At 45.9% G+C, this 71,801-nt stretch overlaps 2 protein-coding genes across 4 annotated transcripts; one reads left to right on the forward strand and one right to left on the reverse strand.

The window, feature by feature from the left end:
• Positions 1-382: 382 nt before the first annotated feature.
• On the reverse strand, positions 383-20,963 carry LOC137534351 (zinc finger protein 771-like). 2 transcript variants are annotated; one of them, XM_068255812.1, is made up of 9 exons: positions 20,498-20,963; positions 16,969-17,121; positions 14,760-14,912; positions 14,552-14,675; positions 10,292-10,398; positions 10,140-10,200; positions 9,899-10,003; positions 7,397-7,528; positions 383-1,570 (listed from the first exon to the last, which is right to left on the reverse strand). In XM_068255812.1, the coding sequence occupies exons 2-9, from the start codon at positions 17,044-17,046 to the stop codon at positions 735-737; spliced, it is 1,596 nt and encodes a 531-aa protein (XP_068111913.1). In that variant the 5' UTR covers positions 17,047-17,121; positions 20,498-20,963; the 3' UTR covers positions 383-734. The 2 variants fall into 2 exon arrangements, with proteins under 2 accessions (XP_068111913.1, XP_068111914.1); XM_068255813.1 differs by having other exon boundaries at positions 7,397-7,516; positions 20,498-20,961.
• Positions 20,785-47,024, forward strand: LOC137534337 (oocyte zinc finger protein XlCOF7.1-like). 2 transcript variants are annotated; one of them, XM_068255787.1, is made up of 10 exons: positions 20,785-20,875; positions 21,764-21,893; positions 23,561-23,713; positions 25,080-25,206; positions 25,311-25,381; positions 25,702-25,771; positions 28,097-28,192; positions 39,336-39,433; positions 42,088-42,199; positions 44,680-47,024. In XM_068255787.1, exons 2-10 carry the CDS (start codon positions 21,816-21,818, stop codon positions 45,768-45,770), a joined length of 1,896 nt encoding a protein of 631 aa, XP_068111888.1. In that variant the 5' UTR covers positions 20,785-20,875; positions 21,764-21,815; the 3' UTR covers positions 45,771-47,024. The 2 variants fall into 2 exon arrangements, with proteins under 2 accessions (XP_068111888.1, XP_068111889.1); XM_068255788.1 differs by lacking the exon at positions 20,785-20,875 and adding an exon at positions 21,216-21,290.
• The last annotated feature ends 24,777 nt before the right edge of the window (positions 47,025-71,801 follow it).

The raw sequence follows: 71,801 nt of genomic DNA on the forward strand, positions 1-71,801 counted from the left end.
CACAGTGTGAGTTAAGTGGAGGAGACACAGGGACAATACAAGGAGTCCCCGGCATTGCGGCGGGTCAGCAGTTCATATCGGCGGACGCTCATAAGCTGGGGACTCCCTGTATTTGGGATATAAGATGCAGTGACTTCCCATTTTTGGGGGAGAAAAAGTGTGTCTTATATCCTGAAAAATACAGTAAATCAAGTGGCTACTCCTCACCTCCCAGCCATAGCATGATGCTTGCTAGTCTCTGTTAGGCTTCGTTCTCTACCTGCAGTGCACAGATTCCAGGATATGAAGCAGCCTGGTGACTGCCTTGAGAGGTGAAGCTTGAGAGGACTAGGAGCCAGGAAACCAACCACAAAATAGTAAGGTGAGATTTCACAACTTGAAATAGATATATCAAATGACAGATTTAATTGCAGTGAATAAATGCCAAGGTGGATTTCATTCAATAAAGAGTCAACCGTGTCCTTCAGACTTTCCTTACATCTCATTGTAGGAAGCTCATGTCCCCAAATGAAGCCACTGAAAATATTTCTCTTAGGATTGTGAATTTAAAGTTGGCATAAGGGTTCTCTGGGTAAATGTTGCTCACAACCCAAAAGAAAAATGAGTTCTTTTTATAACTGTTTGTTCAATTGAATTAAGAGATCACCTTTGCCTGAGACAGAATACATCCTTGTATGAGATCACTGGTATAGCATGAAATGTATTAGATCAGCAATGATTATATTCGAACTTTCTTAAAGGACAGTTACAGTTTGATGTGTGACTCTGTGATGTTTAGAGAAACTACTCTTCTTGGAAAAAGTTTTTCCGCACTCAGAACACGCATAAGGTTTTTCCCCGGTATGAATTCTCTGATGAGACACAAGATTTGTTCTCTCAGAAAAACATTTCCCACACTCTGTACATGTAAACGGTTTCTCTCCTGTGTGAGTCTTGCGATGGGAGATGAGGTGCCCTCTCTGGGAAAACCGCCTTCCACAATCAGGACATAAAAAGGGCTTCTCTCCCGAGTGTGTTCTTTGGTGTTTACCAAGGTCTGATTTCCTAGCAAAACATTTTGTACATTCTGAGCATGAATAAGGTTTCTCCCCCGTGTGGATTATCTTGTGGGCAGTAAGGTTGGACCTGTCAGCAAACCGTTTACCACACTCAGAACAAGAATATGGCCTCTCTCCTGTATGAGTTTTCCGGTGGTGGAGAAGATGTCCTCTCTGAGTGAAACATTTGCCACAGTCTGGACATGAAAATGGCTTTTCTCCCGTGTGGATTCTAACGTGATTCATTAATTCACCCTTCCATGTACAGCGTTTCCCACACTCAGAACAAGAATATGGTTTCTTTTGGGTGTGTCTTCTCTCGTGTGTGATGAGCTCTTCTCTCTGGGCAAAACATTTCCCACACTCGGCACATGTGAGAAACGAGAGATCTATGCTGTGTAGTGCTGGATGGAGATGTGGGGAAATGGGGGTTTCTTCTGAAGAATCTCCTGTAAGGTCATTGTCTTCTTCTAACTCACCATCTGGAGAGATCCTGAGACGTTTCATCAGCTTCTTACCGTTTTGTTCTCCATCTACATAAAATAAGTAACATATTTCCAGTTAGCTATATTTACAACCACTGAGATATTTGTTGAGGTATGTGGATAATTTCCAATCTTTTTGACCTATCTGTTTACATCCTTCCCTACAAGGAAAATTATTTTCCAAGATAAAAAAATTACTTGGATCCCCCTTTTTAAAGGACACTAGAAGTGAGAGGGATCGGGGGGGCTGCCATATTTATTTCTTTTTAAACAATACCAGTTGCCAGGTGTCCTTCTGATCTATAATGCATCATTAATGTCTGAATAACACACCTAAACCAAGCATGTGGCTAATCTAGTCAGACTTTAACCTGCCTGGCGTTCTGATAAGATCGCCAGGGAGGCTGCGGGAGGGTTTTTTTTTAATAAAAAAAAAACTATTTCATGCAGCCAACTGAAAGTTGGCTGCATGAAAGCCCACTAGAGGGCGCTCGAGGCGTTCTTCCGATCGCCTCCGGCGCCCAGAATAAACAAGGAAGGCCGCAATGAGCGGCCTTCCTTGTTTTGCTTCCCTCGTCGCCATAGCGACGAGCGGAGTGACGTCATGGACGTCAGCCGACGTCCTGACGTCAGCCGCCTCCGATCCAGCCCTTAGCGCTGGCCGGAACTTTTTGTTCCGGCTACGCTGGGCTCAGGCGGCTGGGGGGACCCTCTTTCGCCGCTGCTCGCGGCGGAGCAGCACACGCGGCTGGCAAAGTGCCGGCTGCGTGTGCTGCTTTTTACTTGAGCCAAATCGGCCCAGTAGGGCCTGAGCGGCAGGCTCCGGCGGTACTGGACGAGCTGAGCTCGTCCAGACCGCCCAGCAGGTTAAACATCTGATCTGCATGCTTGTTCAGGAGCTATGGCTAAAAGTATTAGAGACAGAGAATCAGCCGGACAGCCAGGCAACTGGTATTGTTTACAAGGAAATATACATCTCAGCTTCCATTTCCCTCTCACTTCTGGTGCCAAAATAGAAGTCACATGATCGCTAGAAACTTTTTTTATATTCACGGACTCTTTTTTTGAATGTATTTAATAGCACTGCATTTGAAAAAACTGTAACAACAAAAATATATTTTTTAATACAATTGTAAAATACTTGCTGTAGCAGCTATTTGCTGCTCTTCTTGCTGCAGACTTGCACCTCCCCCTTCGGTACGTTTAAACCCAGCCCCCTGCAGTGACATGAGTAGCAGAAGTAGGTAGTGGCTGCTCTCTCCTCTGAAACCATGCTTCCCTATTGACATTACCTCCTAGTCCTGCAGTGAATAGCTAGGCATTTTTCTCCGTGGAGGTGCTGTAAGTTGAGAGATGCAGTGTCTTCAGGACAGCTTTGAGGGACAAGGCTGCTCAGGTAACTAACTGTTTAACTTGGAGGCTGCAGGGTTTTGTTAATTACTCTGGAGGTCCGCTTTAACCTTTTTCCGACCGCGTCACGCCGATGGGCGTGGCCGCGGCGGCAGCCCCAGGACCGCCTAACGCCGATTGGCGTAAAGTCCTGGGGCTGTAATTTGCATGAGATCGCGCGCATGCTGCGCGCGCATCTCATGCTCGGAGGGCGGAGCTCCGCCCCCTCTTCAGTCTCCGAGCGGCTATTGTCGCTCGGGAGACTGTTAGACGGCGATCACGCCATCTATTTACACTGTGCAGCGCTGCACTGCGGACAGCCGTGTGACACGGCTGTCCCCCCGGGGGACAAGAGAGCGATCGGCTCTCATAGGCAGAAGCCTATGACAGCCGATCGCCGTAATTGGCTGGCTGTGGGGAGGGAGGGAGGGTAGGGTTTTAAAGAGACACTGAAGCGGAAAAAAAAGATGATATTGTGATTTGTATGTGTAGCACAGCTAAGAAATAAAATATTAAGATCAGATACATCAGTGTAATTGTTTCCAGTACAGGAAGAGCTGAGAAACTCCAGTTGTTATCTCTATGCAAACAAGCCATTAAGCTCTCCAACTAAGTTAGTCTTGGAGAGGGCTGTTATCTGACTTTTATTATCTCAACTGTTCCTGGACTATTTACTTTTCCTCTGGCAGAGGAGAGGTCATTACTTCACAGACTGCTCTGAAAGACTCATTTTGAATGCTGAGTGTTGTGTAATCTGCACATATAGAATGATGCAATGTTAGGAAAAACACTATATACCTGAAAATAAAAGTATGAGAATATTTTCTTTGCTGCTAATCTTCTAGTAATTATTCATAGTACACAACCAATTCACTATATTATATTTTTTTTTTTCGTTTCAGTGTCTCTTTAAAGAAACAGGGATTTTGATAAAAAAAAACCAAACAATAATATTTGTTATAAAAAAAACAAACATGGGGGAGGGATCAGACCCCACCAACAGAGAGCTCTGGTGGGGAGAAAAGGGGGGGCGAATCACTTGTGTGCAGTGTTGTGCGGCCCTGCAGCTTGGCCTTAAAGCTGCAGTGGCCAATTTTACTAAAAAATGGCCTGGTCACTAGGGGGGTTTAGCCCTGCAGTCCTCAAGAGGTTAAGACTTGTAACTGCGCAGGTGCAGAATGCTCCAGGCAATGGAAGCGCAACCAAGGAGGCCAGGGCTGGCCAGTTGGGGACTTTATCAGAGCTGACAGCAGCGGAATGGACAGGACCGAGCAGACACTGAAGGTGCCCACGGAATACAGGGGGCTAGAGGAACGAAACACCAGGCGCCAAAACTAGGCACCCCATAGCAGCAATGTTATGCTGCGTGGGGCGCGTAGGGGTAATTAGGGGGTCCAGCGATCACCGGACCCCGAATTACATCTCCCTCCAAGTTGCGATGACTCTGAGGGGGAATAGTATTTAAAGCCGCCGGAAAGTTTAAAGGACACCTGAAGCGAGCTCTATATGAAGGCTGCCATATTTATTTACTTTTAAGCAATACCATTTGCCTGGCAGCCCTGCTAATCCTCTGCCTCTAAAGGTGGCCATACACTTATAGATTTGCAGCAGATTCGACTATCAGATTTCTGTCAGATGCCTGTCAAGTCGGAATCTGACAGAAATCTATCTGATGAGTGCCACACACTAGGAACAGATTTCCAACAGATTTCAGAATTAAATCTATTGGAAATCGATCTAAATGCATTATTGGACCATTAGATCCAATGCAACTCCATGGGCCATCGATCTGCTGGCAGCAGCAGATCGACCTAGATTTTCCATCCTGTCAGATCGATCAAATTGATCGAATTGGTCGATCGATGGCTGAAATCGACCAGTGTATGGGCCCCTTAATGCTTTTATGCCTAGTACACACCATACTATTTTCTGTTAGATTATTTTCTGTAAAGTACTGGTAGAGACTGGTCATTCTCTCTGGTGCATTGTCTTCTGGTTATCTCCTGCTGAGTAAAACAATGCCTAATTGCTTGGCAGATTGATGGTTAGATCGATAATTTCCAACATGTTGGAAATTATCTATCTGGCAGGTAAATCTAACAGAAAATTGTATGGTGTGTATCTAGCATTAGCCATAGCCCTGAACAAGCATGCAGCAGATCAGGTGCTTCTGACATTATTGTCACAGCTGACAAGATTAGCTGCATGCTTGTTTCTGGTGTGATTCAAACACTACTTCAGCCAAATAGACCAGCAGGTCTGCCAGGTAACTGATATTGTTTAAAAGGAAATAAATATGGCAGCCTCCATATACCTTTCACTACAGTTGTCCTTTAACTGCAGCAGGGAGAGCCGTAATTCGGCTCTCCCGATGCCTAACTCACCAACGGCATACTAACACGTATGCTAGGCAGAGCTCCAGGTAATGTATAAGTCTTTTTGATGTCAATGTGTCAGGTACACATTAACCATTTCTGGCGCCCGGATGTGAAGCTCACGTCCGGGCGGTTGCTCTGCTGCGGTGCCGCGCTCCCGCGGGTGTGCCCCAGTGGTGTCCCCCGGTAGCCCTGGGATCAGTGAACGGGAACATGGTTCCTGATCACCGATCCGTGTCCCCAGCAGAAAAACCGAAGCGCTCTTACAAGAGGCTTCAGTCTTTCTGCATGCAAAAATTTCCGCATCCCCCTTGTGCTTCCGCTTAGCGAGAAGCACAAGGAGGGAAAATACTCAAGGTGGCCATCTTGTGGCCAAATAGTAAAACTACATCTACATATTTTTTACATTACATTTTACACATATAATAACATTAAAAATTAACTGTTTATTTCCCACACCACAATATTACCCAAATAAAATTTTTAATGGAAAAAAAAAATTACAATAAAAAAAAAAATAGTTACCTAAGGGTCTGAACTTTTTAAATGTGCATTTGAAGGGGGTATACTACGAACATTTTTTAAATTCTACGCTTGTAAATAGTGATGGACGCAAAACAGAAAAAAATGCACCTTTATTTCCAAATAAAATATTGGCGCCGTACATTGTGATGGGGACAAAATTTAAATGGTGTCATAACCGAGACAAACGGGCAAATAAAATACATAGGTTTTAATTATGGTAGCGTGGATTATTTTAAAGCTATAATAGCCGAAAACTGAGAAATAATGATTTTTTTCCATTTTTCTTATTAATCCTGTTAAAATGCATTTATAAAAAAATATTTCTTAGTAAAATGTACCACCCAAAGAAAGCCTAATTAGTGGCGGAAAAAACAAGATACAGATCAATAAATTGTGATAAGTAGTGATAAAGTTATTAGCGAATGAATGGGAGGTGAAAATTGCTCTGATGCATAAGGTGAAAAATCCTCGTGGGCTGAAATAGTTAAAGAGGCAGATACATGTTCAGACGTTCGGTCTGCTTTAAGTCACTGGCCCAGAATAAGCATGCAGATCAGATGCTGTGACTTTGGTCTGACACCACTGGCTGCATGCTTGTTGCAGGCGTGTGACTTAGAATCAACAAAAGCCAAAAACTCAGCATAGCCAGGCAGCTGGCATTACTTATAAAAGAATGAAGATGGCCACCTCCGTATTCCACTCACTTCAGGTTTTTTTTTTTTTATAAATAAACTGACACTTTTAAAGAGCAATTCCTGCTAAAGTATTTAACCTTAGTTGTGGAAACTGCTGGGAAGGTTTTAAAGCTTTTGGCTACTGTCTGGATTCTGTCACCCTGATTAGAAAGTCATGCAACATCTCTCAAGTGGAGGCACAAATAACAAATGTGGAAATTTGTTAGAACAGCTGTAAGGCCGGCTTCAGACTGTATATTGGCGACAGCAGGCCGCACCGCCAAAAACAGGCCTTTGGGGATTACCGCGTTAATATGCGGTATTCCGCTTCTGGCCGGGGTCCAAACAAGAAGTGACACTTGCTTGTGGTCACTTCCTGTTTTAGAAATGGAAGTGCGCAGAAGCGTATAGTAAAATTACGCTTCCATGCATGCACGCCGCAACGCCAACATTGTGGCAAAACCTGTGTCGCCACAGACTTACATGAGTTTTGGTCTGCCGCAGAGGTCGTGCGGTAACGTCTGTTTGCCCGCGCAGTAGATCGGTGACTTCCGGCGCACCGCATGCCGTATGAAAGCTTTCATTAGCCTAGCGGTGAGGTGCGGTAAAATGACCCACCGCACCAGTGTGAAAGGGCCCTGAGGCTTTTATTGTTCTCTGTGTTCCCATGGAAATCATTTTATTCACCTCACCTGTGGTAGCACAGATGGCTAATGATATGTAAATAATTTAGAGTTTATGCAGGATTATGTAAATGATTGCATCTTGCAAATGGCCAAAATTGAGCCCCACCAAGGTGGAATTTGATTAGTCCATTTTCAAGCTGCATGAATTTGCCCACAAAAATGTGCATAAACTGCATCAACTGGGAATTATATGTATCTCATGGACCTTCCCTACTTAATAGTAACCTGTGCCAATGTCTATTGGGGTGTCTTCCTCTTTAATCTGGACTTGGATTATTTCTTCCTCTTCTTCTTCCTCCTCCTCAGCTTTGGCATCTCTCGGAGTGTCACTGGTGCATCCAGGGTCTATGAATAAAGCTGAGAGTTACACCATTTGTACTGAGATGTATAATGCACTTCAGAGAGAGAAAGAGAGTGAGTGAGTAAGTATGTGTCATGTCAGTGTGAGTGTAGAAAGTGTATGTCAGAGGGTACATGTGTGTTGTTTGAAGATAATAGTCCGCACCACATCCAAGTATAAATCAGCTTTATTGAAGAACCATAAAATGCTGTGCAGCAGCAACAACCCGCTGTTTCGGGTTACATGCCCTTTTACAAGCCGCTTAGCAAATTGTTGCTGCTGCACAGCATTTTATGGATCTTCAATAAAGCTGATTTATACTTGGATGTGGTGCGGACTATTATCTTCAAACAAGACGGATCTTCACCCTGTTGGTACAAGTGGTTGGTTCCCGCACAAGCACAGAGGATTGCCGAGGTGCTGTTCCATCTCTCCTGAATCAGTGTGTACATGTGTGTGCATGCGTGTTTGTGACAGTGTGTGTGTGTGTGTGTCAGTGTGTACATGTGTGTCTGTGAGTGTGTGTGTGACAGAGAGAGAGATAGTGAGTAAGTGTATGTAAAGTGTGCGTGTTTGTGTGAGTGAGTATGTGTGAGGGAGAGAGTATGTGTGTGAGAGTGTGTTAGGCCTGGTGCACACCGAGCGGTTTTTGAAGTGATCCGCAAACTGCTTCTGCCTTGGAAAACGCTTGCCTAATGTATTTCAATGGGATGGTGCACACCGGTGGTTTGCATTTTTTTAGCAAACCGCAAACGTGGGTCCTGCAGCACTTTTGTGGTTTGCAGAAGCGTTTTTGCCTCAATCTAAAGTATAGGAAAAGCTCAAACCGCTCTGGAAAACGCTAGATCAGAGCTGTTTTCCAGGCGTTTTTGTTACGGAAGCTGTTCAGTAACAGCTTTCACTGTAACAATATTTGTAATTTGCTACACAAAACCGATCCCAAAAACGCTAGGCATTTTTAGAAAACGTCTCTAAACATGCCTAGAATCGCTCTGAAATCTGCTCCAAAAACCTTAGCGGTTTTGGTGTGCACTGGGCTTAAGTGTGAGGGAGTGCATGAGCGAGTATGTGTGAGAGTGAGTGTGTATGAAAATGTGTGCGAGTGTGTACATTTTTGTGGCTGATAACACACAATGGGGCCTGATGTATAACATTTCGAAAAGGTTGAAATTATTATTTATGCATTGTAGAGAAGCAGTTCACGGATCACACCATAAGTTGCAGTAAGATCCAAATTACTGATGCATCGAATAAAAGGTAACAAAACAGCTGACGCATTTTCGACAAGGTGTCCTTACTCATATTATTTATATAGGGTTATTTATATGAATTATTACTATTCATATTACTGTATTTTATATGGTGCTAACGAGGCAGTCAAACAGCAAGTTTAATGCAGCCTATGCTCTACTGTAGAGTAAATAGAAGCAAATTTGTTTTTTCTGGGTGAGCAAACACTACTGAAAGATAGCTGACAAGTTCAAATGTTATGTTGGCAGCTGAATGAATCAGACTTTACATTACACTGAGAAGGCTTCTGTGCAGACTTCAGAGTTAAAAATCAACCCCTTAAACCGAGAAAATATGGAATACATGACTGCAGGGAGGTTCTATACACTATTGCTACTACACATACAACTAATTATCTAAAAAGTTTATCTTCAGTTCAGATTTGGTTTAAAGGGACTCAGAGCTGAATGTAATAAAAAGATTTATACATACCTGGGGCTTCCTCCAGCCCCATCCGCTCGGATCGCTCCCACGCCTCCGTCCTCCACTGTCCGCAGCTACGGGCACCGGGTCCCCGTACTTCCATCAGTCGGCTCCAGTCTGACGTAAGAGAAGTGCGCTTTTTGCGTATCTCTCCAGAAAATTTGTCTGCAGCGTATCGTCTCAAGTCGTTTGGGCAGCACGGTGGCGTAGTGGTTAGCCCTCTCGCCTTGCACCGCTGGGTTCCCGGTTCAAATCCCAGCCAGGGCACTATCTGCACAGAGTTTCTATGTATTTCCTGTGTCTGTGTGGGTTTCCTCTGGGCACTCTGATTTCCTCCCACATCCCAAAAACATACAGATAACTTAATTGGCTTCCCCCTAAAATTGGCCCTAGACTACGATACACTACCCGATACATACAAAGATGTATGACTATGGTAAGGATTAGATTGTGCGCCCCTCGGCGGGACAGTTAAGTGACAAGACAGTATACTCTGTACAGCGTTGCGGAAGATGTAGGTGCTGTATAAATACTAAATAATAATAAAATATCATGAGAAAAAAAATTGTGCCCATCAAACGCGGTGAATCTAGTCCAAATAAAAAACAAGCAACAGTGAGAAGAAGAGATAGCTGGAGTGTCTGAATAAGGAGAAAGTATTACGTGTTTCTTACCTGTTCTGGTCTCTGGAGAAATATCTTCCTCTTTAATCCTTAAGAGGTGTTCTTCTTCTTCTGCAGTATTCTCCGGTTTTTGCGTCCCTTTGTTGTTTCTGGCATCTGTAAATAAAGCTGACATTATAGCACTGGGACTGAGGTGTGTGAAACCACAAAATAAATAAGCGATTGTGAGTGAGTCTTGATACAAGAGGGAGAATTGCACGACTCTTTGTAGTATTGAGTGTTTATTTCTCACCTGTGTGGATCTCGAGGGGAATTTCCTCCTCAGACTGCTCATCCATATTTAATGCTTCATTCTTACAAATACAAAATACATGAGATTTGCTTTATATAGAGCCCACTAAGTCCTGGCTTAAATAACAAAGATTACCATTACTGGTGACTGACCATTCTGTCCAGAAGATGATCCTGTGAGATCCTATTGTGTCCTTGTGTAGGATCTGGAGGATGAGGGCTAGTACCTCTCACTGGTAGAGTCTGCTTGCTGGATGCATCTGTAGGAAACACAAACTGAGTGCATATTTGTCTTCATGTTTATATGAGACATTGGCCGCAATCCACTAATATCATACAAGTGATAATAAGGCTGGTGAAAACTTATCACCACACATCAATCAATTCACTAAAGAAGCTTGCCTTATTAACATGTAGTAATAAGCTTTGTTTTGTTGTCTTATCACTCCAGTTATCACCTCTGTAGTTAAGGTGGCCATACACTGATAGATTTGCAGCAGATTCGACCATCAGATAGATTCCTGTCAGATGCCTGTCAGGTGGAATCTGACAGGAATCTATCTGATGTGTGCCACACAGTAGGAACAGATTTCCAATAGATTTCAGAATTAAATCTATTGAAAATCAATCGAAATGCAGTGTTGCACCATTCGATCCAATGCAACACTATGGGCCATCGATCGGCTGCCAGCAACCGATTGACCCAGATTTTCCGTCCGGACCGATCGAGCAAATGGATCGTAATCAGCCGGAAATCGATTGGCCGATTGATCATGCTTTCTGCTGCATCACTTTCTGTGAGAATCTGCTCAGCTGCCTGTGCAGACAGGCAGCGTTTTGACCACTGTTCACGTCTGCATTCTGCAGGTCTCTTTAAGAGAGACTTTCTGTCAGTTCTGCAGCTTGTGTTGCTGAGGAATTTGCATACATTAGTCATGCAAATCCGTTACCTGCCTTCTTTTGATGACTAGCACTATAAAAGCATTCTGCTCCCAGAATGCTTTGCTGGACATTTCCCTTCCATGGTCTGTTCCTGATGGACACTGCTGGAGTGTCAGCCATTGCTATCTAGTATAGTTAATTTCTGGGGGTTGCTTTAGGCTCCCCTTCTAGTCCAGTCAGGTTGTATTATCTGTTTTGCCTGTTCCGTCTGTCTTGTGTTTGGATCGCACAAGCCCTAGCGTTAGCGGCTGTGGATCCTTCTGATTGAGTCTGGAGTGTAGGTTGGAACAGCGGTTGTTTCTGCCTACCTCATCTGTTCTGTCTGCCGTGTGTTTGGATCCTTCTGTTCTGTCTCCTGGGATCGCGCTAGCCACTTTTCGCTAGCGCTGGGGATCCTTCTGTTCTGTCTCCTGGGATCGCGCTAGCTACTTTTCGCTAGCGCTGGGGATCCTTCTGTTCTGTCTCCTGGGATCGCGCTAGCTACTTTTCGCTAGCGCTGGGGATCCTTCTGTTCTGTCTTCTGGGATCGCGCTAGCTACTTTTCGCTAGCGCTGAGGATCCTTCTGTTCTGTCTTCTGGGATCGCGCTAGCCACTTTTCGCTAGCGCTGGGGATCCTTCTGTTCTGCTACTCTGTAACTGGATCGCGCTAGCCACTTTTCGCTAGTGCTGTGGATCCTATCTCTCGCTTGTCCCTGTTTTTGTGTGTCTGTCTTGTCTGATTCGAAACGCTTGCTGTAGGCTCGGTGAGGTAACCGTTAAGCAAGCGCTCGCGTTCTCTGTTTCGTGTTTGTCTGTTAATGGTTAGTTAGGCGTGCTTGTCTCTATTGTGCTTATCACGTGGAGACCGCGCATAGCCGCGTGCACTGTTGCGAATGAGTGCGGTGTTCGCGGTTAGCTAGCATTTGTTATTTTCCGTATTTCCTTATTGTATTATTTGCTGTGCCTTTGCTACTCTCGTGCTCCGCCTTGCTGTGCCTTGTGTCACGTCTGGCGATCGCACCTCTCGCGATCGCGTTCCTGCTTCTTATCTGCTGTGGTGTGTGCACAGTCGCGGGTTGGCGACTAATTTTATGCACACACACACAATCTGTCTCTGTGCTCACTTTCAATCGCTTCTCTTGCGATTGCGTTTCTTCCCTTCGTACAATTCCTGTCTGGCGTGTGTGGTAGGGCAGAGGAGCTGTTCCTCTGCACTCCACAGCTCCACCTGCCGACAGGAATTTCCCTCTGCAGGTGCATAGCACCTAGCCTGGGTGTCCTCAATTATATGCTTGTGGAGGAAATCCGCCGCGTCAGCGCACGTCTGGTGCGCTGACCACGGAGACGATTCCGCAATCGTTACACTTTCTAGCCGATTCGATCAGAACGGTCAAATTGGCCGTCGATTGATGGCTAAAATCGACGAGTGTATGGGCCCCTTTATTCTCACTTGCAGTAGATAGGGAAGGTAGGAGCACACGCAGGCAGGATGTAGCTCCACCCTGCCTGCTGCCAGGACGATTACAGCTAGCCTGTGTATAACATCACACACGCACATGCTTGATGTCTCACCCTCCCTCCTCTCAGTGTGCCTGCTGTGTATATTTGTCTCTGTACAGAGTCCTCTTTTGTATAAACTAGTAAAAAATAAAGCAGACAGCTCAGAATTCTTCACTTAACATTGCAGTCTGTAGTAACATTCCACTTAACGACAGTTCAGGCCAGGTTATAATTCCTCACACACGTTACAGCTGTTATCACTTATATTCCTATCTTTGAATTACCGTCTTATCTTTAAAGCTGAACCGCAGAGTACCTGAAAAAAAGAGTTTCACTTACCTGGGGCTTCTGCCAGCCCCCTGCAGCCAACCTGTGCCCTCACCAGTCCTGAACAATCCTCCGTTCCCCAGCCGCAGCTCACTTTCACTTTGCGCAGTGGGTGTCCACTGCACCTGCTCGGCCCTGGCAGCACACGTGCTTGTTCGCGCTCCCGTCATCGGAAGTGACCTGTGCAGGCACAGTGGAGAATATCTCGTACTGTGCCTGTGCAAGAAGCTCCTGGCCACGGAAACGCATACGAGGATGCGCTTGGCCAGGGCGCAGTGGACATCGATTTAGAAGTCAGCTTCCACTGCGCAACGTGAAGGTGAGCCCGGTGGGGGCGTTGGGGTGCGGAATGGAAGATCGTTCAGGGACAGCAAGGGCACAGGTCGGCTGCAGGGGGCTGGCAGAAGCCGTAGGTAAGTGAAACTCTTTTTTTTCAGGTACTCTTCAGTTCCGCTTTAACTTTAGAATGATGTCTATATTTTAAGGATTGAAATCTTAACTTTAGAAATCACTCCTTATTTTAAGGTTTGGCTGAGGTAAATTGCTTAGTGAATACTTAATGCAGTATCACCATGGTGATGCCAGTAAAAGCAGCACAGAACTGTTATTAAAGACTGGCGATGAGCTTAGTGAATTGTGGCCATTGGTAGGGGCAGACTGGCCTGGAAGGGAGGAAGAAAATAACCCCCCCCCCCCCCCGCCTTTTAAAAATTGGGCCACCTGTGTAGGGTTGCAGAACAAGAAACCAGGTTGCCTATTACTGATGCAAAATGAAGGGGCTGGTATTGCTGACTGAGCAGCTGTGGGGATGTTTGTGCTGTGCTTGCTAGCAGGCAGGAGGCTGCATGTTTTTCATTAGTCCCTTGGCCAGTGTCAGGTTATCTATCCTTTCTGCATGGCTTCTCCCAGCCTCCGCTGCCACGTGTGAGAAATTGATGCCTTACACAACTATCACTAGCTAAGGGAACAGCGACCACAGAGTGGTGGCAAGTAAATGCAGCCATATGCCTGCCAGCAAGCCCAGCACACATCCCCCCCCCCCCCCCCAGCCACTCGGCAAGCAAAACAGACTTTTCATCCAGTACCAAAGCAGTCCCTATTCACACAAATACAGCGGACCTCCAGTCAGGCAACAGACACAGCCCCCACCCCTTCTACCTATCAAGCAATCCCCCCACCCCAGCCAGTAGTTTCACTGATAGCCATGCATCAGCCAAAGGTCACCTGCCCTCCACTAGTCAGGCATCATGACGACAGCCGGCAATCTCACTATAGGGTTACAGCGCCACCCAGGGAGAGAACTGCAGGGCTGGATCCCAGGGAGATGAATAAGTGCAGGGGCTGCTCCAAGCTCTCTCGTGGTATGATTATGACTAACAGCACATGCTTTTAGACCCTATAATCAGGAAGGAATCATACCGCCAGGGAGGTTAAGCTGTAAGGCTCAGACAGCACTAGCAGATAAAGTGTGCTGCTGATGTGCTCAAAGCTGGTTCATCAGTAATATCTTACATAGGTTTCATGAATTAGGCATCCAGTAAACTGTGGAATCCCTTGGAATAAATGCACAGAGTACCACAATTTACTGTCCGTTTTATTGAATAAACACTGATGTGTGTATCTAGCTGGATTTTCTATCCTGCTCTTTGTATAGAATGTCTTACCTGATAATGGGAGAGACGGCCAATTCTCTACTGTTGTGTCCTTGTGCAGATTTTTGTCTACTTCTATATGCTCTCTCACCTCTATGGACAAAGGGACCGTATCATCCTCATATCTCAGAGAAACCTGACACACACAATGACACAGTCATCATCCAGACACATTACTTGCTGTTATCAAATATCATCCCATAATCCCTGAACGGCTCACCTGTGCAGTCAACAGTTCAATGATCTTTCTGGTAACTTCTTGAATCTTTTTGTTCTTTTTCCAAGAGTATGGTGGAGGATCTATAGTGGTTTTTATAGTCTTCCTCAAGTTGGAAGTGACTAAGCCATCAGATAACTTGAATGTTATATAATTCTACATTCAAAGACAAAACACCAAATTAGGCCAATATCCATAATAAACATTATCAGCATATTATAATGAATACCATAACACTGGATGCACGGGCATTTGCACAGCACTGGACCTCTTCTTGCTTGTGACTGGGGATACCAGCATACTACTGGAAACCCAAAGAGACTACTCTCGGTTTGCCTTTATTTTCAGTATATGGAGGTGCCCCCAGTATTTGGAAGCAAGAGGACCCCCAGTATTTGACAGACAGAGGTGCCCCCCGAAGTGTTAGTCAGAGGTGCCTCTAATGTTAGCCAGAGTTGTCCCCCCGTTAGTCAAAGGTGCCCCCCCATGTGTTAGATAGCCAGAGGTGCCCCCCATGTGTTAGATAGCCAGAGGTGCCCCTCAGTGTTAGATAGCCAGAGATGCTCCCTAGTACTAGACATTCTGAGGTGCCCCCCAGTGTTAGATAACCAGAGGTGCCCCTCAGTATTAGATAGCCAGAGGTGCCCCCAAGTATTAGACAACCAGAGGTGCCCCCCAGTGTTAGATAGCCAGAGGTGCCTACCAGTGTTAGCCAGCCAGAGGTGCCCCCCAGTGTTAGATAGCCAGAGGTGCCCCCAGTGTTAGATAGCCAGAGGTGCCCCCCAGTGTTAGCCAGCCAGAGGTGCCCCCCAGTGTTAGATAGCCAGAGGTGCCCCCAGTGTTAGATAGCCAGAGGTGCCCCCAGTGTTAGATAGCCAGAGGTGCCCCTCTGTATTAGACATCCAGAGGTGCCCCCAGTATTAAACAGCCAGAGCTGCCCCTCTGTATTTGGCAGCCCCCATTATTAGCTATCCAGAGGTGCCCCCGCATGCAGAGTGCAGGTGGAGATGGCTTACCTGACTGCACTCCAGTCATGGAACCTAGCTTATCCTCAGAGTCCCAGGCAATCTCTATGGCTCCAGCAGAGCCTCTCCTCACATTGTCTCTGGTACACCGGTGGGGGACACTGCTGTAGCCATGATTAAGGGGACATTAAGGATGAAGCAAGTTATATCATTGGAGGGCAGAGAAGTGATTCCTCACTTTGCTCGCTCCCTCTAGTATAGACAGTCCAGCGTGTAAGTAATCTGCCCCTGAGCGGGCCCAACATGGTCGTGGCGGCCATTGCTACACCTATGATTTCAGTGGCTCATTCAGGATCATATTATTTAATGTATAATTATGTGAAATATATCATTATTTGCAATGCACAAAGTGTTGTGCATTGCACATAAACCATTCTTGTATTACATATTTTTATTACCTGACTTGCTATAGAGCTTTACTGTTCTCCATATATAGTGCCACCATGTATAGTGTCCCCCATACAGACTGCCTATACAGTGCTGCCATGTACTGAGCCACATTTATGGTGCCACCCTGCAGAGTGCCTCCTTCATGGCTCCTCCCTATAGCCCCTCCTAAATGGTGTCCCATAGTTTATGCTTTACGGTGTCCCTACATGTTACCCCTCAGTGCTTCCTAATCTTCCTGGAATTCTAGTGGATCACATTCCCATTGTGCAGAGAATGGAGTTGGAAGCTTGCTGGGTAAGTAGTATCTCACTTTTCCCCATTCTATCAGCCATTGCGGGGCTTCCATGCCTGCACTACAGCCAGCCTCCTCTGCTGCATTTACTGAGTCGATAAAGTCCTCAGGCCAGGATCTGGTACAAGCAGCTAGAAGCCAGCTACAGTACAGGACACAGGAGAGCCACAATCAATGCTGGATCGGCGGGAGGTAGGTGAGATACTACTTACTTAAGTATTGCTTCCATCTGCTGATCTCTGCAGGGGAGCTTCCAAAAAGAGTCTTCTACAAAACAGATCTGCCAGGTGAATCTTTGGCCAGGCGTGGGTTACTGTACACACTCTGTATTATCGGCAGAGGCGGTCATTATCGGCCGCCTCAGACAACTTTGATCCAGGGATTACGTGCATCTAAAAAAAAGATCCTATTTATAAAAGATCTAATGTAACATTCCCAAAATACTACTCCCTTCGGTTTATAGCTAACAGAGATCATACTGACACCGCCCCCCCAATTACCTCACCTCTCCAGTCAGCAAGTAGACCATCTCCATGGTGAGGTGTAAGATCCTCTCAGTCATGTGACTCCCATACTTCTCCATCCTTCTTGTGACCTAATTCGCAACGTTTTTTTGGCGCAGATTTATAGCTTGAAAAATGTATTATGCAATTAAAATCTAGAAGAAAAAAAAGTTATACTGTTCAAATCCAGAGCTGATTGAAAGTAAATCATTTATACATGTTTTTACAATGAATAACACATTACTTACAAACCCCTGGAATGGAATCTGTATGTAAGTGGGCAAGTATTTAATTTAAAATACTGTAGTAAAAAAAAACAATATACAGGGTATATTTACCACTGTGTTGAATAATATCTTCCATTAACAGCACTCTTTAAATATTTGGGAAATGAGGAGAACATTTTTTCTGTATTTCTGAAAGTTTTTTGTCATATAGGATTTCACCTGCTTAACAGTTCAGGGTCTTCTTTGTTGCTTTAAATAACCCCTTGTCACCCATGCAGGCTGGTATAGCCAGGATGGCTGAGTCAACCAGCGTGGGGGTCCAACAAACTAGCTCACATTGTACATTATGTGGGGGGCTCTGTAAGAGAGGAAGCAAAGTCTTCTCCTCTCCTGCACAGCATTTGCCCATATCATGGGCACGGGGCTCTTCCCCAACTCATTTTCCCTGGAGGTGCATAGGTCCTGGAGGGCGTATGTTGGAATCTGGGACCTCCCACCTTTAATAAGTGGACCCTCAGATGTCCTTCCTCCTTCCAGGTTAATAGGTATAGAGAGTTACTTTGGACCCTATACCTTTTTAATGTAGAACAATAGGGTAATAAACTTTATTAGGAGGAGAAAAAGCTATTCTTTGTTGATCTGCTTTTCACCAGTTACTTCTTCTTCTTTTGCGTCTTTTGTCTCTTTAAATCTTGATTGAAAGGTCCTTGGCCACAGGACCCTGCCGCTCACCCACATTTGCACTGCATGCCATGCACTACTGGCATAGCCGAACTCCTGGTCACTGTGCCCTAGCCACAGGACCCGCTGTTACAGCTGCTGTCTTCAGTGGAGCCCCGACAGAAGCATCTTTGAATGTCCCTCTGGGCTCCCCAATAGTCTACTAGGTGGACCAATGCCAATCAAAGTAAATCAGGATGATTCTCACTGGTCCACCTAATTGACAAATGGGAAGCCCCAGAGGGATATTCAAAGATGCTTCTGCCGGGGCTCCAGTGAAGATGGACAAAAGGAAAGCAGCGGCGGCTCTAACAGCGGGCTGTCCACAGGCAGCGCACAGTGACCAGGTTGACGATGCTAGCAGTGCCTAAGCATACAGCGTGGATGTTGGGTAAGTGCTATGACCCTGTTGGCTCTTGTGGCGGATGGCACATGCATCTCTGGTGGAAGCGAGCCAGCAGTGCCATAGTGCTGAAGGACAGCTCCACGGCACATATACCTCGCTCCTCATTGCTCAGGATGCTGAAGGACAGCTCCATGGCACATATACCTCGCTCCCCTTTGCTCAGGGTGCTGAAGGACAGCTCCATGGCACATATACCTTGTTGCCCATTGTTCAGGGTGCTGAAGGACAGCTCCACGGCACATATACCTCACTCCCCATTGCTCAGGATGTTGAAGGACAGCTCCATGGCACATATACCTCGCTCCTCATTGCTCAGGGTGCTGAAGGACAGCTCCATGGCACATATACTTCGCTCCCCATTGCTCAGGGTGCTGAAGGACAGCTCCATGGCACATATGCCTCACTCCCCATTGCTCAGGGGTGTGTTGAAGGACAGCTCCATAGCACATATACCTTGCTCCCCATTGCTCAGGGTGCTGAAGGACAGCTCCATGACACATATACCTCACTCCCCATTGCTCAGGGTGCTGAAGGACAGCTCCATGGCACATATACCTCGCTCCCCATTGCTCAGGGTGCTGAAGGACAGCTCCATGACACATATACCTCACTCCCCATTGCTCAGGGTGCTGAAGGACAGCTCCATGGCACATATACCTTGTTGCCCATTGTTCAGGGTGCTGAAGGACAGCTCCACGGCACATATACCTCACTCCCCATTGCTCAGGGTGTTGAAGGACAGCTCCATGGCACATATACCTCGCTCCCCATTGCTCAGGGTGCTGAAGGACAGCTCCACGGCACATATACCTCGCTTCCCATTGCTCAGGGTGTTGGAAGGACAGCTCCATGGCACATATACCTCGCTCCCCATTGCTCAGGGTGTTGGAAGGACAGCTCCATGGCACATATACCTCGCTCCCCATTGCTCAGGGTGTTGGAAGGACAGTTCCATGGCACATATACCTCACTCCCCATTGCTCAGGGTGCTGAAGGACAGCTCCATGGCACATATACCTCACTCCCCATTGCTCAAGGTGCTGAAGGACAGCTCCATGGCACATATACCTCGCTCCCCATTACGGCACATATACCTCGCTCCCCATTGCTCAGGGTGCTGAAGAACAGCTCCACGGAACATATACCTCGCTCCCCATTGCTGGGGGTGCTGAAGGACGGCTCCATGGCACATATACCTCACTCCCCATTGCTCAGGGTGCTGAAGGACAGCCCCACGGCACATATACCTCGCTCCCTATTGGTCAGGGTGCTGAAGGACAGCTCCGCGGCACATATACCTCGCTCCCCATTGCTCAGGGTACAAGAGCATTGCTGAGATGGATGCCAGTACTTGTGCAGTGTGATTACGCATCCAAATCCCCGTAGCTATGCTATGCATTGCTATGGGAATTCTGATGCATTGTCTCACCAGTTTATTTTCACCCTGGTATTCCTTTAAATGCACCAGAAACATTTTTTTTAAATGAACCTCCTCATCAGGTAGGTTTGTAATGGAGTTCGGGGGAGCATCATTACTTACCATAGGATCCGCCATTTCTTCAGGGACAGACCACAGCTGCCGAATGTTCAACTTCCCAGCAGTGTCTCTGGTGTGCTGCAATGCATGCTGGGAGATGTATAGACAGTGGCTGCGAGAACATCCCTGTATTAGCATCTATGGACTACAGCTCTCAACATGCACTGCGACACACACACCTCTCCGATGTTGAAAAAGCAACAGCTGCGGGCTTTCAGTGGAGAAGATGGCAAATCACATATGGGCCAGAGAAGTAGCACCTAGTAAGTAAGCAGCGCTCACCCCAACCCTGCCCCATCAACAGGACACTCCGTTACAAACCACCCTTATGGGAAGGTTCATTTTAAAAAGGTTTACTTCCAGGTGCTCAGTTCCCTTTAACTTGAACACGGATCCATATATACATATACACACACACACACACTACATACTGTACACACGTGCTACAAACTCCATACATTTACACACATTACATACATACTCCATACACACACATATTACATATATACACACATCCTCCATACTTATACACACATCCTCCATACTTATACACACATCACACACATACTCTATACATATACACACATACATGTCCACACAGATACACACTGCATGCAATATCTCCAGCTCTCAGAACTCACTGTAATCTCCCCTGCAGCCTCTCCAGCTCCTGAGTCTGCCTTCTTCTGCCCTGCTGACTGTCCTGTCCTGGGGAGGAGGGGGTTGCTGGAACTTAGTCTCCTGTATCAGCTCAGCACAGAGCTGTAAGCAGCCAGTGGAAAGAAGAGCAGGAGGGAGAAACAGCTTCAGGCACTGGCCTGCTCCATATCTACGTAGCCTCACTCAGCTTTCCCTTACTTTGTACTTAGTTGTCACCCCCACTGCTGGTGACACCTGGTGCAGTCCGTACCCTCCCCCGTGACATCACTTCCTGGAAAACATTTGCAGTTGCACTCCGACTGACTAGTCCTGCAAAGTTACTCCCAGCTCAAAAGAATCCCCCACTGCCTCTTCTTCAGGTATAAACCTCCATCATTGCTGCTGGAATTTGGGCAATCTCTGCTATTTTTCCTGCCCTTCTCGCTTGATCCGAATGATAAAGCGCGACACGGGTTGTACACACTGCGCATGCGTCCTGCTCAGCTCTGGGGAAGGAGCTAGAACTGTCTGCGAGAGCCTCTGTGCAGGGCTGCTATCTCCAGAAGAGACGCTAGGGGGCAGAGATGCATTAAACATTTCCCCCTTTACAGCCAATAGGTAGCCATTTTCTTGTAGTATAAATTTGTCAGTATTATTGTTTATTTATTATTTTAATGATTTTCCATAGTGATAATCAAAGCTATGCTCAACCAAATGAGGAGGTCATTTTGTTGTAGCTCAAGACAGAGGAACCTCAGTAGTGATAGAACCCTGTACAGTTTTTTCGGGCTGAAGGTAACGGCATATTGTTATTCTTTACAGGCAGGTGTGATTATATATGGGGAGGGGGTCCAAGTGATATTATGCATGAGGGAGAAGTTATGTGATGTGTGTATAATGTGCTGCAGGAAACAGAAGGCTCTTTGGTGGGATAGTCAGCCTTCTCTGGAATATTACTGAGTATAGATATAAATAGTAGGAAAGATAAAACATAGGACAGGTCCCCTGACAGCCACTGGTAAATAGTGAATTTATGTACCCAGCAGTCCTTTGAGTCTCTTGATACAGATACATGTAGACATGGGTGCTTGTTGTGAACAGATAGGTGCTAAAAACAATATTGTCTTTGGTGACCAACGACATTTGGCATCATTTATCAGTCCCAATCTGGTCACATTAGCAAATTGTGCAGTAACTTTACAGCACTTTATCGGAATGTATGAAAATGTATCTTACTGTCACATGTATGTTCTTTGCCCTCATTCCAGATCCTATATATGGTTCAGCCAAAACGCTTTTTGTGAAGGTAAATCTGAGAGGATGGAGAAGGATGGGAGTCACATGACTGAGCGGATACTAAATCTCACCCTAGAGATCATCTATCTGCTCACTGGAGAGGTGAGGAGGCTTCTGAAAGTGTCATGTGACATCACTCTTATTTCAATGAAGGTAGAGCTCTTGACGAAAGTAAAATACCGGGTAGTATATACTTATAGTCTTATATCTTCCCCTGCCAAGGTGCAACTCACAGCTCATCAGTAAATGATGCAGAGGGTGGAAGTCCAGATTGCTGCTGTGTTCTGATTTCGATAGGTAGAAGACAATGTGATATTATTATTAATATTGTAGTACTCATGAAGTGTGTGTCGGGGGGGGGGGGGGGTGGAAGGGGGGAGATAGAAAACCACCTCAGTAGTTGGAAGCCTCAGTTTGGTCCAGAGGCTACTTGGATAGTTGTAGAGCCCATTGTCCCACTACACCCTCTTCAATCTTCTGGCCGCGCTCCCAGGGCCAGATTTGGAATGCTTACCACCAAAGGCCTACTATAACCAGCTGCCACCTGACAGCAGCATCCAACAAGCACGTGCACACACATATACACACACACACACATCACTGTGTGAAGAGTGCACAATGAGGATCGCACAAGGCGGCACGCTTCCTGACAAGTGATGTGATCCGGGGCCTGCTCTCACTCTATCTGTATATGCTGGTGTCCTGGCATGCAGCACAAATTACAGGACACAAAGGGCTAATGTGATATAGATAGGTAGCCTGCCCCCTGACCGAGGGCTAAGCAGTGACTAACCTGCTGCTCTCCATAGATCAGCTGGCAGATCAGCAATTATTAGTCTGTGTGACTGCCAGGCTGGTGTCCTAGTGCCACTCCTTCCCACTCGCTCACTCGCCCGCATGATGTAAACATAGATACTCCACCTCCACAAAGTTGCCGTGGCTTGCCACACTGCCCAGGAGCAAATGCATTGCTGCAGTTCATTAGTGGAGACTCTCTCATCCGATTGATAAGAGAGTGAGCAGTGCCCAGTAACGCGCCGTGTAATTCAACTACAGGAAGTGAGCTGTGACGTCACTTCCTGTACATAGCGCATCACAGGGCGCTACTCGCTTTCTTATCAATGTGATAATGATCTGCAGCTATGTGTTCGCTCCTGGGCAGTGCAGCAAGCAACAGAAACTTTGTGGAGGATCTATGTTTACATTGTGCTGGCAAGTGAGCAAGCAGGAAGGAGTAGTACTAGTACACAAGCCGGGTGGCCACACAGACTGGTTGGTAATTGAAACAGCTTATCTGCTAGCTGCAACGGCGCCCCAGCCAGGCTGCGGCCCTAGGCCATGGTCTTTGTGGCCTGCCCACAAATCTGGCCATGGGGGCTCCCCGCAGTGGACGAGTGCATATGCTCTGGGCATGCGCAAGTAAGGTCTGTGCATGCACAAGTAAGGTCTGTGCATGCCCAGTGGAATGAAGCCACTTATGCTGGGCTTTTTTCCTCTGTGCTCAAGTTCCTTGTTCTGGGCATGTACACATGCTCGTGGCCAGAAGAAACCTTCTGCTGAATAGATATACATGGACCCTTTGTGGTAACGGTGGGCTGTAGAAGGATCTTGGGAGCTTCTGGACCATCTAACTTTCCACTACTGTGGTAAATATATTTGTTTTTTTTTATTCACTTTAGGTACTGTAGTTTTTTTTTTTAGTACACTCAAAGTGATTATTCTAGTTTGGATGGTGTCAAAATTTGATGTTTTTTTGCTTTGAACACCAGAATTATGTAGCGTTCAAGTTATCCAGTGGTTTGGTCGCATCTAGCTTGAAGACCCAAAGCCTCATTATTGATCCTCCATCTCACTCCATGAGAAAGAACAACAAGAAGGTTCAAGAAGCCACCAATGAAATCATTGAGCTGTTGATGGGAGAGGTGAGCAGTGCCTGGAATAGAGGCAGATAGTTACTCTACTCATATACAGTGTGTATCTCTATTTCACTATTAACTCATATACTGATATTATTTTTAGCACAGCTTTCAGCACATATTCACTTTTAAGATTAAAAATTGACAAAGATGTCAGAATCTCCAAGGGTTTAAAAAAAATGAAACAGAATGAATCCTTCTAATCTAAACTGCACTTGTAATGCTGTAATCTTCCTTATTTTATTTCAATAATCTTTTTTACTGTTTAAAAAAACCTGTTCTGTAATAACTAAGAGTTTTGAACTGTCTGCTGGTTGTGGGAAGCAAAACTAATAGCAGGATCATCCACCAGGCAACCTAAGAAGGTGCTTGGGGCCTAGTAGGTGTCAAGGGGCCCACCTACCACCTTCTCTGACCTCTCTCCACTACAGCTTACCAAAAAGGACCACAAGGGTGCCCCAAATCTACTACCTTACCTATGGCCCCATTACATCTAAATCCATATGTGCCTTAGTGCTCGTGTTTTTGATTGCTCTGAATGCTGGGGAATGCGGGGAAGCAGGAAAATCTATTACTGAGACACTTTCCAACAGATGGTGCTCTGGTCTAACCATTCTTTTCTCTGATTGTATCATTCTCATTGTGGCCAATGCACATGTTGGGTGGATAGTGTGGCACACAATCGTTTGCTAATATAGTACAGTGTGCTGTGTCTAAAACAATTACACACTGGGCTTTATTACATAAAATGAACAGCATTGCTTTTAAAGTTGAAACGATGATTATCACTAAATGAATATGCAAAATATGTGAAAAAGAAAGGAAGAAAACCCCAATGCACTTCCTGTGAGCAGCGATGCCAGTGTATCGTGGCTGGAAGCCTTGGCAAAATTGCTTGCTGTAAACGGCCATGTTTAGGAGGAATATTATGATAGTGTTTTTTTTTTATCTTAATTGGTAACCATTTTGTTGAGATTTCCAGCCACAGAGTATATTAAAGGATAGCTATAGCAAGAGGGCTATGGAGGCCGCCATATTTATACCAGTTGCCTGGTTATCCTGCTGACCCTCTGCCTTTAGCCATAGACCCTGAACAAGCATGCATATCGGGTATTTCTGATTGAAGTCTGACTGGATTAACTGCATGCTTGTTTCTGGTGTTATTCAGACACTACTGCAGCCACATAGATCACCAGGACTGCCAGGCAACTGGTTTTGTTTAAAAGGAAATAAATATGGCAGCCTCCATATTCTTCTCACTTCAGTTGTCCTTTAACTGTTTGCTGGCTGTTCCATAAAGCAACAAAGGTCTGGGGTTCTCTAGATAGTTCTCTAGATAGTCATAAGATGACTGTATCCCTGTAACTGTCAGGTTCCTATAAGTGCTGAGGATGTTGCTGCTGACTTGTCTATGGAGGATGAAGAGAACAGTTTGGTGGCACACATAGATCTGTACAAAGGCATTATGGTGGAGAACCAGCTCCCCCTCCCATGTACAGGTGAGAGAAAACTTTCATTTTCTTGTAAAGGAAAGATGAGTATGGAGGCTACACCACTGTAAATCCTACAGAAGTAATGCACTAATTTTGTATGTTCCCTACAGATGGATCCAGTATTGGTCCTCTTTATTCTCAGAGTCCTAATCAGGAACACAAGACCATTAAAGATGATCAGGTAGAGGGAACAATGGCCCTTTTTCTCCAAAATTTTCTCCTTGGAGATAATTTTTCATCTTCTATATAAAATACATTTTCAGCCCTTTGCAACTGGAAAAGTGCAAAAGTAGGTGAAAAAGTACTGTCCAAATTCTTCTGAGTATTTTCTTGCTTGCTGTTGGCCTAAGAGGCATTTTATTGATAAGGTGTGAAACTATCACCTAGGAGAAAACTTAGGAGAAAAGTGAATTGAATAAGGACCAGAGACTCTTTACATAGTCTTTATTATACTGGTATATGACGAGGCTTATTATATATTTTGTTTTATATTTTTTTCAGGATGAAGAGATGTGTATGAGAAGTGTGGAGCTGTGCATGGAAAATACAATTCCCCCAGCTGTCAGCACAGGTAAGGGATAAACACTTAAAACCACTTGCCATACCTTGGAACGCATATCTACACTCCTACAAAACTTCACTTAGGTCCAAGAGGTGTAGATATGCGTATCTGTGTATTTAAGAGAGCGGCGAGTGCACATGTGCCCCCAATGTCACACGGCAGTGCATTGATTGGTGAATGGGAACAAATGTTCCCAAAGCCAATCAAAGTGTCTGATGAATTAATAATCACTGCTGCAACCAGTAGCAGTGATCATTTACTTGCAGTAACAAACCATCACACAACAAACCGTCACTTCCTGTTAACTGAGAATGCCGCGATTCAATGTTCTAAGCAGACAGAAGGCAGTGTGTGGGAACATCTAGTGGTAAAAAGTACTATTACATTAAAAAATATTAAAAAAATAAATAAAACTACATCTCCTATATCTATAACAAGCCAGTTAACCCCCTTTTCTACCTCCCTCAATGGCTGAACAGTGAGAAATAATGATTTTTTCAATTTTTTTTCTTTTTATTCCCTTTAAATGCATACAATATAAAATAATTCTTAGCAAAAAGTACCGCCCAAAGAAAGCCTAGTTTGTCCTGTAAAACCCCCAAAACAATATATAGGTCATTTAGGCGTGATAAATAGTGATAAAGTTATTGGCCTAGATTCACCCTGAGCCCCGACGGGTCCAGCGTCTTTGTAGGACGTGATCCCTGCACTTTAATTGGCCCAATAAGCTGCCTGTAATATGACAGGCTGCCTATTGGGCCAATCAAAGTGCGGGGATCTTGTCTTACAAAGACGCTGGACACGACGGGGCTCATGGTAGGATTAAAACAGCAGTCAGTACTTAGAAAGGAGCTGGCGTAAGTTAGCAGCGCACACTACTCAGTGTGTAGTGTGCGCACAGGATTTTTAACTTGCGCTGCTCAATTTAAGTTGCGCTGCTTTAGAAGTGAATGAAGGCCATTGCCAAATGAATGGAGGCAGCACTGAAATGTGAAAATTGCTCTGGTTCTGCTCTGAAAATTGCTCTTAGTGGTGAAGTGGTTACTACAGAGAGTCACACTTTTCTTTCGTCCAGTCACTACACCCATTCATTAATTTAACCTCAATATCATCTCTCTTCTTAATTCTATTTTTCCATCTTCCCTTAAGCACTAGCCTGATGGCAGTGTCTGTTGGGAGATTTCCTTTGGTTCCTCAGAGCACTGACCCATCTTCTTGAAAATGTTTGACAGAGGTTACTTGCCAGCAGCACAAGATGCTACCATTAGGGGTACACCTGCTTGGGGCTCCCAGAACTGGTCAGTGACCATCACTCATTCTGCTTCTTCTAAAAAACCCCAATGTTCTTGATTCCCTTGATCGCTGGACACCCCTTCCTGCATTTCAGTCACTGAGGTCACAAGCATTCTATGTAATTGGACAGCAGGTCAGGGGAGGTGGAGCAAGAGATGTCTTATTAAAGAGAGCAGTGGCTATGTAGCCAGTGGAAAAAGTCACTGATGTGGAAGCAGGAACCAAGTCAATCCAGAACCAGTGCTACCATATGGGCAACCTGCACAATTGCCCCAGGGCCCAAACCAGGGGCCACCTGCCGGGAACCCTCCAGGTCACCCCGCCTGTAATGTGTTCAGTAGAGTAGCGTCTCACCTGTACCGTTGGGCGTGCTCCTCTCTTAGTCATGGCTTCATGCACTCCCTTCTTCATCCTTGCAGGGGCGCCTCTCCACCGTGACCTGGCGCCTGTTATTACGTAACACAGAGAAGATGCAGCCAGTGGGGGATGAAGATGGAGAGAGCATGGAGCCATGGACTGACAGAGGGGCAAGCCCACCGGTACAGGTGAGATGCTGCTCTGCTAAAGACATTGCAGGGGTTGCACAGTTAAGTTGGCGGGTTGGTATCAAGGATACATCAGCAGGCACGCGGGCCCAGAGGGGGGGAATTGGGCTGCAAAAAGAGGCCTCTAATGCTGCTTTTTGGTCAGGGAGGGAGGCGCCCAGGTTCATCTTGCCCGGGAGCACCATTGCTACTAGAGCTGGAGCTGGGTTAATCCATCCATCTTTATCACTTCTCCCTCCATTTTCTTGCCCTCTGGCACATCTCCATTCTATCCCACTCTTTCTTCAGTATTTCTTTCTCAGCTTTTCTCTCCATCTGTCTCACTCACTAACTCTTTACTTTACCCTCTCCACCCCCCATCATTTGCCCTTTGAGTCAATGTGGGGTTTGATGTTCTGAAGCAATTACCCTGCTTTGAGCTATGGTTTTGATCTGCCTCTTTCTCTCAGTTTTCTGATACATCTCAGTGCAGGACTTCCTCCTTCTTTCCATTCAGACTCCAGAGACCTCAGCGCAAATCAGAGAAATCCAAATGAGGACAGAAGCCTTGTAAGAATTAAAGAGGAAGAAAATCCTACAGAGATCAGCACAGGTGAGCCACTCATCCTAAATACAAAAAATATTGAAGGTGCCCATTAGCGGTACAATCGCCGAAACAATCGACTGGCTGATTTGATTGTTGTGATCGATAATGATTGTTTGGGCCCACGAACATGAAAGAGAGCACCATCGATCCAATTTTACCCAGTTGAATCGATAAATCGCTCATTCGTCATCAATCTGTACCTCTAATGATGCCTGATCCGATTGTTTGTACGGAGATTGTAACATTAATGTACTGTACAGAGGAGAATCCAATCACAGTGGCACAATGCTAATATACAGTATAGGGAGTAGAAGATACAGGCACTCTTGTACACATTGAAATGATGCCACAAGACAAAACCAGCTGTCAGAGGATCCAGTCTTCGCCAATGGTAAATGGCAATATCCAATAATTCCTCAGCACAATTTTCTGACTCCCTGTAACCACCACATGTACACGAATACAACAGACTCACAGGGGTCCACAAATACCAGGCCTGGATTCACATCACAGAAGCCTATAGGCACAGATGTCCTGGCACCCTAGGCTTCACCCTCCATAAACCTTCAAACCCCTGCCGAAACCGCACCACAAGTGTGCTGGCTGTCCTAGCCGTCACTTCTCCCTTGCTTACCATGCCCATCATAGGTAGCTGCAGGTGTCCTTTAGTATTAGGAACCCAGAGGAACATTAGTATTAGGAAGCTAGAGGTGCCCTTGACTGAAGGGAGATCTCGTCAGTGGAATGCTGAGAGCTGGGTGAATAACGTCTCATTTACGCTCTGATCAGGGCTCTAAATAGGGAATGAAGGAGAGAGCCACCTCTCCATCATCAGGTGCCTGTAGGCAGGTGCCAACAGTGCCTTATGGTAAATCCGGCCCTGACAAATACACTAACAATGACATGGCATCAGGTGCTGGATGTAAAGGGTTCCAAACATTTATTGTTAACGAGCACAATTCCAGCGATAAAACTTACATTGTGTATACCTTCAACCAGGACCCTTATGCATAAAATCACTTTTTAATTAACACAGTTCCAAAGTGCTTCCTGCAATCCTATTATTACATGAAGCAAAAGACAGAGGAAACCGGCACTGCAAGCAAGCTGTGTTTTAATCTTGATCCATGCAAACAAATGGTGTGTACATTGACAGCGGCAGGAAAATAATCTTGCATAATAATAAAGGCATGCAGTTGGATACAGGGTACCTGGTGGTGCGGTGGGTGCTGGGTGATCAAGCCTGACGGCCGTTTCGCGCACGTCTGCGCATCTACGGAGGCTGCAGGGCGGAGATGCAGATAGCCGGCATTTGTAGCCGGATACTGGGGGCGGAAGTGCGCCGCCTTTCTTACTCCGCCTCTATGCGGAACTTCTCACTAGGGCAGAGGGCAGACAGCTGAGGCGCATAGCGCGTCATCAGCGTCTGACGTCATGACGGCCCTGCACGCTGAAACTATTGTACAGCGTAGCGTGCTTTACGCTTGCAGGCCTGTGATACAAGTTGGGCTGGAACAGCACCATCTTGTGGCACAATTTGAGAAGACGCCCAAAGCTAAACATCAGGCAATATAGTGGTGAAAGGATAGCAAAGCAAAAAAGTGGCAGGTGAGAAAAAAGAGGAGGAAAGGGGTTTGGAAGAAGGGAAAAGGTGGGGGTAAGTGGATGTGAAGAAAAAATGACAAAAAGGTGAAGAAAAACCTGTGTTGGCTGCTAATGGGTGTCTTCCCGGCAGTTAAATGCAAAATGCTAGTAAAATTAAGGTACCAACTCAATACAGTTGTTATACCATAAAATAGGGGAGTGGAAGAAGTGTAGCATAATAAAATCAACAGAGGTCGGCCACTCTGCAGGGAAATCCCCGCCAGGGAAACCCCCTGAAGCGGGGGCAACCGGCAGGGTGGCCGACCCGTCAAGAGAGGCACAGTTAATCAAGGGGGACTGTTTGGGCAGAAACCTGCTATATAGAGCTACATGCAAGAACGGAACAAACCACATTCGGGGGAACACTTGAGAGACCGACCCCACAATCTAAAGTATAATATATTGATCATCAGGATTGAAAGACTAGGGATCCAGGAAGCAAGAGAGATCAGTATAATCATTAAGACCTAGGGGGCCCATCGCATTAGTTCTCAAGATCAACAGAACCTCTTCACGTTTAAGTTTCCTTTCGCGATTGCCACCCCTGGTGAGAGGTGGGACCTGGAGTATGCCAGCAAAAGTGAGTTTATTTGGATCTCCTCGGTGTTCATTTCTCATGTGCTCCACTACTCTGGGGGATCCTTTACCTGAGCTTATGGAATTATAGTGTTCCCTAAACCTCTCACCCAAAGTTCTGGTGGTCTCACCGATATAAAATCTCCCGCAGGGGCACCACAGAGCATACACCACAAATTTGGTCTTGCAAGTGATAAAAGCCTGTACATTACGTTCCAAAGGCCCGACCTGAAATCTAGAACCCGTGGCCATTTGTCTACATGACTTGCATCGACCGCATCTGTGGTTGCCCTGGGGTTGGCCCCTGCGCAACCAGTTGCCTCCATCTGGGGAGTGGAATTCACTCCTACTGATAAGAGACCCGATGGTTGGACATCTTCTGAATGAAAAAAGGGGACCCCCTTCCACCACTGATCTCAAACTGGCGTCTTTCATTAATATGTCCCAATGTCTGGTCACTGACTTTTTAATGGCATCGGACATTGTGCTGAATTCAAAGGAGAAGGGAGTTCTCTTATCTCCAATCTTTCTGGTTTGTTTCCTTTTGAGGAGGGTCTGCCTGTTTTGAGAGCAGGCTCTCTTGAAGGCATCTTGGATTAAATGTTCCTCATAGCCTCTGGCGGCTAACCTACATCCCAGTTCCTCGGCTTGACGGCGGAATTCGGTGTCACTGGCGTTGTTCCGGCGAAGCCTAAGAAACTGACCATAGGGTAAAGCCCTGGTCACATGTTCGGGATGAAAACTGGTCCTATGGAGGAGGGAGTTAGACGCCATGGGTTTCCTATACCCCTTTGGAGTCAGTTTATTATCATGGATTTCTAGTTCCAAGTCCAGGAAGGCAACTTTGTCATGGCTGATATTGGCCGTGAAGGCCATATTACAGTCATTATGATTGATGTACTCCAGGAATGCGGGAAAAGATTCACAAGTCCCGGACCAAAAGACAAGGATGTCATCCACATACCTGGACCACATCCTGAGTTGCCGTCGGAAGGGGTTGCAAGCGGAGTGGATATACAGTTCCTCCCACCACGCCAAAAAAAGATTGGCATAGGTGCAGGATACTGCTGTACCCATGGCAGTTCCAGATGTTTGCCAAAACCATTTTCTGTCAAACACAAATGCATTGTGTGTAAGAACGAACATCAGACACTCACAAATGTAGGTCTTATATGTCTCGCTCTTATCTGTCCTGTCCAGAAAGAGTCTTACAGCTCGCACCCCCAACTCATGGGGTATGCGGCTGTATAAACTCTCTACGTCAATCGTCGCCAGGAGATCGCCTTCACACCAATCCAGGTCCTCAAGGCCCTTAAGGACATCAACTGTGTCAGAGAGGTGGGAGGGAATCCCCTCAAGTAGAGGTCTCAGGATGTGGTCCAGATACCTGGACAGCCGCTCCGTTGTCGACCCAATGCCAGAGACAATGGGCCGACCCGGAGGGCTAGTCCGGGACTTGTGAACCTTTGGAATATGGTACCAAATAGGCTTGATTGGATCGGCTGGCAACAGCCCATTGGCCAGAGTGGAGGTTAACACCCCCAATTCCACTCCCTTCCTGAGGAGGGACCTCAAGGCATTCTGGTACCGGAGGGTGGGATCTTCGGTCAGGGGTTGGTAGATATTTCTATCTTGTAATTGCCTCAGGGCTTCTTCCCTATATTGCTCTGTGGACATGACCACAATGGTTCCCCCCTTATCTGCTCGTTTAATTTGTAGGTCAGGTCTTCTACGTAACCACTTCAATGCATGTTGTTCTTTTTCAGTTAGGTTACTAGTGGCCTTAGGGTAAATTTCTGCCTTCAGGTCTCTCTCCACCATTTTCTGGAAGACGTCCAGACATGATCCTGGTTGGACAGGGAATGGGGAAATGGACTTGCAGGGTCTGAAGGAGGAGACTTCACCGCAACTAAGTGTTGTCATGTCTTCCGGTGGCATTTGAGTATTATCCATCATAGTATCTAGCTCCTTCATAACCTCAAGGTTAGCTAAATCTTGATCATCCCACTGTATGTTGGGGCTAAAACCCAGAGGGCTCACTTTAGCATTTCCCCATGTGGTATCAGTTCTACTTAGAACATTTTCTCTTTTGGCAAAATGCCATCTAATATTTAGACGCCTAACATTTTTGTACATTTCTATTTTAAACTTTGCAAAGTCAAAGTCTGCCGCCAACGAGAAGTTGAGACCTTTCTGTAATAGGGACTCTGTCCCTTCTGGTAGTTTCTGAGTAGAGAGATTAAGAATCTCCAATGGTTGTGGTGTTTCTCCTTTTAATAATAATTCCTCTTCCGCTTGCGGTCCTTCTTGTCCTCCCATGATAATCGTTTGTTGTTCTTTTTTGGCTTTGTTTTTTCCTCTCCCCCTCCGCGTGCTAATCCTAAAGGGCGTGCAGGTGTTTTGGGGTCACTGCTGTTCGGCTGTCCTCGTGGGGCTGGATTTTTCAAATCCGCTTTTGCCTCATCTTCACTGGATTCAGTGTCTGTAGTCCAGTAACCTTTCCCTTTCTTCTGAGGTTTAGCTCGTCCTCCTCTTTGCCAGGAAAAATACCTTTTCAGAAGATGATCCTCTTTATCTCTCTGGAATTTTTTCAATTTCCTTTCCTTAATGCTATCTTGCACAACTGTAAGTTTATGGTCGATCTTTTTCAGAGTTTTGGAGTATTGTTTTTTCTCTACCATGCTCTGATACTGACTTTTGACAGTCTCTATCTCTTTAAGGGTTTTTATATGTTCCTCTTTCGTTCTTTCAAGGACTATATCTTGCAGGTTAGCCGCATGCAATAGATAGGCATTCTTCTATTTCTTGACGAAAGCTTCGTCGTCTTGGTACTCAGATGGTTCCACATAGCGTCTGAAGCCTCGTGCCACTATTTTGTCATCTTTATATTGCTGTAAAGCAGTAACTGTCCAAAACAGCTTAACCTCTTTTTCACTAAGCCTCTCGAGATTGATTTCTGCCACCCGTGCACCCACCCTTTTATTTGATGCTGTCGATGTAGCTGTATTCTTAAAGAAACTTTGAACATCGCATCGTCCACTAGCTACTGCAGCTCCTTCTTGCTCATCTTCACTCGATGAACTGTCGTCATCCGACTCAATTGGTACATCATAGTGGTGACTGGATGTAGTCGACATGTCCATGTGCTCTAACCCATTATTAAGCAATATATGGGATGCAAGCAGGGAAAGCGGGTTGGCACTATGGAAGAGCAGAGGAGCTTAAGTAGTGCATACAGGTACCCTGGGATTACAGCTGAGCGTGCTCTGGTAAACAGACAGGCAGATATGGCACATGAAGCAAAAGACAGAGGAAACCGCCACTGCAAGCAAGCTGTGTTTTAATCTTGATCCATGCAAACAAATGGTGTGTACATTGACAGCGGCAGGAAAATAATCTTGCATAATAATAAAGGCATGCAGTTGGATACAGGGTACCTGGTGGTGCGGTGGGTGCTGGGTGATCAAGCCTGACGGCCGTTTCGCGCACGTCTGCGCATCTACGGAGGCTGCAGGGCGGAGATGCAGATAGCCGGCATTTGTAGCCGGATACTGGGGGCGGAAGTGCGCCGCCTTTCTTACTCCGCCTCTATGCGGAACTTCTCACTAGGGCAGAGGGCAGACAGCTGAGGCGCATAGCGCGTCATCAGCGTCTGACGTCATGACGGCCCTGCACGCTGAAACTATTGTACAGCGTAGCGTGCTTTACGCTTGCAGGCCTGTGATACAAGTTGGGCTGGAACAGCACCATCTTGTGGCACAATTTGAGAAGACGCCCAAAGCTAAACATCAGGCAATATAGTGGTGAAAGGATAGCAAAGCAAAAAAGTGGCAGGTGAGAAAAAAGAGGAGGAAAGGGGTTTGGAAGAAGGGAAAAGGTGGGGGTAAGTGGATGTGAAGAAAAAATGACAAAAAGGTGAAGAAAAACCTGTGTTGGCTGCTAATGGGTGTCTTCCCGGCAGTTAAATGCAAAATGCTAGTAAAATTAAGGTACCAACTCAATACAGTTGTTATACCATAAAATAGGGGAGTGGAAGAAGTGTAGCATAATAAAATCAACAGAGGACGGCCACTCTGCAGGGAAATCCCCGCCAGGGAAACCCCCTGAAGCGGGGGCAACCGGCAGGGTGGCCGACCCGTCAAGAGAGGCACAGTTAATCAAGGGGGACTGTTTGGGCAGAAACCTGCTATATAGAGCTACATGCAAGAACGGAACAAACCACATTGGGGGGAACACTTGAGAGACCGACCCCACAATCTAAAGTATAATATATTGATCATCAGGATTGAAAGACTAGGGATCCAGGAAGCAAGAGAGATCAGTATAATCATTAAGACCTAGGGGGCCCATCGCATTAGTTCTCAAGATCAACAGAACCTCTTCACGTTTAAGTTTCCTTTCGCGATTGCCACCCCTGGTGAGAGGTGGGACCTGGAGTATGCCAGCAAAAGTGAGTTTATTTGGATCTCCTCGGTGTTCATTTCTCATGTGCTCCACTACTCTGGGGGATCCTTTACCTGAGCTTATGGAATTATAGTGTTCCCTAAACCTCTCACCCAAAGTTCTGGTGGTCTCACCGATATAAAATCTCCCGCAGGGGCACCACAGAGCATACACCACAAATTTGGTCTTGCAAGTGGTAAAAGCCTGTACATTACGTTCCAAAGGCCCGACCTGAAATCTAGAACCCGTGGCCATTTGTCTACATGACTTGCATCGACCGCATCTGTGGTTGCCCTGGGGTTGGCCCCTGCGCAACCAGTTGCCTCCATCTGGGGAGTGGAATTCACTCCTACTGATAAGAGACCCGATGGTTGGACATCTTCTGAATGAAAAAAGGGGACCCCCTTCCACCACTGATCTCAAACTGGCGTCTTTCATTAATATGTCCCAATGTCTGGTCACTGACTTTTTAATGGCATCGGACATTGTGCTGAATTCAAAGGAGAAGGGAGTTCTCTTATCTCCAATCTTTCTGGTTTGTTTCCTTTTGAGGAGGGTCTGCCTGTTTTGAGAGCAGGCTCTCTTGAAGGCATCTTGGATTAAATGTTCCTCATAGCCTCTGGCGGCTAACCTACATCCCAGTTCCTCGGCTTGACGGCGGAATTCGGTGTCACTGGCGTTGTTCCGGCGAAGCCTAAGAAACTGACCATAGGGTAAAGCCCTGGTCACATGTTCGGGATGAAAACTGGTCCTATGGAGGAGGGAGTTAGACGCCATGGGTTTCCTATACCCCTTTGGAGTCAGTTTATTATCATGGATTTCTAGTTCCAAGTCCAGGAAGGCAACTTTGTCATGGCTGATATTGGCCGTGAAGGCCATATTACAGTCATTATGATTGATGTACTCCAGGAATGCGGGAAAAGATTCACAAGTCCCGGACCAAAAGACAAGGATGTCATCCACATACCTGGACCACATCCTGAGTTGCCGTCGGAAGGGGTTGCAAGCGGAGTGGATATACAGTTCCTCCCACCACGCCAAAAAAAGATTGGCATAGGTGCAGGATACTGCTGTACCCATGGCAGTTCCAGATGTTTGCCAAAACCACGCTACGCTGTACAATAGTTTCAGCGTGCAGGGCCGTCATGACGTCAGACGCTGATGACGCGCTATGCGCCTCAGCTGTCTGCCCTCTGCCCTAGTGAGAAGTTCCGCATAGAGGCGGAGTAAGAAAGGCGGCGCACTTCCGCCCCCAGTATCCGGCTACAAATGCCGGCTATCTGCATCTCCGCCCTGCAGCCTCCGTAGATGCGCAGACGTGCGCGAAACGGCCGTCAGGCTTGATCACCCAGCACCCACCGCACCACCAGGTACCCTGTATCCAACTGCATGCCTTTATTATTATGCAAGATTATTTTCCTGCCGCTGTCAATGTACACACCATTTGTTTGCATGGATCAAGATTAAAACACAGCTTGCTTGCAGTGCCGGTTTCCTCTGTCTTTTGCTTCATGTGCCATATCTGCCTGTCTGTTTACCAGAGCACGCTCAGCTGTAATCCCAGGGTACCTGTATGCACTACTTAAGCTCCTCTGCTCTTCCATAGTGCCAACCCGCTTTCCCTGCTTGAATCCTATTATTACCCCTGATGATGCTGAAATGGCGAAGCCTTGGTCGGGCTGGAGAGTGGGCAAGTTTGCACGACTTTGCATAAAGCACTTTTGAAGTAGTGTGTTATTGAAGTGATTTTATGCATAAGGGACCTGTTTGATGCGCTTTGAGTCCTATGGGAGAAAAGCGCTTTACAAATGTTATTGTATTGTATTGTATTGATGCGACCCACAATGTACATTTTATCGCTGGAATTGTACTTGTGTTAACAATAAATGTTTGAAACCTTTTACAACCAGCATCTGATGCCAGGTCACTGTTAGTGTATTTGTGGACCTCTGTGAGTCTGTTGTATTCTTGTACACATGGTGGCTACAGGTAGTCAGAAAATTGTGCTGAGGAATTATTGGATATTGCTATTTATAATTTGTGGAGGCTGGATCCTCTGACAGCTGTTTTTTTCTTGTGGCATCGGTTTTGTGTGTACAAGAGTGCCTGAATCTTCTACTCCCTATTCTGTATATGAGCGTTGCGCTACTGTAATTGGATTCCCTTCTATATAGCACAGTTGAGTTGCACCTACAGGTGCTCATTAATGGTCCAATCACCCATCCAATTGACCATACCGAGTGATGGAATCGGGCATGGATTAGCAACGAACGCTCAATTTATCGATTCATCTGGGCACAGTCGGATCAGTTGTGCTTTCCTTCAAGTTTGTAGGCTTGAACAATTGGTTTTGATCAATTGATTGACACCTGTGAGTCTGTTGTAGTCTTGCACATGTGGTGGCTACAGGTAGTCAGAAATTGTGCCAAGTGCTGAGGAATTAATGGATATTGGCCATGCACAGCCTTTTGATACTGCTGACGAACATTTCCGTATTTCCGATTTCCACTTGGAAATCCTGGTTATCTGGATTGGGCCTGTAAGACGTGCAGTGTGATCTTCTAGCAGTCTAGTGCAAGTATACATTCATGAGCAGTACTCAGGATCTCCTCATTGACCTCCATGTCCTTCTGCTTGGCATCAAGCGTGTAAAGGAAAAGGTATGTAGTGCAGGACAGCCTTTTTTGTCTTTTTTAAGTATAACCTAAGTGAGTGGAATATGGATGGAACCCTTAAAATGCTAATTGGCGACACATTGTGTAAATCTTCTGCTTTCAAAGTCACCAACTCAGAATAAGAATGCAGATGAGGTCTTCTCATTTCACTGAGCGCATGCTTGTTCCAGGTGCATGACTCAGAGAATATAAAAATCAAACGATCAGTATGACATCCAGGCAGTCTGCATTTTTAAGAGGCAATAAATTAATAAAAATCACATATTGCTTTCACTACAGGTTTCTTTGAGGGTAGGAACACACTAGGCAGAAACGCCAGCGTTGCGGAAAACGCAGTTGAAAACGCACATAATGCAAGTCAATGGGCCGCATGGATGTTTGCGTTCTGCTATGTGACTTGCCTCATATGTTTCCAAAACGCACATAATGAATGTCAATGGTGATGCAGAGGTGTTGCATTTTAGTGTGGTTTTTTTTTTTAAAACCAAGTTTGATGAGGTATTTCCACTTCCTGTTGACTTCCTAGTGATTAGCATAAAACGCATATGAATGCATACAAAACGCCTAAGAAATGTATAAATGCCAACCGCAAACTCATGAAAATGCACTGAAAATGCACAATTGCATATTCAGCAAAACGCTACCCTTAAAGAGAACCCGAGGTGTGTTTAAAGAATGTTATCTGCATACAGAGGCTGGATCTGCCTATACAGCCCAGCCTCTGTTGCTATCCCAAACCCCACTAAGGTCCCCCTGCGCTCTGCAATCCCTCATAAATCACAGCCGTGCTGTGAGGCTGTGTTTACATCTGTAGTGTCAGTCTCAGCTGCTCCCCCGCCTCCTGCATAGCTCCGGTCCCTGCCCCCATCCCTTCCCTCCAATCAGCAGGGAGGGAAGGGATGCAGGCGGGGACTGGAGTTCTGCAGGAGGCGGGGAGAGCAGCAGACTGACACTATAGAGATAAACACAGCCAGCTCTGACAAGCTGTTTGTCAGCAGCGTGGCTGTGATTTATGAGGGATTGCAGAGTGCAGGGGGACCTTAGGGGGGTTTGGGATAGCAACAGAAGCTGGGCTGTATAGGCAGATCCAGCTTCTGTATGCAGATAATATTCTTCAAACCCACCTCGGGTTCTCTTTAAGCAGTCAGCGCAGTCTGCAGTGTTAGTATGCTGGAGTGTCCATAACTGGTTTCCCACTGACGAGGGGATGTCTTCTGGAGTTCCATATGAATATAACAGTTCACAATGCAGCAGGGGAGGACTGGCCAGGGGGGAAGGGGGGAGATTTCCCCGCAGGCTGCCTCTCCTTTAATGATTTAGGGCTGGCCGATCCACCAACTGCTTCGATAATTATCCAATCGGATGAAAATCTGTGCCGCCACAAGCATGCCCAATCATCAATTTGACTTATTTCGGGTGGAAGGTAGTTGAATGTATCAATCTGAGATGCTGGGAAATCTCGGGCCGATGTATTTGTTAAATGCGATAATAACAAACTATGTACGCAATGGAAACCCCAGCGTTTTCCCTCAAAATCTATTTTGTACCCCACGATGCCTGTGCATTTATACTTTACCTGTCATGCTGTCCCTCGAGTATCCTTTCTGTATTTCTGCATTGGCATGACCATGTGACTGCCGGTATATAGCATGTGGGGCGCATGTGACGTCATTTGGGCTGGGGCTGCCGTGAAACCGGGCCTCTAGTTTGTGTTTTCCCTCCAGGCCAAAAGGTCCCAGTCCTCCCCTGCAATGCAGCCCTGAATATCACATTTCTGTACTTATGTGCCTGTATGTATGTATATTGTACAGATGCGCCCTGTAACAGAAATCCACTGGATGGGAGTCCCAGTCCTCTTTACTGCCAGGACCCAACAAAGGGAGATCAGATATCTTCACACTACCATCAGGTACATGGAGTAGGGTCTCAGAGAATCTACTGAGTATACTGGATTTAGGGGAGGGGTTTGTGTATGTAAAGGTGTGCCCTGACCATACTAATGACATCATTTGTTGGATCACTACCTAACAGTCTGCTTTCACTTATCCTCACCCCACCCCTCTGCATAAAACGGAGGAGGCTGCCAAGCAGTGTGTCTGTACAACAGTCATACTTAGTATGTTCCCCAGTATGTTCTTTGTGACTGACAGTTATTCAAACTGTAAATATGGCTTTACTATGATAGAGGAACTCGTATTCACATACATACCAACTGCAGTTGGGTTAATGTTTTACAGTGCTACACCTGAGGCTAATTGTACTTATAATGGAAACATTATAGAATGAACCACAGATTACCCACTGATCAATATTGCAAGTACCATCCATTCCTGAATTTACTCTTTTGAGGAGACCTGAAGACCTCCATCCCCCCCCCCCCCCCAGTCAATAACCAACTTAACTACAGTCCCCAGGTCCCCCGTAGAGTCTTTGGCAGAGTAGCGTCTCACCTGTCTTGGTGGACACGCCCCGCCCCTCTGTCAGTCCATGGCTCCACGTGCTCCCTGTCTTCAGGGAGGGAGGAAGGGAGGAGAGAAGGAGACAGGTTATCAGGTAGAAATCAGCTAGGTGGGGAAATAAATTTGAATTCCGTAAAATTCAGCGGAATTTAAAAATTTTCAGCGGAATTCCGTTTTAGAGCTATAGCAATTCCGTTCCGAATCACCAAATTCCGGCCGGAATCATGGAATTTACAATTCTGCGGAATCCAGCGACCATCCCTAAACAGGGGGATAAAGTCATGAGTAATGGCTCTCATACATCATTACTAATTCTCTCATACATCATTATGTTGTGTATTCTTTGAACCACAGAGAGGCTGAATCTGTAATGTTTCCACTGTGAGGCTAAGTACACCGTAGCTACCATAACTATAATTCTAGTTAGGTGATGAGCTGGATATTTGGGCCCTGATTCACCAAATTTAACCGCGCCAATTTAACCGGTACTAATACCCCCAGGAGCACTGCTCGTTAACCCATTAGCGGGACACACATCAAGATAACGCATGTGTTGCTATGGTAAAACATGTTACCATAGCAAACAGGGGCAGTTCTACCTACAGTGGGGCCCGGGACAGAATTAACCTGCCCCCCCCCAACAGACCTGAGCCCCCCTTACCTAAAGCAGCATTAGGGGACCCTTGATTGATACCAATTCCCATCCCCCAGGCCCTCAAGCCAGCTCTCCGGGCCCTCCCAGGTCACCCCAACAACTCTGCTATGGTTGCCGGGGGCCCCCGTAGAGTCTTTGGCAGATTAGCGTCTTATTAGTCCCATCTGGCTCACTCTTCTGACAGCCCATGGCTCCCTGTCTTCATCCACCTCTAGCTGCATCTTCTCTAAGACCCGTGGCATGTTATTTTGTGATAACATGCACCAGGTCTAGGAGGATAGGTGACCCAGCGGTAGGCCTGGGTTCTATTCCCGGCCAATGTGAGTTGGCTTTTGACATGCTACAAATCCTTAAGCAAGCTCATTTTTCTCTTGGATATATCATAATGGTACATGCTAGGCTGGCTTCAGTATGTAGTGTTGGTGGTGGTATAGTGGTGAAGTGAGCTACCTACCACGCACTCAGACCTGGGTTCAATTCCCAGCCAAGGTATGTAAGCTGGCTTTTGAAATACTACAATTCCCTGGAAGACGAGACCCTCCTCCCTCCGGGAGGAAGGGAGGAGGGAGGAAGAAAAGGACTAAGGGAACAGTTAATAGGGTATATGGGCTACCATATAGGATAAACAAGGTTACTTTTGCGATTATTTTATTTTTTCCGGCAGAATCCGTTTCGTACAAATCCAGTGGAATTTTCATAGCGACGGAATTTAAAGCTGACGGAATCTGCGATTTCCGGCGGAACGGAATTTGCTCTTTCCGATCATCCCCCTGTTCCAGATGATGGGAACTATTGTAATGGCTACACAAACAATATGGGTTTGCAATATTTGTAGTACTTTGATTAGAGGCTGCATCGTAGTGACATATAGTAGAAAGATAGTTATCCTGGTTTCAGCATCAGAGACACTTCCTGGGCCTATATTTTTCTGTATATTGGTATGTGATCCCACCCTCCCAGTGATATTTAGCCCAGGCTGTTTAATAGGCACACCTCCTCCTCCCAGTGCAATCCTGGGAGACAAGGTGTTGTTTCTGCTCGCTTTGCAACACACAACAAACATACTTTCCTCAGTGAAGCACCTGCTAGCACTAAAGATGTTTCCACCTGTGATAAATTTAAGAATGTAAATCAGGAAGAGGAAAGATTTTATAATGTGCAAATGCTGACTAAATCATTTATAAAGTAATACTGTAAAAAAATATGAATTATATTCAGTAGAGTTCCTCTTTAAGCTGCTCACCAAAGCATAAATAAGCCATGTAAAAGTAATGTAACCTCAGGGAGCCCATCCTGTCTATCTGCAATGGTTATTTCGTTATGTTTGATCCACAAGAAGCACACTAGTTGCGGAGTACCGCTCCAAGTTGGTATTATACACAACAAATAATCTTTAATACAATGCTTGAAACTTAAAATTTAAACTTTATATTGATTTTCGTTATCCAGGATGTAAATGGAATAAATATTGAAGTTGAAGCAAGGCAGGAATCGGATGAAGAGTATGTGAGGGGAGATGATCCGTGTAAGGAGGAGGAAATTGCTGCAGACATCAACGCAGGTGAGGAATAAACACTCAAGATGAAAATAAGTCATCACAGTCTTCCAGCGCAGTCACCACAACAGTTTCCTCTTCTGTCATCTTCTTTGTCAGTAATGGGGAAGCAGTATGTGCCAAGTAAGGGGGTCAGGAGCTTTTGTTTCCTGGTAAAAGTAATGTGGCAGAATGATGTGCTAAACAGGGACTTAGACATCATCAACCCTAACCACCCACCTTCTAATGTCTAACTTTAACCAGCCCTCTCCCCCCACCACTGATGCCCAACTCTAACCAAACCCCCTTTGATGCCCAACCACATACCCCCACACACACAGCAATACCAAACACTAACCAAACCCCCCTCTTCAATTCCTAACCACACCCTTATCAATGCCTAATCCTAACAGACCTCACCCCCCTCTCCCCTCCAGATGCTTAACCCTAATCCCCACCCTCTCCCCTCCAACACTGATGCGTAATCCTAACCTACTCCACACCGATGCCTACTTCCGTCGTGGATGTTTAGGCACCCATGTTTAATGTCAGCTATTAAAGGAAATGTGGGCTTGTGTCTTCTATATGTTGTCACAGTTGTTATAGTGAGCGGCCACCACCGCTATTTTATCTGGCTAATAGCGAAAATTTAACATAGGTGCCCAGACTTCTATGGCATCTCCAGCACATTTCTTCTTTCAGACTCATGAGTCATCATTCCCTGTTTGAAGTAAAGGAAAGACAGTACATGCCCAGCAGGGCACCAGGAGCCTACAGCATTTAGTAGAAATAATGGGCAGAAAAGTTATTTATTTGCTAAGCCTGGAGAATATCAATAAGTGATACTTATCTGGCTGGATAGTGTATAGTGGCTGGATAATGTACTAGTGGCTGGATAGTGTACTGGGTAGGGCTGTTCAATGAGCCTGTGCCTATTAAATAAGGAGACCTTGGACAACACTGCTACAGCCTAGTGGCTGCAGCTCTGGCGCTTTGAGTCTGCCAGCAGAAAAGCACAATATAAATGTTATGTGGTCTGTCCATTAGTTATTTAATGAAGCAGATAAAACTAGGCCTTGCACATTTGTTTGTGGCTGTTGTTGGTGCCTGAGTTCCATCATTTCTTCTACTGTTCAAACTGTGAGGGGGCTGGCACAGTCTGAGATGGGCTGATTGCAACCTACAGTGCAGGCAGTCAGATGGCCAATGTCTGGGCTACTTCTCAGGTATTTTTTATATACTTAGGTTGGTCATACACTTAAAGGGAACCTAAACGGAGAAGGAGATGGATTTTTCCTTTTAAAATAATACCAGTTGCCTGACTCTCCTGCTGATCCTGTGTCTCTAATAGTTTTAGCCACAGCCCCTCAACAAGCATGCAGATCAGGTGCTCTGACTGAAGTCAGACTGGATTACCTGCATGCTTGTTTCAAGTGTGTGATTCAGCCACTACTGCAGCCAAAGAGATCAATAGGACTGACAAGCAATTGGCATTGCTTAAAAGGAAGTATCCATATCCCTCTATTTTAAGGTTCCCTTTAATGATTTTTCCTGTCGCTATCCAGCAAATTCAATTAAACCGCGCATGCGCCGTACTGTCACGCCGGCCGCCGTGATGATGCGAGGCGGCCGGCGTGGTAACGTCAGCCATGACGTTTGAGGAAGAGAAGCCTGACACTCGGGGCCAGTGTCACCCGGCTGCCGCCGGCCAGCCATTTCTGAGGAGGTGATGGGAGAAGAGCCAGGACGCCGGCGTGGGACGTCCCGACCTACACTGGGCTGCAGAAAGCCCCAGGTGAGTACCATTTTCTATTTTAATTCGAGCTCGGAGTCCCTTTAATAGATTCCTGCTGTGTATAGAGTGTGGAAGGCTTCAATCCCTTTCAGATCAGATTTGATCAGAGAGTCCTCTATCTGATGGTCGAATCTGGTGGCCATCTATTAGCATGTTGCCATCTTTATTTGGAATGCACTAATCAAGGAGCTTTTCATAGATTTAAATAAGCAGATGCGTGTGCACACAGGTTTAGGAAAACATTTGTGCCTGGACTGCGGCTTTAAAGGGATTGAAGCATCTTTTTTCCTGCAGTTTGTCCTGGTTTCTAATAGCTGTAGGAGCTGCCATTTTCCCCCTCCCCTTCCCCCTTATTCATCCAGTCAAAGGGGTGAATGTAAGCAATTGTGACTTCTCTGAACTGTTTGAAATACAGTGTCTTATCTCCCCCTCTTGCTAATGAAAGCTTTTGTCTGCTTATTGCTACTGCTAATTACAGCAGTCCTTATCTGCCTGCTCTTTCTGTGGACAGAAGGCTGAGAAAGTAGGGCCATAAAAGCAAACACTCTAACAAACATTTAAATGTAAAAAGAAGAGGTAGTATGGATGTTTTTTTAGTAATGAGACACATTGTTACCATGCATTTTTAATTTGCTATTGAGATGCCTGGTGGCTAAAAATGCTGCTTGGTTAACTTTAACCATTGTTATGTTTCTTATCTTCTCTCGTCCAGTTGGAGCATATAATACGAGTATCCTGGAGAAGCATCCAGTTACCTCTCCTGAGGGTGAAATAGAAGATCATGACATCACATCCGATTCTTCAGAAGAATTCGTCTTTACCCAAAATATCCATCCAGCACTTTACAGTACAGATCAATCAACTAATGCCTCTACACATGGGAATATATCCTCTTGTCCCTCGCCTCTCATCACTGACCATACAGCTCAGAGACAGGGTGAAACATCCTCACTTGCTAGATATAATGGACATTATATTCAGGAAGCCGAATTCATCTCAAACCAGGGAGGTCACAAAAGCATGAAAACTCATTCATGTCCTGAGTGTGGAAAATGTTTCTCATGTAAAGTTCAGTTTATCCAACACCTTAAAACTCATTCCATAGATAAGCCTTTTTCATGTTTTAAATGTGGCAGATGTTACTCGACTATAACACAACTCATCATACACCAGACGACTCATAATGGGGAGAAACCTTACTCATGCTCCAAGTGTGGGAAATGCTTTTCTCGAAGTTCGAACCTCATTAAACATCAGAGAGTTCACACAAGTGAGAAGAGACTTCAACTAATTTCACATCAGATGTGGCATACGGAGGAAAATCCCTGTTCTTGCTCAGAGTGTGGGAAGTGTTTTTCTTTGACGGGCAAACTCGATGCAGGAGGGAAACCATTTGTATGTTCTGAGTGTGGGAAATGTTTTTCTAAAAAAGTACACTTTCTGTTACATGAGAAGAGACATACAGGAGAGAAACCATATTCATGTCCAGATTGTGGGAAATGTTTTACTGACCGATCGAACCTTGCTAAACATCAGAGAATTCACACTGGGGAGAAACCATTCTCCTGTGCAGAATGTGGACGATGTTTCTCCCAGAGGGTTCATCTTATCGCCCATCAGAAAAGGCATACAGGAGAGAAACCCTATTCATGTTCTCAGTGTGGGAGATGCTTTACCCAGAAGTCTACTCTCACCAGACACGAACGAGTTCATGCGGGTCAGAAGCCATACACATGCCTGAAATGTGGGAGATGTTTTTCTAACAAAAAGTGTTTCGACAAACATCGGAATTCTCACACATAAGTGCATGGCACAAGTATGAGATCATATGAAGACCACAAGGTTGGCCAGGAACAAGGTTATCCCCTTCTCCTTTCAAAAAGTCCCCTTGAACTAAGGTAATTTACCAGGGCTAGATAACCAATGGCAACTCAACATTGATATTGTGGGTGCTTCTGGCCTGGTCCATGGGTGTTCTGGAGGTGGGCCACCATGTCATCACACCCAACCTATCTTCCACAATGTCTTCATCCTCTCCACTTCGCTTGCTTAGAGAGACAGTATGGCTTCTGCAGCCACTGTACACCAGTTGTTTCCTATGTAGAGAGTGTGACCACAGTAGAGACACATCATTGTGGAATACAGACCAGGTAGCTGTAGGAATGGGCAGTGTTGCCTTGCTACACAGCCCCTCTTGTAGAGCTGGGATATGGAGATGAGGTGTCAGTCTGGGGGAGGAAGGGCACAGAATCATGACTTGTGTTAGGAGGAACAATACAGTCATCTTGGAGAGAGGTGGTGTGTCCCCATCTGCTCATTCCAACATTGAGGCAAGTATAAGGGAAACTGATGTCCTCCTTCCTGTGGCATGAGAGGAAGAGATATTAAAAAATTCTGAACATTGCTTTTCAAGATCAGTCTTAGAGGAGGGAAAAAACACCATTTAATGCAGTTATGCACTCTCAGAAGAGCAATATTTGTGTATTTGTTGCTAAAATAAGGACTTGAATATTTAGCCTTATGTCTTGAATATTAGCTTCATGTAATTCACTGCAAAGCAGGAAGCAGACATGGGGGTGAGATGGTTCTGTAAGACAGTGTGACTCCACAGCACCACGCGATTTTCCTACGGCCATTTTTTGAGCAACGAGTAGTCGTCTCCACGATCTCGCGACATGGGCACGTCAGATCTTTAAGATCCCCGACGACTCCACGCAGGAAGAGAAATCACCACGTACTCGTTGTCAAGGGGACATCGCTGGACCCTTCGGTTGGTGAATACTCAGCTTAAACGGCTGAATCCTGGGGATTTGTTTACATATGGACTATAATTTAATCTCTCTGCACTCCTAAATTTAGTAAGCTGCCAGGGCTGAATTCATGACCAAGCAGCATCGGTAAACTACGTCAGAAAATATTTGTTTCAGAGCTGACTGTGGTATCTAGTTTTCCTATGTGGGTAAAAACAAAAATCTTTCAGCAGACAGTGTTTATATATGTAATGTAAATTATACTGTACATGTGCTGGTCCAATCCAATAAAAAAAAGTTGCAGTCAGCTCAATCATTTGGTTTCTTATCTGGTCTCCAAGTGCTAATACTGTGACTTACAGTATACCTTTTGGACTGCATAGCCAACACTTCAGGTCAGTGATCAGGCTGGGAGAGGGGAAAGGGTGCATCAATGCAAGTGATGAATGAGGTCATCCCTCTGCTTTCTCTGTGTTTACTGAAAGATGTCTAAAAATCATATTTTAACTTGTTTTTTGTTGTTGTTAAACTGGCATTTCTTAAATATATTTGTGTAGCAACACTGGATGCTCACCTAACTTTGGGCACCCACACCTATGACTTCTAGATGTGGCAAGATACAATACCAGTTGTCTGGCAGTCCTGTTGATCATTCTGTATTATCTGAATCACATACCTGAAACAAACATACAGCTAATCCAGTCAGACTTAAGTCAGAGCACCTGATTTGCATGCTTGTTCAGGGTCTATGCCTAAAAAGTATTAGAGGCAGATGATTAGCAGGACAGCCAGGCAACTGCTATTGTTTATACTGGTATCTATATCAAATTGGATGTGTTTGTGTATGTGCCGCGGTCACTGGAAAACGTCTTTACCGATTTCAATGAAACTTGGTATACGGATCCCTTACTCCCTTATGTTCTGGGTATCTTAGGACCCCGCCCTGCACACCTGGACGGAACCCCAAACCAAGCCAAAAAAGCCAATCTGATTTCAACCATTCATGCCAATAGGAAAAAAATAAAAGGCTGCAATAGTAATAAAGCCAGAGTCACCAAACTTGGCACAGCTGGTCACTTGGTGACCGAGGTTAAAAACTCGGGGAAAGCAGACGGAGGATAAACCATCGAAATTAGTCATTCATTTTACATGGCAAAATGTAAACTGTAGATATTCTTACACTATTAATTGCAGTGTTGTCAAACTTGACACACTTGCTCACTGGATGACTGGGAGTAAAGTTCAGGAAAAATTCACCTGGTGGTTTTAAGGGGGAATATTTAAATTACTGCCATTCTTACACTGTTAATGGCAGAGGCCTTAAACCTGCTACAGTCGGTCATTGGGTGACTGGGGTTCAAATTCACTAAAGGGGGTGGACCCACAAACAGCCAAGCAGATTTGTTTGATTGATTTCAGCCATTCTGTTAGTGGCAGGGTTTTTGGCCACTTGAGGACCACAGGCTCCCCCACCCCCTTCCCTAGTGACCAGGCTATTTTTTAAAATTCAGTGCTCTGCAGCTATAAAGGACAACTGAAGCAAGAGGGATATGTAGGCTGCCATATTTATTTCCTTTTATTAAGCAATACTAGTTGCCTGGCTGTGCTGCTGATCCTTTACACAGTGGCGTAGGGACCACGGTCGCATGGGCAACCGGGCCTGTGGCCTTCAGGGACCTGTGCGTGTCCCAATACAGTCAGCTCAGTGTGTGGTCTGGACGCTGGCATTGCATCACGCTGGGAGTGCAGCACATTAGATCTCACGGAACAGCATACAGAGCAGAAATCGTTCGTCCTCCTCCCCTCTTGTCTGAAAGCACAGTGCAGCCTGTTATAACGCTGGCTTACTTGTTGGCACCTCCCTTCTGCTGGAGCTTCCTCCCATCCTCGGCTCTCTCCCCTATCTCCTGTGTCATTTTTCAACTGCTAATTTCCAACCGCCATTTTCCAGCTTTCTTTTTCCAACTGTCATTTTTTAACTGCCATTTTCCAACTGTCATTTTTGTTTACTGCCATTTTCCAACTGTCATTTTTTAACTGCCATTTTCCAACTGTCATTTTCCAACTGCCATTTTCCAACTGTCATTTTTCATCTGTCATTTTCCAACTGTCATTTCTTAACTGCCATTTTCCAACTGCCATTTTCCAACTGTCACTTCCCAACTGCCATTTCCAACTGCCATTTACCAACTGTCATTTTCCAACTGTCATTTACCAACTGTCATTTTCCAACTGTCACTTCCCAACTGTCATTTTCCAACTGCAATTTTCTAACTGTCATTTCCCAACTGCCATTTTCTAACTGTCATTTTCCAACTGCAATTTTTCAACTGACATTTCCCAACTGCCGTTTTCCAAACTGTCTTTTTCTACTTGTCATTCTTAACTGCCAAATTTAACTGCCATTTACTAACTGCCATTTTTCAACTGTCATTTTCCAACTGCCATTTTGCAACTGTCATTTTTCAACTGCCATTTTCCAACTGTCATTTTCCAATTGTCATTTTTTAACTGTCATTTTCCAACTGTCATTTTTCATCTACAATTTTCCAACTGTCATTTCTTAACTGCCATTTTCCAACTGTCACTTCTCAACTGCCATTTTCCAACTGTTACTTCCCAACTGCCATTTTCCAACTGCTATTTTCCAACTGCTATTTTCCAACTGTCATTTTCTAACTGCCATTTTCCATCTGCCATTTCCTAACTGTCATTTTCCAACTGCAATTTTTCAACTGCCGTTTCCCAACTGACATTTCCCAACTGACATTTTTCAACTGACATTTTCCAACTGTCATTTTTTTAACTGACATTTGCCAACTGACATTTTCCAACTGACATTTTCCCAACTGTCTTTTACAACCTGTCATTTTTAACTGACATTTTCCAACTGTAATTTTCCAGCTGTCATTTTGCAACTGCCATTTTCCAACTGTCATTTTTCAACTGTCATTTTCCAACTGAAATTTTCAAGCTGCCATTTTCCAGCTACCATTTTCCAAAAATCATTTTCCAACTGCCATTTTTTAAACTGCCATTTTCCAACTGTCATTTTCCAACTGCCATGTTTTAACTGCCATTTTCCAACTGTCGGCGACAGGCAGGTTGCTCCAGCATTTCTGTGTGAGCATACCAAATATGCCATCCTGTGCTTTTAAATTTTTAAATGGCTGGATAGTGCAATAATTGCTGGAAAGTGTACTGGTTAACAGCTCTGTCTCTGTCACAGGAGACCAGGGTTTGAATCTTGGCTCTTGCTGTTCAGTAAGCCTGCACCTATTAATTAAGGAGACCTTGGGCAAGCTTCCCTAACACTGCTACAGCCTAGTGGCTGCAGCTCTGGTGCTTTGAGTGTGCCAGGAGAAAAGTGCAATATATAAATGCTCTGTGTTCTGTCCATTAGTTATTTTATAAAGCATATAACCCTAGGCCTTGCACCTTTGTCTGTTGCTGTGGCTGCTTTTGGTCCTTGAATTCCATCATTTCTTATTCTGTTTCAGCTGCTGTGGCTATGTAATTACTGATCCCTAGACTGTCCCAAGTCCCAGTGGAATGGCAATAACTTACATAAGGGCAGTATCCACAGATAGGCGACTCAATGGACGACACAGATGAAGATCTTGAAGAGGTTTAATCTTGCAGTGTAGATCTTACAGTGACAAATTCCATAGGTCAAAACGAAGTAGCTTTACCAGGTACAGAGAGAAGATGCAGCACATGCTTACAGATACTTGTCTGAAGAGATACTGACTATGGGAGGAGTGGCTACATGGGTTAAACAAAACTACAGGGAAGGGAGAGGAACAAACTAGCTACATGCAAACTTAGCTGATGAACATCATAACACAAGTCCATGTATGTGGGACACAACATTTCTACTGTTCTGACTGGTAGGGGACTGGCACAGTCTGATATGGTCCCAATTGCAACCTACAGTGCCGGAAGTCAGGTGGCCAGTGTTTGGGCTTCTTCTCAGGTATTTTTTATATGACTTCGGGTAGTCATACACAATGTTTTTTCCCATCGGTATCCAGCAAATTGATACTACAAACAATGCCCAAATGATTTCCAGATGAGCGCAGCAATAGCAGTGTTTAATTTCAGTACAAGTGATGTGCAGTGTTGGCAGTGGAACTTATAATCACCTGTCTGCCAGCATGCTTCCAGTGTCTTCTCTCTATAGCCGCCAGGCACTCCTCCCTGACTCCTCTCTCCCGGTGTGCCTGTGTCTCGTGACAATAGATGGAAACCGAACACTAGGGGCCTTTAGTGGTCACACAAGGTACGCGGCAGCCTCCCACCGATGGAGATAAGGCACGTGTCAGTGGTCAGGTGAGTGTAAGCTCTGCTGCCAACACTTTTTATGGCCTGGAGGAGAGAGCACATTGATGGGGGAGACTTGGGGGCCTGCCAGGCAGTGCTCAGCTCCACGGATATTCAATAGATATTCACTAGATTTCCTCTGTGTACAGAGTGTGAAAGGCTTCAATCCCTTTCAGATCAGATTTGATCAGAGCCCTCTATCTGATGGTTGAATCTGGTGGCCATCTATTAGTGTGTCGCCACATTGGTTTGGAATGAACTAATCAATGAGCTTTTACATAGATATAAATAAGCAGCTGCGTGTGCACACAGGTTTAGGGAAACATTTGTGCCTGGACTGCGGCTCTAAAGAGATTGAAGCAGCTTTTTTACTGAAGTTTGTCCTGGTTTCTAATAGCTGTAGGAGCTGCCCCCCCCCCGCGCCCCCTGCGCCCTTATTAATCCAGGGGAAGATGTGAATGTAAGCAAGTGTGACTCCTCTGAATTGTTTGAAGTACAGTGTCCTATCTCCCCTCCCCCCGCTAATGAAAGCTTTTGTCTGCTCATTGCTACTTTTAATTAAAGCAGTCCTTATCTGCCTGCTCTTCCTGTGGACGGCAGGCCGCATAAAAGCAAACATTCTAAGAAACATTTAAATGTAAAAAGAAGAGGTAGTATGGATTTTTTTTAGTAATGAGACACATTGTTGGCATGCATTTTATTGTGCTATTGAGATGTCCTGGGGTCTAAAAATACTCCTTGGTTCACTTAAACCATTGTTATGTTTCTTATTCTATCTCTTCCAGATCAAGCATATAATAGAAGTATCCTGGAGAAGCATCCACTTACCGCTCTCTTGACGGTGAAATAGAAGATCATGACATCACATTCAATTCTTCAGAAGAATTCGTCTTTACCCAAAATATCCATCCAGCACTTTACAGTACAGATCAATCAACTAATGCCTCTACACATGGGAATATATCCTCTTGTCACTCACCTCTCATCACTGACCATACAGCTCAGAGGCAGGGTGAAACATCCTCACTTGTTAGATATAATGAACACTATAGTCAGGAAGCCAAATTCATCTCAAACCAGGGAGGTCACAAAAGCATGAAAACTCATTCATGTCCTGAGTGTTCCATAGATAAGCCTCCTTGCCGCAATAGCAGCATAGGGGGTGATATTGTGGCTGGGAACGCGAATAATCACTCGCGTTCCCATGCCTGTCAGGTCCTGACGGCGAAACCGGAAGTGGTCGCCGGCGGGGACGGGAGCATCGCAGAGACACGGCGAGGGCACCGATCGGCTGCAGGGGGCTGAGGGAAGCCCCAGGTGAGTAAAACTCTTTTTTTTTTTTAGCCGACTTAAGGTTCACTTTAAATATTGACTGTGGGATCCAAACTGGCGACATCTGTAGCACATATAGGGCCTGATTTACAAAGCGGTGATAACTCAGTTATCACGCCTAACAGCCTTTGGTCGTGATAACCTTTGCACTAGCAGAGTTATCACCGCTTTGTGTTGCTGATCGCGCGAAGCTCGAGGAGGCGCGCGCGCAAAGTCCCATAGGGCTTAATGGGCGCTGCCGAGCTTTGCGCGAGTTACTTGTGATCACGCCTAAACTAAGTTTAGGCGTGACAAAGGGCTTTTCACAGGCGTGCAAAGTGTTTGCACCGCTTTGTGAATCAGGCCCATAGTATCTTGGGGGCCATTATTGCTTTAATGACACATACTCTACCACATACATTTACAGGAAGAGACGCCCACTTTTTTTAGTTTTATCTGAATCTGATCTAGCACCGGAATAAGATTGGTATTATTAAAGGACACCGCGGTGGAATATATTTGTATTCCTAAATATTTGAAGTCGCTAACCACTTGTAATTTTGATTGCTTAGTGCTTAATTGCATATCGAAAGCATCTATTGGAAAAATAATTGATTTGGACCAATTAATCTAATGAGGGACTCAGATCTGCCAAATATACCAGCATGTCATCGGCATAAAGAGAAATACGTTCTTCTAGTTTATTGATTCTAAGGCCACATAGGTTAGGCGCAACACGGATGGCCTGAGCTAAGGGTTCCACAGCAATGGCGAACAGAAGAGGTGAAAGAGGGCAACCCTGTCTTCTTCCCCTGGATATAGAGAACATGGTAGAAATTATAGTTAATTTGAATTTTGACTTTGGGTTTATTATACAAAATTTGAAACCACCTCAAAAAGGATTCCCCAAAACCAAACTGGACATATGTAAATGCGGTTTAAGAACATTCTATGGAATCAAATGCTTTGTTGGCATCTAAAGAGAGAACAATTCTTGTTCCTGCATTCTTATGTGGATATTGTAGATTGGCAAAGAGCCTCCTACTGTTAAGCCTGGTAGAGTGTCCTGGGATAAATCCCATTTGATCTGGATGCATTATGGTGGTTATATGGTTGTTAAGTTTAGCAGCTAAAATTTTTGTGAAGATTTTTATGTCGGTATTAACCCTCTGGGCGATACAATTGCATCGCCCAGGAGGGAGCGCAGCACTTTTTTAAAAAAAAATTTCTTTTTTAAATCATGTAGCGAGCCCTGGGCTCGCTACATGATAGCCGCTGCGCAGCGCCATCCCTCCGCCCACTCCGATCGCCTTGGGCGATCAGAGTAAGCAGGAAATCCCATTCAGAATGGGATTTCCTGCTGGGCTTCCCCGGTCGCCATGGCGACGGGGCGGGATGACGTCACCGACGTCATGGACGCCGTGACGTCAGAGGGAGTCACAATCCACCCCTCAGCGCTGCCTGGCACTGATTGGCCAGGCTGCGCAGGGGGTCTGAAGGGAGGGGGGTGCACGGCACGGCGGGTAGTGGCGGATCGGCGGCGAGCGGCGGCGATCGGAAGTTACACGCAGCTAGCAAAGTGCTAGCTGCGTGTAACAAAAAAAAAATTATGCAAATCGGCCGACCAGGGCCTGAGAAATCCTCCTGCGCGATATACCCCGAGCTCAGCTCGGGATTATCGCTCAGGAGGTTAATAAGCGAAATTGGACAATATGAATCACATTTAGAGGGATCTTTGTTAGGTTTCAAAATAAGAGTTATGAGAGCCTCATACATGGAGTCTGGGAGGGTTCTAGTTTCGTATATGTGCTTATATAAAGATTCAAGGTAAGGAATCATTAAAGATTTATTTTTTACATACCATTCTATTGGGATCCCGTCGGGGCCTGGTGCTTTATGTTTAAAAGAAGAAATTGCAGCCACAATTTCATGGGCTGGGATAAAACTGGCCGATCAAGGTCCATTAAGAAGTCCCCAATTTCAGTCTCAACGGGTTGTGGCATATAGATTCATATAAAATTCCGAGAAGGCATTAGCTTTTCCCAGGGATGTAGAACATGTTAACCCGGTGGGTGAGATTATAGTAGGCATAGGCATTGGGTCGAATGATGATTTTAGAAGGTAAGTTAATAATTTGCTACATTTATTTCCAAATTCAAAATATCTTTGTGATTGTATAATTTCTTTACGCTTAGTTCTTTCTACTATGATTTGTAACGATTGTGGAACTTTCTCCGTGATCAGCGCACAACGCGTGCGCTGACACGGCGGAAATCCTCCACAAGCGTATATTTGCAGGCACCCAGCAAAAGGTGCTACGCACCTGTAGAGGGAAATTCCTGTCGGCAGATGGCGCTGGGGAGTGCAGAGGAACCAATCCTCTGTACCTCCACAAGTGCCAGACAGGAATTGTACGAAGCGCAGAACGCAATCGCAAGAGAGGCGATTGCGAATGAGATTGAGCAAAGGGATAGGTTGTATGTGTGCGCCAATCCAGTCGCCACCCCGCGACCGCGCACACACAACAGCAGATACGAAATAGGAACGCGATCGCGAGAGGTGCGATCGCCAGACGTGACACAAGGCAGATCAGAATAGAATACGAGGGTAGCAAAGGCACAGCAAATACAATAAGGAGATACGGAAAATAATAAACGCTAGCTAACCGTGAACACCGCACTTATTCGCAACAGTGCACGCGGTTATACGCGATCTCCACGTGATAAGCACAATAGAGACAAGCACGCCTAACTAACCATTAACAGACAAACATGAAACAGAGGACGCGAGCGCTTGCTTAACGGTTACCTCACCGAGCCTGCAGCAAGCGTAGCGGACAAGACAGACACACGAAAACAGGGACAAACGAGAGATAGGATCCACAGCACTAGCGAAAAGTGGCCAGCGTGATCCAGGTACAGAGTAGCAGAACAGAAGGATCCCCAGCGCTAGCGAAAAGTAGCTAGCGCGATCCCAGAAGACAGAACAGAAGGATCCCCAGCGCTAGCGAAAAGTAGCTAGCGCGATCCCAGGAGACAGAACAGAAGAGATAGCTGGTAGCAACCGCTGCACCAGCTATACTCCAAGAACAGAGATCAGAACCATTTCCTGTCGACCACCTTTGGGGCAGGACAATGGCAACAGGCAAGACAAGACAGAACAGGCAATACAGATAATACAACCTGACTGGGCTAGAAGGGGAGCCTAAAGCAACCCCCAGGAATTAACTATACTAGATAGCAATGGCTGACACTCCAGCAGTGTCCATCAGGAACAGAGCATGGAAGGGAAATGACCAGCAAAGCCTTCTGGGAAACATAAAGCTCTTATAGTGCCAGTCATCAAAGAAGGCAGGTAGGGGATTTGCATAACGAATGTATGCAAATTCCCCAGCAAGAGAACAGACCAGAAACTTGCAATGGAAAGACAGGTCTCTGTTCCAGAGACCTGCAGCCCACAGACTAGAGGAATGGACAAACAGCTGTCTGCCTGTGCAGCCAGCTGAGCGGATCATCACAGTACCCCCCGCTCTAGGGATGGATTCCAGACATCCCTCAAAACTGGTATCATCACAAAACTCTAACTGAAGACTCATGAAGGTCGGGGCAGCCCGACAAGGCCCAATTCCAGAGTCAGTCCATCCGAAACCGACCTCATCGGAAGCAGAAGCCACCGAAACATGCCCATCAGCACTACAAGTCTCAGCGTAACACCCATCAGGACTGTGGACACCAGAGAAGAAGCCATCGACACCCTCCAGACAATACCCACCACCTTCCAAGGAGCGTCCAAGAATACCAAACCTGCCGCAATACCTGTTCGAAGTGTCCCTTACAACACCAAAGCCATTGCTGATCGTATTCAGGGCACCAAGCAAAACCTTTCCCGGAATCTCCCAGAACGCCTTGAAGCTCCGCAGAGATCCCAAGAAGCCAGAACGCTCACCAGGCTCACATGGAGAACCACCAAGAACCCCTATGGAACCTATGATCATTCCAGACTCAAAATTAGTAGGACACCCATCAAGATCAGGACTTTCAGGGACCACTTCCGGGCATGCAAGCAGGCAGGCTATATCAGAACATGTCTCCACTGAGGAAGCATCTGAGTACGCTGGTAACCGAGGCACACTTGGGCTGTCTGGGTCACAGAGCACATCGGGGTACACCAGTACAGGAGAAACCTCAGGACATGTCGGGGAACTGCCAACCTCAGAGTCCGACACGACAAGACCAAAACCAGTACCGGGCAGAAAATCATCACGAGTAAAGGTCACAGGTACTGGTCTTTCAAAAGAAGACTCGGACTCAAATTCAGAATTTTCTGTAACTGTAATATCATCATTGACTACACATGAATGAAGCTCCACAAGAGCTGCAAAAGTAGTCAGCAAGGCAGCAATGCCTACTGAAGTGGGCAACACCTCAGAAGGACCTGGGGGGCAGGAGACATCTCCTACAAGTTCTGCACCCTTTGGGAGGAACTCGGAGACCTTCAGATCATCAAACAAGACCTCAGGAACATCATTTTTCAAGTTGTCTAAGAAGGATTCTGTACTATCCATGTTACAGGGCAAAACTGGAACTTCACTTTGAGAACAGGGCAGATGTCCCAGGGAAGGTTCCACCATAAACTGAGACTGAATTTCATCATCATGAGTGGAACGTACAGGAATATTCACTGGACCACACACTGATTTCCTAATTTTAATCTCGCTGCACCCAGAACTCTGCGTAGCAGTCAAACTAGCTTGCAACTCCAAAACTGCAGAAAGACAGGTAAAAATAGCAGCAATACCTAGACGAGCCTCTAGGGGCAGGGCAGGAGTTATTGTACAAGGCAATATTGACTCATCCAGAGTACTGGGTGGAGAGTCAATACTTTCTTCAGAATCAGACTCGCAAATGTTAATGCAAGTGGACATCATGCCTTCATTCATGGTACAGGGCAGGTTCAGAGTAAGCTTCTCTGGACAAGGCAAAGAAGCTTCAGCATCAGATTCGCAAAACCAAAGCGCTGTCTCACTCTTAGATTCGGCTAACAATGTAGAATCCGAGGAGTCAGAACGCAAAATTTGCGGATCCAAGATCGCTTTAGGTTGCGAAACTGACGCTTCCATATCGCAAACCTCCGCGATCTGCGGAGCAGACTGCAAGGCATCTAGGACAGAAACACTGGAGCAACTGTCATCAGGCAACAGGCCTGCACAGGTGCAAACAGAATAAGACATAGATTCATTTGCAAAAGAAGTGGCGACAACAACAGGAGAAACTTTATTAGACACATCAATAATTTTCTTAAAGTTGCATAACTTAGGAATTTTCCCCATGGCAGGCTCACAAACGGACGATCTTAGAGAACCTGAGGGAAAAAATCTGTCTTCCTTAGACACAGGACCACACAGACCTTTTGCAGCCATACGTGCGGTGGCGACATCAGACCGCACTGGTTCAACTTCCACACAAGCAACTGCTCTGAACGACTTGCACTCAGACTTCAAACACTCAGTTGCTTTGGGAAAGGGAATGCATTCAAAACTCACTTTCTTTAAATCCAGAGGATTGGAACAATCGTCCGCTGACAATGTGTTTTTAGCAGATTGAAGCGCATGTAGTTCATCCAAAATCATTCTCCACACGTCAAACAGCGGAGTCACAAAGTCAGAGATACATTCACCAGTCTTGATTAAAGTGCACGCAGACTCAATGCACGCATACAAAACTGCTTTGTTTTTAGAACGGTAATGATTGCAAAACGATCTCCAATCACATTCCAATTCATAGACCAGGAGCTTGATCTCCCATTTCTCAAACGGGGGCTCCCATGCACACTTAACAAAGGATGAACAATCATTGTGCGCACAGTCTACAGATGGAACTGGAGCAGGAACGGAACGGGAATCTTTTACCTCTTTATTGGGATCAATTAATTGGTGTGTGTGTAATTCATCCAAAATGATCTGCCACACATACATCACCAGATCCACAACACACTCGTCACATTCATCAGAATCAATCAAAAGGCACACAGAGTCAAGGACATCCGCGCTTTTTGCGATGTAAAAATCGCAAAAGGCTTTCCAATACAAATCAAATTCCTCCACCAAAGCCCCGATTTCCCATGAGGCAAATGGCGGTTCGAACAACCCAGTATCTAAATAATCTCCATATGGGTGGGGATCAGGAACGAGTACAGATTTTTTAACTGCTTTAATATAGTGTGCGATCCTACCTATAGCAGGATCCACATAAGCTTTGGATTGGGGCAAAAAACCTGGAAACTGATCAGCAGATGCATTATAAACATCATTATCATACTGCATGGTTTTGCCCATTTCAGACTTGACAGAAATAACCTCTCTATCTGTGGTTGCCATGGGCAACGGATCTTTCCGCTGGGAAGCCTTCCTAGATCTTTTACGTTTAGACTTAAGGTTCGTATACACGTCCGATAAAGATCGTTCGTTACGAACGATTCGTGACGTTTACACGATATTCAAATTAGACGGAAAAGATCGTTCGTAATGAACGATTGTGTACACACGTGAACGATATAAGTATAAAGTACTGAACGACGAACGATTAAAAAATGCGTGCGCAAACGGAAGTGACGTTATGACAGGCAATAAGAACATGCGTTATCGGACGATCTTTGTACACACTGCAACGATTGAACGATTATCTTTTGAAAAAATCCGCCGGGTTGGATCGGTCGGATTGAACGATAACGGTCGTTATCGTCCCAAAAAACGATCGTTGGAAAATTTGGAGCGCACGATTATCGGTCCAATTGTCGTTATCGTTCGTTTTTGAACGATCGTTATCGTACGTGTGTACTCAGCTTTAGAGGCTTTGGATGGCTGCTTTATGGATGAAAGAGCAGATGGAACAGCTGATTGAGCTGCTGACAACAACTCATTAAGGGGGTATGGTAATTGAGGTAATCTCAGCCAATTGTGAATTAAAAAGGCCAAGAATTCCAGGGGTCTTTGACTCAGGGTGGTATGATCTAACACATCATAACCCCACATTGACATTTCGCCCCCCAACAGAATGTAGACCATTTGGGGGGCCCAGGTAGACACTGGGGTGCATTGGAATTCAGGGTTCGCTAACAGTTTCGCACACTCAGACAAAAATTCGTCTGCTGATTCAGGTTCAAGTTTTTTAAATCTCTTAAAGGTACAAGAGCCATATTCGACAAAATCGTACAAATCGGAAATTCCGTCTACACTGGGGTTTTGGGTTAGGCTGGTCATTCTGTAACGATTGTGGAACTTTCTCCGTGATCAGCGCACAACGCGTGCGCTGACACGGCGGAAATCCTCCACAAGCGTATATTTGCAGGCACCCAGCAAAAGGTGCTACGCACCTGTAGAGGGAAATTCCTGTCGGCAGATGGCGCTGGGGAGTGCAGAGGAACCAATCCTCTGTACCTCCACAAGTGCCAGACAGGAATTGTACGAAGCGCAGAACGCAATCGCAAGAGAGGCGATTGTGAATGAGATTGAGCAAAGGGATAGGTTGTATGTGTGTGCGCCAATCCAGTCGCCACCCCGCGACCGCGCACACACAACAGCAGATACGAAATAGGAACGCGATCGCGAGAGGTGCGATCGCCAGATGTGACACAAGGCAGATCAGAATAGAATACGAGGGTAGCAAAGGCACAGCAAATACAATAAGGAGATACGGAAAATAATAAACGCTAGCTAACCGCGAACACCGCACTCATTCGCAACAGTGCACGCGGTTATGCGCGATCTCCACGTGATAAGCACAATAGAGACAAGCACGCCTAACTAACCATTAACAGACAAACATGAAACAGAGGACGCGAGCGCTTGCTTAACGGTTACCTCACCGAGCCTGCAGCAAGCGTAGCGGACAAGACAGACACACGAAAACAGGGACAAACGAGAGATAGGATCCACAGCACTAGCGAAAAGTGGCCAGCGTGATCCAGGTACAGAGTAGCAGAACAGAAGGATCCCCAGCGCTAGCGAAAAGTAGCTAGCGCGATCCCAGAAGACAGAACAGAAGGATCCCCAGCGCTAGCGAAAAGTAGCTAGCGCGATCCCAGGAGACAGAACAGAAGAGATAGCTGGTAGCAACCGCTGCACCAGCTATACTCCAAGAACAGAGATCAGAACCATTTCCTGTCGACCACCTTTGGGGCAGGACAATGGCAACAGGCAAGACAAGACAGAACAGGCAATACAGATAATACAACCTGACTGGGCTAGAAGGGGAGCCTAAAGCAACCCCCAGGAATTAACTATACTAGATAGCAATGGCTGACACTCCAGCAGTGTCCATCAGGAACAGAGCATGGAAGGGAAATGACCAGCAAAGCCTTCTGGGAAACATAAAGCTCTTATAGTGCCAGTCATCAAAGAAGGCAGGTAGGGGATTTGCATAACGAATGTATGCAAATTCCCCAGCAAGAGAACAGACCAGAAACTTGCAATGGAAAGACAGGTCTCTGTTCCAGAGACCTGCAGCCCACAGACTAGAGGAATGGACAAACAGCTGTCTGCCTGTGCAGCCAGCTGAGCGGATCATCACATGATTAACTCCAATTTCCTACGAGCAAATTGCCAATTAGTATAGTTAACTTCAGAGGGATCGAACATCAATAAACGTTGGGCCTCTCTAGAATTTTTTTGACAATATTCTTGTGAAGCGACTTCATTCTGTCTAATATGAGAGAGAGATGCTCGAAAGGAGCCTCTGAGAACGGCTTTACCCGTGTCCCAGCAAATTAGTTCCCCCGCAGTGCCCCTGTTAATATGCTAAAATTCTGTTATAGCTTCTTGACATTCTTTGAGAACCAGTTCATCCTCCAACCAGCAAGGATTCATACACCACATTGATGAAGGGGCGGAGACAGACATATGCAGCTTGCATATTATTGGAGAGTGATCAGAGATACCATGGGTTAAATAATGAATATGTTCCACTAAGAGGAGTCCATCCTGAGACTCAAAGCACATGCCAATCCTTGACATTGTTTTGTATTAATCTGAAAAACAGGAGTAAACTCTGCTGTCTGCATGTCTCCATCTCCAAACATCCGAGAGGTTATATGCATCCTTCCAGCTAGTAAGTTTAGGGTAATATCTACCAGAACTATTCAGTCTATCAAGATTAGGGTCTATAACCGCATTAAAGTCTCCCCTTATGAGAAGAGGACCGTCCAGTATTAGATGTCTTTTCCCCATTAATTCTGTCAATGGCAGTAAATTAAAAGGAGAGGGATATATAATGAGGCTAGAACAAAGGGACATCCTTCTAGGATGCACCTAATAATAACAAAATTGCCTTTTGGGTCTACTCTGACTGTTTCAATATTCCCCCTGAAAAGATTTGGCAGCCAAGACAGCCGTGCCTCTAGAAAAGGAGGAATAATGGGCAAGATAATAATTGACAATTCATGTTTTTTTTTCAGGAGAAATGCTCTAGCGCCTACAAGATGTGTTTCTTGTAGACATATGATTTCTGGGGATAATTTACGGAGGTGGTCAAAAACCAGCTTTCTCTTAATAGAATTGTTCATGCCTCGGACATTCCACGAAAGCAGTGTTACCATAGCCATAGCTTAAATCTTAAATAATCTGTCATCAGGAAGTGTCTCATTATTGTTTGACTCCAAATTATTACACCAGTATCATATGAGATTATAGGGTCGCTGGACTGCTAAAGAAAAGGAAGAAGAAAAAGAAAGAAAAACAAGCCGTACAGTATCATCCTGCAAAGGACAGAAAAAGGAAAGAAAAGGACGAAAAAAGACTTATATCTACTCACCCTACCCCCTGTAATAAGTGCAGAGAGTCTTATACCCTTAATCAGGGGTCCCCAAACGTTTTGGGTTCGAGGGCCGGGTCAACTTACTTCAGAAAGCTGGGGGGCCGGAGTATACATAAAATGATGTAGAAGTTTTTGCGGACCAGACAGTGAAGCATACCCAGGTGACAACCTGCAGTGGACAGCAGTGTCATCTGATGTGGAATTTGATTGGAAACCAGCGAATTACTGCTTTCTGGCTTCCATGTGGATGGGTGGTGCTAGCACTGCTATTCCATATGCGGACCACCAATATTTAAAGATGTAGCGGACCGCATCTATAAGTAATACAATTTGTGTGTGGGGGGCCGGTAAAAAAAGCCTCAGGGGGCCACATTCGGCCCGCAGGCCTTAGTTTGAGGACCACTGCCCTAAATACTAACGGAAATATGGGGTAAAAAGCACCGCTACGTCCGTCCCAATAACTTGTACCCTAAGAATTATCCTACATCCAATTGCTTCCGCAAAATATTAAAAATATAGATTATAACATATATTGTGAAAATATAGTAGAGTATAGCAAATTGTCTGTCTAGGTCTAGAGGAGAACTCCAACCCACAGAAACAGAGAAGATTTAAACTTGTGTGTCGGGGCTGTGTTTAATGGTATGCTTCCTAGGCTCCAATAACCACCTATGAGAAAATAATACTTCAGAAGAGTACATATTATGACGGTGCCGCTCAGTTCGGCGCAGTGAGAGCCGAATGACGACTTTCACTGCCGCCGCCAAATACAGAGGCGGCATTAAATATTACTCCCCCTCCGAGTTGTCGCAACTCGGAGGGAGATGTAATTTTGGGGTCTGGCAGCCGCCGGAGCCCCGAATTACCGCTACGCGCCCCGTGCAGCATAACATCGCTGCTATGGGGCGCCCAGTTTCAGCGCTCGGCTCCCAGAGCCGCTCGTCGAAATAAGCTGATCCACTTCAGAAGAAAAACTGCATTTATCTAGGTTGATATACATCAAAAATAACTATAGCATACATGCTGATATTATTTTAACACAACAATTCTTTCAATACCGACTTAAATTCAGTAATAATAGAAAGCGATCTGCAAAGACCACTGGGTGTCACTATCCACACAAAAATCAAACATCGTACTATTAAAATATGGTTAATCAGGCTGAACTCCATGTGACTATAATCATATATATATATATAAACCATATGATGAAAAAAGAAACATAGTTAAGATGGCTGTTCTGACATCAAATAAAGTCAAACGCAGAGAAAGATATATGCAAAGATTATCAGAGAAAAAAGAAACAACATTAGGAGCTTCTTCTGGAATGATAGTATCTCTGCAGAATCATTAAAGAGTCAAATTGAGGCTGCAGGTTTCCATGGTAGTAGAGAAAAAAAACAGTCCCTCTGGTGTATTTGTGCAACATCATCATATAAAGGCCCAATATCAACTCAGTTTAGTTTAGCAATGTGACCATACATATCATCTCTGACGATCGGTAGGAACAGGAATAGGAATGCCCTGCAGTTCCATCCATGTGATTGCTTTGGAAGGGGTTGTAAAAAAAAAGTGCATTTTACTATTAAATTGAACAAGCACTTTAGCAGGAAATAACATGCTATATGAAATCTGTTTAGCACTAAGGCCTGCTTTCACCGTTTGGAAAGTGGCGCGCAATTTCTGAATTTCAGAGGAAAAATATTGGAAGATTGAAATTTTGGTTCCGTTAAACTCAAGGGAGGGTGCAGATCTCGATTTTCTCAGGATTTCAACTTTGTCTCTATAATTTAAAAGTTTTGCATTCAAAGGCCGAGGCAATTTTCCAGGCTTCGGGGGGGGGGGGGGGGGGGGGGTCCTGGTACTCTATGTGCCCATTCTATAGAGAAGGAAAGTGATAGGTTTAAATTTGGTATAGCAGACTTTATCTAATTCTCCAGAAAGTTCTCAGGTGAGGATCCTTCAGATTTTTCAGGGAATCCAATAAAACGGAGATTACATCTGTTTTCCAGATCGTCAAGTTTTAAGGCATGTAATGCTGAGGTTTTAGTCATGACTGCTTGCGCGGTTTGTAAGGGCCTTATATTATCTTCCAGGTCACTAATTCTTCTATCTGATTCTGCTGCCCTTTCCCTGATCTTTCTCATGTCATCTTTAACCAGGGATAAATCAGATTGTAATGAGTCAAGCCTGGGTGTAAGAGTGCATTGTAATGACTTAATGGCATCTAGCAACTCCAATCTCATTGGCTTCTCATCTTCTATGTCTGTCTCCTCATCAGTGGAGGCCTGAACCTGTTTCCCCCTCCTGCGTTTTGATCTGGGTCTCTGTGAGCTGAGTTACAGTGCCGCTGTCTGCTGATGGATTGTCCTCTTCCATCACTTCTGAGCCTGCTTCTGGTGGATTACAGTCCTCCTCTGCCGCAGGTGGAGGGTCTGAGCACAGAGCGGCGCCATCTTGGGTCGCTCCACGTGCAAATTTTGCCAGCTTCCCAGCCACGTCTTCTGTTTTCCCCGGCCCGTATTTCGCCATGGAGGGTGTCAAACTTTGCTGATGGTGTATACAGCTGATTGCGGCGGTTTTGGCTGACTCGGCGGCGCCGAAGGGTGTCAGGATCCTGCAGGATTTTACTGAGATAGAGGAGCCACGGTAAAGTGCGTCCTCACTCCTCCGTAGCTGGCCACGCCCCCGTCACTGACTAAACGTAGTGACTGAACAGTGGCAGTGACTGCAACTAACTGAAGTTGATCACTGGCTGGCTGGCTTAGCTAACTAACAAGTATACAGTAATAGAGCAGTGGAATCAATGTGAAGTTGAACCTGTCTGCACTAAGCACAGCAATCAGTACACTGTCACTGACTACAGCTAACTGAAGTTAACCAGTCACTGGCTAGCTAAATACAAGGATATACAGTCACTAATAGAGCAATAGAATCAGTGAACCTGCCTGCATACCCCCCAACAGTCCTGTTTTCGTCGGGACTGTACCGATTTGGGGGAGCTCTCCCGCGATCCCGTTATGATCCCCCAGTGTCCCGGGTGACTGGGGGGTCAGATGTGCAAAAAAAGGATCGAAGCGCCAGCCGGCGGCTGTGGTGTGTGGGATGCGGGTCTGAGATAAGATTGCCCCTCCCTGCCTCTGAATGTACCCCCCAGTTTCACCCTGTATGGAGAGATTAAGAGCGCAGCGGAGCAGCCAGTCTTACCATTCATTCTCGTGTACCGGTCATCTTGCTTCAATCTACTTCCTGTGACGTCGCAGGAAGCGGAGAAGACCAGATGCCCGGTACGCGAGAATGAATGGTAAGACTGCCCGTTCCAGGTATTTTAGCACTGTACGCCAATCCTGACCCAGAGCCCCTGATGAGTCAGTAGACGAAACACATAGGGCGTGGCTACAGCGGGCAGGAAGCGTGGCAGTGCACGGAGGAGACGTCCTCGGATTTTATCCGATATGTTTGATATATGTCTATGTTTGTGAGAAGCGCTACCATTTGTACTATTTTTTATTAAAAGTTTTTACACTATAGAAGCCTTTTTAGTTGCAGTGGGCTGTCCTTTGGTATTGAAGGAAGTGGATACAAAGTAGCAGATTAAGCTGCTGGTCTATAGTAGGATCGTGCACAAAACCACGAACAGCTTTCTGTGTTTGGGGGCAGCATATAATCAAGGTGAGCACGGCCCATATTGGTGTTGGGGGCACGCTTTGTTAAAAGGTGATCCCCAGTAAATGAGCTCGGTGACTATCTCTGGTAGAGGTATCCCTTCATATGCATGAATACCAGACAGCCTATGCGATGATTTTTTAATTATTTTTTTAATGGGATGGAGTATATGAGAGCTGTGGTTTTGAAGATATAAGGAATTGAAAGAAATCCTGTGATTTGGAATCTCATGCTGTGTGAGCTGTGTGTGGGGTCTAAGCAGCCATAAGTAAAGGTGAGAGCGGTCCTAAAGGTGGTGGCACACAGGAAGGTGGTGATACAATAGAGAACTTTACACGGAACATAGTGGGTGGAAGATTTCCGCTGACTTGGCAACCTTTGCGATGAACTTTTTCCTTTTTTGTTCTCTTTCTGAGGTGCATTTGATGTGAAGAAGAGCGGAGTGGATTTTACCTATAGTCTGTACAATTGAGGACTTCCTTTATTAGTGGACTGTGTGGCAGTGCAATGTTTCTTTTTGAATATATAGTACACTGTCACTGACTACACTGACTACAGCTAACTGAAGTTAATAATTCACTGGCTAGCTAAATAGAATAGAATAGTATAAATTTTATTCGCCAAGTATGGGATCGTACAAGGAATTGTTGTTGGCAGTACAGAGCAGCAAACCTTCATGGACAGGAACATAGAGAATGGATAACAAGTTATAATACAATACAATACAATGCAGTTAATCAATTTACAATGTGAGTTGCACTTTGCAGTACAGTTTGTAAGACATTTCGCTAGTTGTGTGACTCAGAGTGGGTGGCTCGATGTGGAGAGGGGGGTGGCTGAGTTTAGGGCCAGGACAGCTTGGGGAAAGAGAGCGTTTCGGTGTCTGGAGGTCCTGGTGGCGATGGTTCTGAAGTGGCGATCTAATGGGAGATGATTGAGGAAGCAGTTGCCGGGGTGGGAGGAGTCTGGTGCAATCCTAGCTGTCCTAGATAGTAGTCTGGACTGGTTCAGGAGGTCAAGAGGTGGGAGGGGGGATCCTATGATCTTCCCTGCGGATTTTATAACCCTCTGAAGTTTGAGTTGTCTCTGGTGGAGGCCCCCTAGGACCATACGATGATGGAGGTGCAGAGGATTGACTCGATGGTGGAGGAGTAGAAGCGAGTTAGAAGTGCACGGGACATGCCAAACTTTTTCAGCTGACGCAGAAAGAACAGCCGTCGTTGGGCCTTTTTTTGCAGTCTGGAGGAGTTTTCGACCCACCTAAGATTACTGGAGATTGTGGTACCCAGGAGGCGAGCACTGGGGACTCTGGCGACCTCGGAGCCCTCAATGAGAACCGAGGGGAGTGCAGGAGGGTTAATTCTGAAATCAGTGAGCAGTTCAACAGTTTTAGCTGAGTTGAGGTTATTTTCCTTACACCATTTGCAGATCCTCTCAATCTCCAGGTGGTAGGCTTGTTCACCGCTCTTCTTGTCCGTGAGGCCAATGATGGTGGTATCTTCCGCAAATGTAATCACCTTCACTGAGTCAGACTTGGATGTGCAGAAGTTCATGTATAGAGAGAACAAGATCGGCGACAGAATACAGCCTTGGGGGGGGGGGGGGGGGGGCACCTGTGTTAGTGGTTTGCGATCGCAAGTTGAAGGAGTTGAGCTTTACTATTGGGACCTGTTGGAGAGGAAGTCCTTCAGCCATGCATAGAGGGAGGGGTGTAGGTTGAGTTGAATTAGCTTGTCGAATAGCATGTTGGGGCTGATAGTATTAAAGGCGGAGCTGAAGTCGAGGAGGAGAACTCTGGCATAGGAGTCCAGTTTGTCCAGGTGGGACAGAATATGCTCCAGGCTGATGTTAATAGCGTCATCCACAGATCTGTTCTGTAGGCAAACTGGAGAGGGTCAGTTTGGTTATTGGTGGTGACTTTCAGGTGTGACAGGACCAGCCTTTCAAAGAGCTTCATGACATTTGAAGTTAGGGCAATTGTTCTAAAGTCATTACAAGTCATTACACTCAAATACAAGGATATACAGTCACTAATGGAGCAGTAGAATCATTGAACCTTCCTGCACTAAGCACAGCAATCAGTACACTCTCTCACTGAACTACACTGACTACAACTAACTTAAGTAATCACTCACTGGCTAGCTAGCTGAAGACAAGTACAGTACAGACCAAAGGTTTGGTCACACCTTCTCATTCAAAGAGTTTTCTTTATTTTCATGACTATGAACATTGTAGATTCACACTGAAGGCATCCAAACTATGAATTAACACATGTGGAAGTGTATAGTACATAACCAAAAAGTGTGAAACAACTGAAAATATGTCATATTCTAGGTTCTTCAAAGTAGCCACCTTTTGCTTTGATTACTGCTTTGCACACTCTTGGCATTTTTCTTGATGAGCTTCAAGAGTTAGTCACCTGAAATGGTTTTCACTTCACAGGTGTGCCCTGTCAGGTTTAATAAGTGGGATTTCTTGCCTTATAAATGGGGTTGGGACCATCAGTTGCGTTGTGGAGAAGTCAGGTGGATACACAGCTGATAGTCCTACTGAATAGACTGTTAGAATTTGTATTATGCCAAGAAAAAAGCAGCTAAGTAAAGAAAAACGAGTGGCCATCAGTGATGCTCGGATGTCTCCATTCACAAATTCAGCAACCACGGTCATTGTTAAAAAAAAATTGGCTCCATATTATGAAATGCGTCCACGCTATGACGTCTACTTTCGGCCGTGAATGAGGCAATCACGGCCGGTTCCGGATTTTCTTTTAACGTTAATAGCAAAGCCCCCATACATGCTACAATCCCCCAAATTGCATGGATTATCAAGGTGATAAGGGGCTACAACTTCAACAAAAAAAAATTCCAAAAATAATTTTTTGTTTTTGAGAAAACGGAGTGAAATCAACACTTTAAATGGGGCTATTAAAATTATGGTTGGTAATAAGTGGTTTTAAACAGGGAAATACACGTTAAGCAATCACAGAGGTGAAGGTGAGTCCCAATGGCACTTGGCGGTGATGGTACCACTGGAGGAGGATGAGTGGCTGATGCCAAAAAGGCCCAGAGAGGTTTTTGTAAAAAAAAATTTTTTTGTGGGAGGTTGCAGTGATTAGCAATGACATAACAGCAGAGTTTTCAGTGGACCCGGGCAGTGTGATCGCAGAGTGTAGTAGCGACTGAGTCAGGAGGTAAAAGCAGACGGTCAGTACGGCAGCACAGAAGGACCATGGCAGCCAGTGCAGTTTCTAGGCTAAAATGCACCCAGGGCGAGGGTGTAAAAATTGCGCCCCCCCCCCTTCCCGAGCAAGGTATGGGTGCCCGCAGTATAGGTTAGCCAGGTCTAGTTGCACTTAGTATAGGTCCCCCCAGTATAGGTAGCCAAGAATAGGTACCCCAGTATGGGTAGCCAGGCATAGGTTGCCCCCGCTATAGGTTAGCCAGGTAGGTGCCTCCAGTATAGGTAGCCAGTATAGTTGCCCCCAGTATAGGTTAGATAGGCAGGCGCCCCCGATATAAGTTAGATAGGTAGGTGCCCCAGTACAGGTTAGCTAGGTGGGTGCCTCTAATATAGGTAGCCAGAATAGTTGCCCCCAGCATAGGTTAGATAGGTAGGTGCCCCCAGTATAGGTTATTTAGGTAGGTGCCTGCAATATAGGTAGCCAGTATAGTGGCCACCTGTATAGGCTAGCTAGGTAGGTGCCCCCAATACAGGTTAAATAAGTGCCCCCAGTATAGGTTAGATAGGTAGCTGCCCCCCAGTATAGGTTAGATTATGTAGCTGCCCCCCAGTGTAGGTTAGATTAGGCAGCTGCCCCCCAGTGTAGGTTAGATAGGTAGCTGCCCCCCAGCGTAGGTTAGATTAGGTAGGTGCCCCCCCAGCGTAGGTTAGATTAGGTAGGTGCCCCCCCAGCGTAGGTTAGATTAGGTAGCTGCCCCCCCAGTGTAGGTTAGATAGGTAGCTGCCCCCCCAGTGTAGGTTAGATAGGTAGCTGCCCCCCAGTGTAGGTTAGATAGGTACCTGCCCCCCAGTGTAGGTTAGATAGGTAGCTGCCCCCCAGTGTAGGTTAGATAGGTAGCTGCCCCCCAGTGTAGGTTAGATAGGTAGCTGCCCCCCAGTGTAGGTTAGATAGGTAGCTGCCCCCCAGTGAAGGTCAGATAGGTAGCTGCCCCCCACTGTAGGTTAGATAAGGTAGCTGCCCCCCAGTATAGGTTAGATTAGGTTGCTGCCCCCCAGAGTAGGTTAGATTAGGTAGCTGCCCCCCAGAGTAGGTTAGATTAGGTAGCTGCCCCCCAGAGTAGGTTAGATAGGTAGCTGCCCCCCAGAGTAGGTTAGATAGGTAGCTGCCCCCCAGTGTAGGTTAGATAGGTAGCTGCCCCCCAGTGTAGGTTAGATAGGTAGCTGCCCCCCAGTGTAGGTTAGATAGGTAGCTGCCCCCCAGTGTAGGTTAGATAGGTAGCTGCCCCCCAGTGAAGGTTAGATAGGTAGCTGCCCCCCAGTGAAGGTTAGATAGGTAGCTGCCCCCCAGTGAAGGTTAGATAGGTAGCTGCCCCCCAGTGTAGGTTAGATTAGGTAGCTGCCCCCCAGTGTAGGTTAGATTAGGTAGCTGCCCCCCAGAGTAGGTTAGATTAGGTAGGTGCCCCTCAGTGTAGGTTAGATTAGGTAGGTGCCCCCCAGTGTAGGTTAGATTAGGTAGGTGCCCCCCAGTATAGGTTAGATAGGTAGCTGCCCCCCAGTATAGGTTAGATAGGTAGCTGCCCCCCAGTATAGGTTAGATTAGGTAGGTGCCCCAAAGCGTAGGTTAGATTAGGTAGGTGCCCCCAGGATAGGTTAGATAGCTAGCTGTCCCCTATAATGGAGGGGGGAGCCGGAGCCGCGGGAGGGCAGCCCGACCTCTCCTCTCCCGGGCGCCCTCCGTGCTCCCCCCTCAGATGCAGAGCGAGCAGCCGGGAAGCGCTGTTTGCAACTCCCCTGCCTGGCTCCAAGCGCTGCTCTCTCGCCGCTGGTCTGTCTCTTCTCTCTGCATACATGCTGATACACGCGGCTTCCTGTTTAGCCGGAAGCCGCGTGTATCAGCATGTATGCAGAGAGAAGAGACAGACCAGCGGCGAGAGAGCAGCGCTTGGAGCCAGGCAGGTGAGTTGCAAACAGCGCTTCCCGGCTGCTCGCTCTGCATCTGAGGGGGGAGCACGGAGGGCGCCCGGGAGAGGAGAGGGAGGGAGAGGTCGGGCTGCCCTCCCGCGGCTCCGGCTCCCCCCTCCATTATAGCACCCCCCTCCTAACAGCGCCCCGGGCGGCGGCACGCCCCGCACGGGGGTAGAAACGGCCCTGATGGCAGCTCACTGGTAGTACCACAGCCGAAAAATGAACCAAAGTAGGCAGGTAGTAACTTTCTTTAGAAAGTCAGGCATGGTTAACACAATGCTTCATGTCCCCCTGTGTCCGACAATAGGGGCCAGGAAGGCAGCGCAACATGTGCACACCCATGGGAAACAAGTGGGCCTTGGCAACAAGATCTTCATTGTCCTCGTAGTCCCATATCACATGCCTGTCCTCTTCCTGTGCCGTGTCGTGCTCCCCAAGCCGCCATCCCCATACAACGCCTGCGGCGCTCTGCTCCTCCTCCTCAGCATTCAGGTTAGGGACCTCCAACTCCTCCACTACCGGTAAACCCTCTTGTGCTGCCATCAGCTCCTTATCCAGCTGCCTCAGGGCTGCCTCCCCATGCTCAATTAAATTGCACATTCAGGGCCGGCCTTAGGTTTCACACTACCCTGAGCGAAACCTGATTTTTGTTCCCCCCCATCCTCTTCCCGCGTGCGTGCACACACATGCACGCACACACATAGAGGTCCATATGCAATTCACCTTTTCTCCTGAGATATCTCCTAGGACAGTGGTTCCCAACCTTTTTGACGTTGTGACACAAATGCTCAGATCTCCGTGACAGGTCACATTCTATAATAGAAAAAATA

This window comes from Hyperolius riggenbachi, chromosome 10, assembly GCF_040937935.1.
Source record: "Hyperolius riggenbachi isolate aHypRig1 chromosome 10, aHypRig1.pri, whole genome shotgun sequence".
NCBI lineage: Eukaryota > Metazoa > Chordata > Amphibia > Anura > Hyperoliidae > Hyperolius > Hyperolius riggenbachi.

What these genes read in the sequence shown, in the direction of transcription:
- LOC137534351 (XM_068255812.1), bottom strand. Translation starts at nt 17,046, where the DNA reads ATGGAGAAGTATGGGAGTCACATGACTGAGAGGATCTTACACCTCACC. An exon ending in TCTACTTGCTGACTGGAGAG is followed by an intron (nt 14,913 to 16,968) that starts GTGAGGTAATTG and finishes CTTTGAATGTAG; the next exon opens with AATTATATAACATTCAAGTT. An exon ending in TCCCCTCGAGATCCACACAG is followed by an intron (nt 10,004 to 10,139) that starts GTGAGAAATAAA and finishes CTTTATTTACAG; the next exon opens with ATGCCAGAAACAACAAAGGG.
- LOC137534337 (XM_068255787.1), top strand. Translation starts at nt 21,816, where the DNA reads ATGGAGAAGGATGGGAGTCACATGACTGAGCGGATACTAAATCTCACC. An exon ending in GCTCCCCCTCCCATGTACAG is followed by an intron (nt 25,207 to 25,310) that starts GTGAGAGAAAAC and finishes TGTTCCCTACAG; the next exon opens with ATGGATCCAGTATTGGTCCT. An exon ending in TCCTACAGAGATCAGCACAG is followed by an intron (nt 28,193 to 39,335) that starts GTGAGCCACTCA and finishes TATATTGTACAG; the next exon opens with ATGCGCCCTGTAACAGAAAT.